This window comes from Narcine bancroftii, chromosome 7 (genome assembly GCF_036971445.1).
Source record: "Narcine bancroftii isolate sNarBan1 chromosome 7, sNarBan1.hap1, whole genome shotgun sequence".
In the NCBI taxonomy this organism is placed as follows: Eukaryota; Metazoa; Chordata; class Chondrichthyes; order Torpediniformes; family Narcinidae; genus Narcine; species Narcine bancroftii.
The window spans coordinates 137,644,108-137,716,196 of record NC_091475.1 but is presented as its reverse complement, the minus strand read 5'-3'; the positions used below and the strand labels follow the sequence as shown (position 1 = coordinate 137,716,196).

The 72,089-nt window shown below is 41.8% G+C and overlaps 2 long non-coding RNA genes across 3 annotated transcripts; one reads left to right on the top strand and one right to left on the bottom strand.

The window, feature by feature from the left end:
• Positions 1-18,922: 18,922 nt before the first annotated feature.
• On the bottom strand, positions 18,923-22,893 carry LOC138739925 (uncharacterized). Its single transcript, XR_011342569.1, has 2 exons — positions 22,804-22,893; positions 18,923-19,082 (listed from the first exon to the last, which is right to left on the bottom strand). It is a non-coding gene; the product is annotated as an uncharacterized lncRNA (long non-coding RNA).
• Positions 22,894-22,895: 2 nt separating this feature from the next.
• Positions 22,896-35,083, top strand: LOC138739924 (uncharacterized). Of its 2 annotated transcripts, XR_011342568.1 has the most exons (4): positions 22,900-22,959; positions 25,471-25,625; positions 30,376-30,532; positions 34,988-35,083. It is a non-coding gene; the product is annotated as an uncharacterized lncRNA (long non-coding RNA). The 2 variants fall into 2 exon arrangements; XR_011342567.1 differs by lacking the exon at positions 25,471-25,625 and having other exon boundaries at positions 22,896-22,959.
• The last annotated feature ends 37,006 nt before the right edge of the window (positions 35,084-72,089 follow it).

Genomic DNA, 72,089 nt, shown 5'->3' with positions numbered 1-72,089 from the left:
AGAGGTGGTCTTCTTCACCTCCACACTTTTTCACCTCAAAAGGCATGTAGAAGTTGATTAGTGTATCTGGGAAGGAGATCGTAGAGTCTTGTGGTTGGTGATACCTTGTATGCCTTTCTACATGCGTCACGATTCCTTGTTGTCCAGAAAGTGACATTAGGCATTTACACCCTTTGCTTTCCTGATAGCGTGAGGCAGTTTGGCTCCTACAATAGCTAGGGCTACCTTGTTGGCCACTCTGAAGGCAGAGCAGCACATGCTGTGTTTCCTGAGCAGCACATGCATCTCCACCGTCACCCATAGCTTCTGATTAGAGTGAGTCATGATGGTGTTGGGCACAGTGATGTCGTCAGCAAGTTTATTGATGTAGTAGCTTGTCACTGATGCCATATACTCCTGCAGACTGGTGCAGTCCCTACCGATTGCTGCTTCCTTGAACATGTGCCAGTCAGTGCACTCAAAACAGTCTCAATGTGCATGAATGGCCCCGGCTGACCAGGTTTTCACCTGTTTCAGAACGGTCTAAGTATCTGAGGTGGGGGGGGGGGAGAACTCCACCTGATAAGTGTCGGAAATGTTTGTGCACACAAGGTCCAACGTTGAGCCCCTGAGCAAAGATAACTGGATGCTTCCTGAATTTAAGGCATTTAAAGTCATAGCATGTCATTTTGGCAGAGACAAAATGCTTAAGTTATCGGAATAGTAATCCAGGGATTTAGACTAACAATCCAGAGACACGAGTTCTAATCCCAATGATGGCAGCTAGAGAATATAAATATAGTTAATGAAAATATTGAATTTTTAAGATACTCCTCACAGTAGAGACAAGGAGCTGCATTAAAACAGCCAGTGGACTCGAGTGTAATGCTGTTCATATCTGACCACATTTATCTTCTATGGTAGTGACTTCAAGCCATTTAGTTGCATCAAAACTGCTGCAGTTAAATAAGAATTCCAAACAGCATTAATCTTGGCATCCATTCAAATGGCAAGGTAACTGTATCTAATAAAAAAAATGTTTTATTGCTGATTTGGAGATTAGTTAGATATGTTTACACTTCCAGAATTATACTACCAATATTGATGGTAATGTTGATAAGTGTCACAACGCACTGCTGAAGAGGCAATGACCTTAATTGTTGTAACAAAGAAACACTCCATTGGATTGTGTAGGATCAACACTGTATTCAATATAATGGAGCAGCAACAGATCTATTCATGATATTCAAAGGGGGCATTCCTTACATCGGGCTCAAAGAATTATTGAAGATCCCTAAATACATCACACTTGATCTTTGAGCTACTATCTTCAGGTAGGAGGGATAGGAGCATCATTTGAACTGCCAGGCTGGAGGGTATGAGATTCGTGAATAACTTCCTGTAAACTTGGGTCTCTTAAAAATGAAATTAATGCATTATTCTAACACACACACACACATACATTATAGATAGAAAGATAGGTAGATATGCATGTGTGAATGTGTAAGTGTATATGTATGTATATGTTTAGTATATATGTATGTATCCATGTGGACATTACCCCTCCATAAATCTTCATCCGCGAAGCCAAGCCAAAGAAGAAAGAAAGAATATGTATGTATGTGTGAATGATTATAATATAATTTGTATGTATCTGTGTGCACCATGGTCTGGAAAAAACACTATTTCATCTGATTGGATATGTCTTCTTTGGCTTGGCTTCGCGGACGAAGATTTATGGAGGGGGTAAAAGTCCACGTCAGCTGCAGGCTCGTTTGTGGCTGACAAGTCCGATGCGGGACAGGCAGACACGGTTGAAGTGGCTGCAGGGGAAAATTGGTTGGTTGGGGTTGGGTGTTGGTTGGGTTTTTCCTCCTTTGCCTTTTGTCAGTGAGGTGGGCTCTGCGGTCTTCTTCAAAGGAGGTTGCTGCCCGCCAAACTGTGAGGCGCCAAGATGCACGGTTTGAGGCGATATCAGCCCACTGGCGGTGGTCAATGTGGCAGGCACCAAGAGATTTCTTTAGGCAGTCCTTGTACCTTTTCTTTGGTGCACCTCTGTCACGGTGGCCAGTGGAGAGCTCGCCATATAACACGATCTTGGGAAGGCGATGGTCCTCCATTCTGGAGACGTGACCCACCCAGCGCAGCTGGATCTTCAGCAGCGTGGACTCGATGCTGTCGACCTCTGCCATCTCGAGTACTTCGACGTTAGGGATGAAAGCGCTTCAATGGATGTTGAGGATGGAGCGGAGACAACGCTGGTGGAAGCGTTCTAGGAGCCGTAGGTGATGCCGGTAGAGGACCCATGATTCGGAGCCGAACAGGAGTGTGGGTATGACAACGGATCTGTATACGCTTATCTTTGTGAGGTTTTTCAGTTGGTTGTTTTTCCAGACTCTTTTGTGTAGTCTTCCAAAGGCGCTATTTGCCTTGGCGAGTCTGTTGTCTATCTCATTGTCGATCCTTGCATCTGATGAAATGGTGCAGCCGAGATAGGTAAACTGGTTGACCGATTTGAGTTTTGTGTGCCCGATGGAGATGTGGGGGGGCTGGTAGTCATGGTGGGGAGCTGGCTGATGGAGGACCTCAGTTTTCTTCAGGCTGACTTCCAGGCCAAACATTTTGGCAGTTTCCGCAAAGCAGGACGTCAAGCGCTGAAGAGCTGGCTCTGAATGAATATGTACAATTAGACAATAAAGCAACTTGAGATGTGTCATTTCAAAACTGATGTTCTTTTAGACCTTGAGGACATCACAAACAGAAATAAATCAAGCCCGCTATAATTTTTTGACTCACAGCCAAGAATACCACTCACTCTCCAATCTGTATAGGTGTAGGGGAATCAGCATTGATTTGATAGAAAGTATAAAAGAGGTGACAGAAGCAGTACCAAGTGTACTGACAAAAGATGTGCCAACCTGGCCAGCTGTAACGTAAATTGAAAAAAGTGGTATTCTGTGGACAGGGATACATAACCTTAAACTAGATCAAAGTTTTCCATCTTACCACAACCCAAGACAAGAAAGAAAGGTCAAGGAAACAGCTAGCAAGAAGTGGAGGAGATGATGGTTCTATGTGCCAAAGACAAAGATGAATTTTTAATTTAAATTTAATTTAGACATAGAGCACAGTAATAGGCCATTTCAGCCTAAATGTCCGTCCTGCATAAATTACACCCAATTAACCTACACCCCAGGCATGTTTTGAACAATGGGAGGAAACCAGAGCCTCTGAGGAAAACACATGCAGATAGGGGGAGAATGAACAAACTCTTTACAGACAGCGTGGGATTCAAACCCAGGACACAATCATGGGCATTGTAACGGCATTGGGCTAACCACTATGCCAACCATGCCGGGGTTTATAACTCTTTTCAACCAAATTATAGGAAGGATATCAATAAGGTAGAGAACATTTACTCAAATATTGCCGAGATTACAGTATCTCGAATACAAAGAAAGATTGAACAGACTGGGTCTTTATTCGTTGGAGCGTAGAAGGTCGAGGGGGGATTTAAAATTATGAGAGAGATAGATAGAGTAGATGTGAATAGGCTCTTCCCCTTGAGGGTTGGGGAGATTGGAATAAGGGGTCATAAGATAAGGGTTAGGGGGCAAACGTTTAGAAGCAACAGGAGAGGGACCATCTTCACTCAGAGAGTGGTGGCTGAGTGGAATGACCTTCCGGAAGAGCCGGTTACAGCAAGGTCAATTTTGTCATTTAAAAGAAGGTTAGATGAGTACATAGATGTGAGGGAGTTAGAGGGTTATGGACAGGGAGCAGGTAGATGGGACTAGAGGAGATCACTTCAATCGGTGCCATTCGTGTTATATGGCGAGCTCTCCACTGGCCACCGTGACAGAGGTGCACCAAAGAAGAGGTACAAGGACTGCCTAAAGAAATCTCTTGGTGCCTGCCACATTGACCACCGCCAGTGGGCTGATATTGCCTCAAACCGTGCATCTTGGCACCTCACAGTTCGGCGGGCAGCAACCTCCTTTGAAGAAGACCGCAGAACCCACTTCACTGACAAAAGTCAAAGGAGGAAAAACCCAACACCCAACCCCAACCAACCAATTTTCCCCTGCAACTGCTGCAACCGTGTCTGCCTGTCCCGCATCGGACTTGTCAGCCACAATCGAGCCTGCAGCTGACGTGGACTTTTACCCCCTCCATGAATCTTCGTCCGCGAAGCCAAGCCAAAGAAAAAAAAATCTTGAACAAAGTGATGGAAAATGTTGCACAGCTAAAGCAAAACATAAGGAGGCACTTAATCAGCAATATTGGGCTAAATAAAGTTCACTTAAAATGTTGCCATGCCCACTAGACCACTTTTTTTTGCATCTCGGTGTTTATGAAGTGGTCCGGCTTGAAATGTCGATTATTCCTTTACTCCATCGATGCTGTTTGGCCCATTGAGTTCCTCCAGCAGATTGTTTTATTTGTTTCAGGCTCCATCAACTGCAGGCACTTGGGTCTCCACTTTATTGTATCCTAATTAAGAAAAAAAGTGACGAATTGAAGAGGCCAAGTGGGTGAGCCTGCCCTAGACATTAAATCAATGTTTGGTCAATTGGATCATCAGGGAGTCTGCCGAAAGTAAAAGTCAATTGGTATCAAGTGGACAATTTGCAAATGACTGGAATCAAATGTCACATGAAGAAAAAGTGGGAGGTTGGAGGAGGTCAGTCTTTTCAGGGAGAGCACATCCCTGTGGGACTGTCTCTGGCTCAACCTTTACCTCCAAATTAAAGAATTTCAAACCAATTATTCTCAACATTCAATAACAATATTACTGCTGAGCATCCTAGGTCAATATCCTAGCAGTTCATTGACCAGAATCTTAACTCGAACAACCACTGTTACAAAGACAAAAAGATTAAGTCAGAGGCTCAGTGTCTGACTCGTGTGCTCACTCCAAAAGTTTTTTTCCATCAGCAGGGTGATGAAATCTCATTGCTTGTCTGCCCGAGTGCAGCTCCGATAATGCTTCAGACATTCATTCAGAGCGAAACATCAATATCACATGCTTCATCTTAAACATCCCACCTCTAGTGCATTGTAGTTGCCATATGAAGCAGGTACAAAATTCAGGCCACTCATGGCCCAGGACAAATCTCAATGGCATCTTCCAAACCTCTACCACCAAAATGGACAAAGGGTGATATATGGGAGCACCACTACGTGCGCAATCCTTCTCATGTATTTGTTGACATGTGTACATTGCATACAATTATTTTTGCACTACTAATAAGTGGTAAGTAATACTGCTTCGCTCACAGGAAAAAGAATCTCAGTGTGGTATGTGATGTCATACATGTACTCTGGCAATAAATCTGAAATGTCATGAATGATTGTGACTTGGAAATATATTGCTGTGTATTCATCATTTGATGGTGAACACTGAAGCTGATTAACTCACTGCTTTGTGGGAATATGTTTGCCAAAAAAATAGAAAATCAACAAAACTTACCATCTTCAGAACAATTGGGGATGAAAAATAAATGCTGCTCTTGGCAGCTACTTAATACAGCCTGCAATGAATAATAAACCACATCACTCAATCTCCCCTCCCTCACAATTCCCTATTTTGCTGACATTGTTCCTATTGAAGAGTCTTTTGAATGAACCTATTATACCAGCCTCAGCCTCCTCCCCCTCCCCTGGTAATGCATTCCAGGTACCCACCTGTGTAAAAAAAAAACTGCCTCTTAAACATTCCTGCAACAACCTGAAACAGATGTTTTCTGGTATTGGCTATTGAAATCCAGGGGGATTATGTGCTGGGCGTTCACTTTATCTGTGTCATTTATAATCTTAAACTCAGCCTACAAAATTACTTTACACTCAGCACCACACCCTTTGCCTCCAATTTCCCCAATCTTTAATAATAGATTGCTCTCTGAAATCCTTCTTCTTTCCATTTACCAGAAAATTATTGAATGCTAAGTTTGCTTAAAGTTCAATGGAAAGTGTAATACTTAAAATTGGTAAAAAAAAAACCTCTTGGTTCTGCAAACAATAGCTTGGGATTGCAAATAAATTAAAATTGAACCAGAAGTCAGATATATGTATTATTTTTCATTGAATACTCTTCTGATCCAATCATATTCAGAGATCCAAACACATCATTTACATCACGAAGAAAGCACATCAGCTCCTGTACATCCTCAGAAGTTTACAGAGGTTTGGTATAACATCAGAAAACCTGGAACATTTTTAAAAGAGGTCTGGTGGAAAATGTGTTGACTGGCTACATCATGGTCAGCACATTTTCCATACACTCAGGTTATATAATCACCAATACCCCTGAGCATAAAGCCCACTCCCCCAAAAAGGTAGTGGACATATCCCAGGACATCACAGGCAAAATCCTCCCCTTTATTGAGTACATCTACAGGGAACACTGCCATTGGAGAGTAGCAGCAATCATCAAAGAGCCTCACCACCTAGCACACGCTCTGTTCTCATTGCTGCCATCATGAAACAGGTATAGATGCCACACAAGACTCACACCACCAGGTTCAGGAACAGCTACTACCCCTCCACCATCAGATTTCTCAACAACAAACTCAATCAGAGAGTCATTTAAGGGCTTTTATTTGTCCACTTTATTGATTTTCTTTTTATTCTCTCTGTATTGCAGTCAGTTTGTTTACATTCACTATTTATTTACAGTTTTTTGTTTATTTACATATTTACAGTGTGTGCAGTTTATTTTTTGTGCTACCAATTAGTGGTAATTCTGCTGCACCCGCAGTAAAAAGGAATTTCAGGGTTGTATGTGATGTCATGTATGTACTTTGACAATAAATCTGAAATCTGAATATAGACCTTTCCAACTAAAACCTGTCTCTACCTGAGGATCATTAGAACAAATTAAGACCTTTCAGCAGCCAGAAAGCAAAGCCAGGCCAATCGAAGTCTTCTTGAAGGATTGAAGAATTTGAATAGCTACTGGAGAGCTTTTCTATAACTAAAGGAAATATATGAGAGCCAGAATATTGAATATTACCTGAATTTATTAGATCTACATTGCTACAGTGGGAGAATCACACCAGATACTAAAGAAGTTGAATCAAGGCAGAATATTAATTTATCCCAGAGAAGATGGGCTGAAGGGCTTGTTTCTAGGCTGCAGCTTTCTGAAGGGAATATATGTTTACTCTAATAACAACCTCAAAAAAAATTAACAATCAAGGATTCATTTTAATTGATGTCCATGGTGCATTCACCAAATCAATTCAACAGCTCAATGGCAAAAAGAAAATGATGCATTAAATTTCCTGCTTAGAAATGTCATGAATTCAGTTGCTTGAGCATGTGTTTGCTGATGACAAACCTCAAGACTGTTAGCGCTACCGAAGAAGATGATACTGAGGAAATGGTTGTGATGTTTTGAATTTCTGGGGTTTTACTATCAATGCATTAGCAGATGGGTGGGAATATACTGAACTGGATCACACTTTCATTGACCTGATTTGCATCTGCATGTGTTGTAAAAACCTGAAGAATCCTATTCTTGATTACTTTCCACTTGTAATATTTATGCAAGTTACAGAGCTCTATAAGATTTATTATGGGTCCTCTTGGCATTTTATCCATTTTCTACTTTATCTGACATCAATTTCTCCGAGCACTCTATTAATTGAAGATAACATGCCTTCTCCTGTAAGCACAGAAGCTTAATAAAAATTGTGAAGTTTGCTGTTTAAGATTAAGAGATGGGGAAGTGCAGAGAGACCTAGGGGTACTTGTACATCAGTCTCTGAAGGCGAGCATGCAGGTACAGCAGGCGTTTAAAAAGGCAAATGGTACGTTGGCCTTCATATCAAAAGGGTTTGAGTATAGGAACAAGGATACCTTACTGCAGCTGTACAGTGCCTTGGTGAGACCACACCTGGAGTATTGTGTGCAGTTTTGGTCACCTTATCTAAGGAAGGATGTTCTTGCAATGGAGGGAGTGCAGAGGTGATTCACCAGGCTGATACCTGGAATGGCAGGAATGACTTATGAGGAAAGATTGCGCAAATTGGGATTGTACTCCCTGGAGTTTAGAAGATTGAGAGGGGATCTCATAGAGACATATAAAATTCTGGCAGGACTGGACAGAATGGATGCAGATGGGATGTTTCCAATGATGGGAAAATCCAGAACCCGGGGCCATGGTTTGAGAATAATAGGCAAACCATTTAGGACCGAGATGAGGAGGAATTTCTTTACCCAGAGGGTGGTGAATCTGTGGAATTTATTGCCACAGAGGGCAGTAGAGGCAGGTTCATTAAATATATTTAAGAGGGAATTAGATCTATTTCTTCAGTATAAGGGTATTAAAGGTTACGGAGAGAAGGCGGGGACGGGGTACTAAACTTTAAGATCACCCATGATCTCGTTGAATGGCGGAGCAGGCTCGAAGGGTTGAATGACCTACTCCTGCTCCTATCTTCTATGTTTCTTTGTTTCTATGTTTGAAATTTAAAGTTGTTTTTGATATTGCTGCAGAAATCATCAATAATAATCTTTGATTAAATTTTATGACTAACAGATCGAGGCATGCAGCCTTGATCAACCAGAGGTTGAACTGGAAAAATGATGTCAGAACTCATGCGATTGATTAATAGACTCTTGATTTCTCTGGTAATTATAATTAACAAATAGAAACTGAAACGGGGTTCAACAAAAACACAAAAATGCTCTGTAAATAATTTTATAAGCTGACTTGCAGCCCAAATCACCAATTGCCCAAACTGTACAACTCACATTCAAAAACTTTTTAACAGCTCCCATTAACTGAGCACTCATCAAGCTACAGTAGTTCCTTGGTTAAAAAAAATCTCTGCAGGACGACCCAAGCACACAATTTTTTTTTGGATTCACTGCAATTCCTCATTTATGTATATTTTCAGCATTTTGTTGAGTCAGTTCGAGGATTCAGAATTGAAGTAAGTTTAATTTTTTTTTAAAGTTCAACTATATGGACTATATATATATATTGAATATATCCATGAAAGACCTCAACAATGAAAACGTTGTTTACATCCAGTACCGCACGGATGGCAGTCTCTTCAATCTGAGGCGCCTGCAAGCTCACACCAAGACACAAGAGAAACTTGTCCGTGAACTACTCTTTGCAGACGATGCCGCTTTAGTTGCCCATTCAGAGCCAGCTCTTCAGCGCTTGACGTCCTGTTTTGCGGAAACTGCCAAAATGTTTGGCCTGGAAGTCAGCCTGAAGAAAACTGAGGTCCTCCATCAGCCAGCTCCCCACCATGACTACCAGCCCCCCTCACATCTCCATCGGGCACACAAAACTCAAAACGGTCAACCAGTTTACCTATCTTGGCTGCACCATTTCATCAGATGCAACGAGATAGACAACAGACTCGCCAAGGCAAAAAGCGCCTTTGGAAGACTACACAAAAGAGTCTGGAAAAACAACCAACTGAAAAACCTCACAAAGATAAGCGTATACAGAGCCGTTGTCATATCCACACTCCTGTTCGGCTCCGAATCATGGGTCCTCTACCGGCATCACCTACGGCTCCTAGAACGCTTCCACCAGCGTTGTCTCCGCTCCATCCTCAACATTCATTGGAGCGCCTTCATCCCTAACGTCGAAGTACTCGAGATGGCAGAGGTCGACAGCATCGAGTCCACGCTGCTGAAGATCCAGCTGCGCTGGGTGGGTCATGTCTCCAGAATGGAGGACCATCGCCTTCCCAAGATCGTGTTATATGGCGAGCTCTCCACTGGCCACCGTGACAGAGGTGCACCAAAGAAAAGGTACAAGGACTGCCTAAAGAAATCTCTTGGTGCCTGCCACATTGACCACCGCCAGTGGGCTGATATCGCCTCAAACCGTGCATCTTGGCGCCTCACAGTTCGGCGGGCAGCAACCTCCTTTGAAGAAGACCGCAGAGCCCACCTCACTGACAAAAGGCAAAGGAGGAAAAACCCAACACCCAACCCCAACCAACCAATTTTCCCCTGCAACCGCTGCAACCGTGTCTGCCTGTCCCGCATCGGACTTGTCAGCCACAAACGAGCCTGCAGCTGACGTGGACATTTACCCCTCCATAAATCTTCGTCTGCGAAGCCAAGCCAAAGATTTGTTGACACTGTAATAGTGGGCTTTGTTATTATTATCATGTATATGTTGATTAAATAAATTATTCAGAATAAAACGATATGAACAGTTAATTTCTGAGAAAAAAATTATGCTGATCTTAAGAAATGTAAATACATTTGCATGGAACATCAGGAATAATGTTATTTCCACAAAATAGAAAAGTTTAGGATTCTAGATGTTCTACTGATGCTCAAAAGTGGATCATCTGTTTACAATTTACTGTGCTTTGTTAGCTTTTTTTATTAAATTACAGAATGGTCTGGGAATATTTAATTAGAAGTCATTTTATTGTAATTTGCTTGTACTAATTGCTACAGATGTTCGTTAATCACCTTTTAATTCATGTTAAAATATGTATTTTTACTTTTAAACTGCCTTTATTAGCAGAGGCTTAGAATATAAAAGCACGAAGGTCATGCAAGAACAATGAATACAAGTTAGGCCATAGCTGATTATCACAGTACAGGAATTATATAACAGCACTAGTTAGGATTGATTGAGATTATTTTCCTTGAAACAGCAGAGGCTGAGGGAAGATTTAACCAAAATTTACAAGAGATTTTGAGATGGTGAACTAGAAGGGCTTATCTTCTTGCAAAGGTTAATAACAAAGGGGGAGGAGGGTTGAGAATTTGTAAATGTAAGGTCATTGTAATCATATTTGAGGCTTATTGAGGAAAACATTTTAATTCAAAGAGTATGGAGTTCAACATATCAAAGCACAGTCAGGACAGTTGCTTGACAGAATGGTGGAGGCAAAAGCACTTATTGTATTTAAAAACTACCTAGATGAAATGGTCCGGTTGCATGAGTTTCTCTCTCTGTCTTTCCAGTCATGATGAAGAACTTCAGCCCAATACAACAACCACTCTTTTTCTCCACTTATGCTGCTAGCTCCAATTGATTGTGTTTATTTTCTGATTATAGCATCTGTGGTCTCTTGTGTGACTTGGATGAATATTTACCTCAAATCAACATGTTTTGTGACTGCTCATGAGAATAAATTTTGATTCTGATTCTGAAAACTTGCAAGAACAAAATCAAGAGCTGAAAGTTCAATGAGCCAAAATAGTTCAGTTTTGATTACTATGGATAGGATTCATTATTGATCACAGTTAATAATAAATGCATTAATGAATTTTGTTACTGATACCATCATGAACTTTGTCTCCAGGAAGTCTTCTCAGCTTCTTGTGTTCTAAAGTATACCATGTGACAATGTTTATAAATGCTACATGAAAAAAAATATAAAAGAGATAGAGACAGGAAAGTTGTTTCCACTGGTAGTGGGTCAAGAACTAAAGGAAGTGGTCACAAGATTTGGGGGAGTAGTGTGATGTAATATTTGTAGATATATTTGGGAGATAAATTGGTAAAATTAGAGTAGATTACATACATACACACATTTTAAAACAGATTTTATTTGAAATACTGATGAATTCATATTCAGTGACTTTACAGAAACTATGGAGAATGGTATGCACATTTCACAAGTAGGTGCTAATTGAAATGATGTCATGAAATGAATGGATTGGAGACAGGTCATCTGTGTTGAACATTTTTACAAGACTTCTGACATTTCTGCAAAGTGCTCACCTAAAACAACAGATGGGAGCAGAAGACTGACTCCTATTGTTTGCTGGAGAAGGAGGGGGTTTTGCAAGTGAGAGTGAGAGAAGGACATGTGGCTGGCAGTTGGAATCTGAAATGGAGAGAGTGAGTCACAGCTGAAACAAGCAAGAGAAGCTGGATGGAATTGAAACAAAGACTCCAGAGTGGCGGATGGCTGGAAGTGCTATCTGTCTGATGTTTCTCTTGGAATTATTGGAACAGAACAGAACTCTGTGGTAGCCTGAAAGAATGAGGTTATCATCTGAAGAACCCTGTTGGGGCAAGTTTCATCAGCAAGTCATTGAGGTGACTAATGGTGGTACCTCAGTTGTGAAAACCCTGGAACAACAAATCTCTCTCTCTGCAAACCCTATGAGAACCTTCCTGAGCAGTAAACATTTGCCTTTCAAGCGCCAAAGCCTGGTGAACTTTATACATGTTAAATTCTGTGCACAGTATAAGAATTGCCTGAAAACAGTGAACTAGGAAGAATGAGAAGTAAGATTGAATTGTGAACTTTTCTTAAATTTACACACACATTACATACATTTAGAAGGGCACTTATATTTAGAAGGGGTTAAGTTGGGTTAGTTAAGTTAATAGAGGTAAGTTAAAGTTTGATTCTGTTTTCATGTTTAAAAATAATTTAAAGCAACTTTTGTTTAAGTAACTACTTGTCTTGGTGAATGTCTATTGCTGCTGGGTTTGGAGGTCCCTTGGGCTCGTAACAGTAGAATTAAGACAGACATGAAAAAGAACCGATTTTCCCAGAGAGAAGTAATTTCATCAAATTCTCTGTACTAGGAAGTATATATTTAAAACAAATATATATATATATATATATATATATATAGAGAGAGAGATTTTTGATGAAGAGGAGAATTAATGATTATGGGGAGAAGGTGTGTAAGTGAAGCTGTGTCGATGGCCAGATTAGCCATGATTTTATTGAATAATGGAGCAGACTCAATGGACCAGATGGCATGTTCCTTCTCCTATTTCTTATAATCTTCTACTAGAATCTGAACAGGACATATCAGAGCAATTTTTGACATTTAATCATGGATGTCAGTGTTACAACTGCACTGAATTGATTCTCTAGTCTCATGTCCTAAACAACATGCATTGTGCTCATCTGCATCTTGATATCAGTTGAAGTGAATGAAATTGTTCCAAAACAGGTTTCCATAATGGGAGATGTTATGGATTTGACTGATTTTTTTTTGATTGGAATGAATTTACTGCTGGAGATTTAACAGATGTAGTAGCGCTAAGCTACCACTAGGAAATCTTCACACCTGGCAAAGCACTGGAACCATGCTCTGGAGGTCCATGGGTTTGCAGGAGAGCAAGCCTGCAGCTGCTAACCTCTCCACCAATGGGGAGAGCTGGAGACAGCGCCTGGGCCATTTAAAAAAACCCCAGTGTGCTAGTTCTGGAGAGGTTTGTTGGTGGATTGTGTGGGACTAACCAAAGCCTCTCCTGTCCATTTTCAAGGTAGAGGACTTATGTCACAGAAGGGTACTACTGAACCCTAAGGAAGGCTTTGGAAGGTCATGAGACCACCCAGGACAAGGTGTTCAAGGAAGAGGACTCACGTGCCAGAAGAGCACTTGTGAACCCTAAAGTAGGCTTCGGATGTGTGAACTTCATAAAGTGACCAGGAGGTCATTGTGGAAATCCCTGGATAAAGGAAGTGAAGGGTGGTGGTAGCCCATTCAAACTCCACGGCAGTCTTGTGTTCCCCTGACTGACTTGACATGACTGACATGGGTTTTTGTTTGGTTTTGTGGTTTATTTTTGTTGATCTTGGGGGAATTTCGGCCTTGACTGTAACGGTCTGGGTTTTCTTTCCCCACATACGCTGTATAATAGTCTGTTGTTGATATAGAGTTGCCATTAAGGCTGGTGTTAAGTTTATTGAATTAATTCTTTTATTGTTAGTTTGGTTAATAAATTTTGTGTTGAACTTAACTCATTCATTTGTGTTCCTCCCAATTGCCGCTTGAGAGTGTAATATAAATTGGGGAATCATCCAGGATTGTTACCAAATTGGGGAGCTTATTTGTGAATGTGCTAGAAAGAGCACAGAATTTGGAACTACATTATGACATTATTGACTACGTTATGTCTGATTAGCTAAATTCCCTCTCTTCTTTCTTTCTTTCTTTGGCTTGGCTTTGCGGACGAAGATTTATGGAGGGGTATGTCCACGTCTGCTGCAGGCTCGTTGGTGACTGACAAGTCCGATGCGGGACAGGCAGGCACGGTTGCAGTGGTTGCAAAGGAAAATTGGTTGGTTGGGGTTGGGTTTTTCCTCCTTTGTCTTTTGTCAGTGAGGTGAGCTCTGCGGTCTTCTTCAAAGGAGGTTGATGCCCGCCGATCTGTGAGGTGCCAAGATGCAGGGTTGGAGGTGAGATCAGCCTGTCAATGTGGCAGGCACCAAGAGATTTCTTTAAGCAGTCCTTGTACCTCTTCATTGGTGCGCCTCTGTCTCGGTGGCCAGTGGAGAGCTCGCCATAGAACACGATCTTGGGAAGGCGATGATCCTCCATCGGAAGAATAAGCAGCAATGGATGTGCAGAAATTTATAGAGTTGCCCATTTGCAAGAGTTGTTGGGGGTGGGGGGGGGGGTGGAATTGCTTCAGTAAATCCATCAATGAAAAAGCTGGAAATTGGGATAAAGATTGACAAGCATTATATAGCACATTTTCCTTTTTAATTTTTTAAAAATTTTATTTAGTATCTTAAGAAAAATTCAAATACATATATATAGAAAAAGCTATAAACTATAAACTACATCCCCTCCCCCCTTACTAACACAACAAAAATCCCCCCAAAAATCATTCCCAACCCCTCCTTCCCCCCAGAGCCTTATAAAAATGTATTGAATATTCCCTGATTGGTGTGCCTACTTTACAAGATTTATTTAATTTCTATAGACATATATTTCAAATATAAGCCCCACATATCAATAAAGAAAGGATAGTCATTCCTTACGTTATATGTTATTTTTTCTAAATATAAACAAGATTGCAATTCATTATGCCATCTACGCAAACTTAATTATACTTCATTCTTCCACATCACAGTTATACACTTTCTCGCTACTGCTAGTCTTAATCTTAAAAAGGTTACAATTTAGGCATTTGTGAATCTACAAATGGAACAATAATATAACCCAACAAACACAACTTAGGATCCATTTGAATATCCATTTTGAACAAATCTCTCAAAAATGTTATAACTTCCTCCCAAAAATACTTGATTTTCTTACACGACCAAATTGAATGTACAAAAGTACCTTTCTGCTCTCTACATCTAAAACATAAATCTGTTAAACTAAATCCATATATTTTCAATTTCTCAGGAATTAAATATAATTGATGTAAAAAAATTATAATTAACCATATTATATCTCACATTAATTAATTTGGAAACACTATCAACACATATTTTTGACCATTCTTCCCATGTCAAGTCAATATTTAAATCATTTTCCCATTTCTCTTTAACTTTATATATATTTACTTTTTCCATTTTCTCCTACAACAACTTACAGCACATTTTCCTGAGAGTCTAACCTCTGAGCAAATACAGTTGGAAATGAAAAGTTTGGATGCGGAAATAGAACTTAAGAAATTAGAAATGGAAGCAAAAGAGAGAGCTCGGCTACAAGAGTTGGAGAAGCTGTGAATGGAGAAGCTGTGAATGGAGAAGGATTACAGAGAAGAACACCACAGATTCCATCTCCAGGTTTTGGTGGAGGGTTTATAGCTAGCCAAGAGATTAGGTTAGTTCCACCATTTGATGAAGCTGGAATAGACAAATATTTCCAATGTTTTGAAAAGCTAGCTATAAATTTGAATGGGCCAAGAAGTCAGTGGTCCCTTATGCTGCAGAGTGTGATTAGGGTAAAGGCTCAACAGATTTACTCTGCCCAGACAATTGCACAAGCTGCAGATTATGATGTGGTAAAAGAGACCATCTTTAAGGCCTATGAATTAGTTCTGGAGGCCGACCAACAAGGGTTTAGGAACATAAGGAACACCCCAACCCAATCATATACTGACTTTGCATATGAGAAGGTTGCATGCTTTGACCAGTGGTGTACTTCTAGAAACATAAATAATTATTATGATCAGTTAAAGGAATTAATAATAATGGAATTAATTAACTGATTTGTCCTCGATGACATCAAAACCTATCTCGATGAAAAAGAGACCACAACTTGGCAGGGTGCTGCTAAGAGAGCAGAAGAATATAACTTAACAGGTTTCGGTGGACATCCAGTAGAAGTTTTCCCAAAAGTCAGAGGGAAAGTCCAAACAAGGCAGCAAGTAAACATGAGAATAATAGTAGACCCAAAGATGAAGGGAAGGTGATCAAAGAGAAGCCTTCGGGTCTTCTCTGTTACTACTGCAAAAAGATTGATCGTGTGATCGCCAGTTGCCCTGTGTTGAAGAGAAAAAAAGGAAAAAGATGTTGCCCCATATGTTTGCATTCAGATTGGAAGGAGATCCAATGATCAGGAAAAATCCAAACTAATCAATGGGGTTAAGGACATTTTTTAACTGTTTGTGACTGAAGGTTCAGTGTCAATCTGAGAAGGGTCAAGGCCAGCGCCTGAGAAGATTTTAAGGGATACAGTGGCAGCTCAGTCACTGGTGCTAGATAGCAACTTAGATTTTGGTAAGGAAACTGACACTGGGGAGATTAACTTAATTCAAGGTATCAGGAGCAATATGGAACCTATTCCTTTACATCGAATAGTGCTAAGATCAGACAGTCAATGGACCAGTTATCATAGGTGTTTGGTCAACCTTACCAGTGGATGGGGTCTCCCTATTACTGGGGAATTACTTGGCAAAGGGATAGGTTGTTCCTGTGGTACATTTGCTAGCTAAGTCAAAAAGTGAGGTGTCCAATAAGGATTCGGATATTTACCCTGTCTGTGCGATAACTAGGGTGATGGCTAAGAAGATAGTGAACCTAGATAAAGCGGTGGAAAAGAATGTGGACCAAAACAAAATTGGTAGTGGTTTAGAACCAGTTCCAAGTAAAATTGACTTATTTCAAACTGAGAAATTGTCATTAGCCAATCCCAATCCTGATAATAGTGTGAAAGGTCTGGAACTGTCATTGTCTAGACAAGAATTCATCATACTATGAAAGGAATTCTATTATACTATTAAAGGAGGATCAGAACCTGCAGAGGTAAGAGAGAAAACCTTCTCCAAGGGAAAACTGAAAAAAGGGCTGGTAGGATACTATATTAAGGATGGCATGTTCATGAGAAAATGGGGGCCACCTTATATTCCTGTCAGCAAAACCTGGGCAGTGTTGCAGCAGGTCGTGGTACCTAGAACTTACAGAAACAAAATCATGACTATAGCTCATAGCACCCTTTTTGGAGGTCACTTTGGGGTAAATAAAACTGTCAATAAAATCACCAAACAATTTGGCCGACTGTAAGGAAAGATGTTGCACATTTTTGTAGGCTTGGTCCCATCTGTCAGATGGTTGGTAAACCTAACCAGGGTCCCCCAGTGGCACCCTTACACCCAATCCCACCTTTTAGTGAACAATTTTCCAAGGTAATTGTAGACTATGTGAGCCCATTACCTAGAACAAAAGCTGGAAATCAATGCTTACTGACAATTATGTGTGCCTCTACAAGATTTCCAGAGGTCATTCCTCTGAGAATATTGAAGCCAACATAGTGGCAAAAGCTTTGTTAAGGTTTTTCCCTCTAGCAGGCCTGCCCAAGGAGATACAATCAGACTAGGGGAGCAATTTAATGTCAGGCTTATTTCAACAAGTAATTTATAAGTTGAGGGCTAAACAGATTGTGTCATCTCCCTACCACCCAGAGAGTCAGGGAGCATTGGAAAGAATCCATTCAACCTTAAAGAATACGATGAGAACTTATTGCTTTGAACTTGATAAAGATTGGGATGAAGGAGTTCACTTACTTTTATTTGCCATAAGAGAATCAGTCCAGGAATCACTTGGTTTTAGTCCATTTGAGCTAGTTTTTGGACATGAGGTGAGAGGTCCTCCAATGTTACTAAAGGAACAATGGACTAATCAGGATATTCAGTTGAACTTATTGGATTATGCCTCTAAATTTAAAGAATTATTACAGAAAGCCTGTGAAATGGCAAAAGAAAATCTGAAAGGCAATCAACAGAGAATGAAAGTCTGGTATGATCGTAAAGCAAGGGTAAGGATTTTCAAGCCTGGTGACAGGGTTTTAGTATTGTTCCCTACCCAATTGTATCCCCTTATGGCTAGGTTTTCTGGACCATATTAGATTCGATCTAAAATTAATGAGGTTACATATGTAATTAAAACAATGAATCGCAGATAGATGAGTCAGGTCTGCAATGTAAATATGATCAAGCCATATTTTGAGCATTTGCCTCCTAATTCAAAAATTTGTTTCCAGATGTACCACGATGAACTTCCATATTGTGTCATGATGTGGACATATGTGATGCTAAGGCTATTAAGCAACATCCTTACCAGATGAATCTGGAGAAGAGTAGGTTAATGAATCATGAACTTGATTATATGCTAAAGAATGAAATCATCCATAAGTCAACTTCAGATTGGAGTTCCACCATACATGTTGGTATCCAAGGCAGATGGCACAGTGAGATTTTGTACTGATTACAGGAAGGTTAATGTGGTGACAAAAATGGATGCCTATCCAATTCCTAGAATCGATGATTTTGTTGACAAAGTTGGAGGAGCTAAATTTATGACTAAGATGGATTTGCTAAAGGTGTGTATCGTTAACAGAAAGAGCCAGAGAAGTTTTGGCATTTGTAACCCCATCTGGGGTATAATGTGATGCCCTTTGGGATGAAAAATGCTCCAGAGACTTTCAAGAGAATGATAAATTCAGTGATTCAGGGATTGAGGCACACAGGTGCTTACCTGGATGATTTGTTTATAGGTATTCAAACCTGGAAGGAGCAGGTGATAGAATTAAAGGAATTATTTACTTGTTTGTCAAAAGCCAATATTACTGTTGATTTGAGCAAGAATGAGTTTGGACATGTGACTGTCATGTACCTAGATTTTATTGTAGGACGTGGACAATTAGTGCCAGTGGAAGCAAAAGTTGTAACCATTTCTAAGTTCCCTGCCCCAATTAATAGGAAAAGCCTATGGAGATTTTCCCTCTCACAAAATTGTTAAAGAAGGGAGAGAAATTTATTTGGTCAGAGGATTGCCAAGAGGCATTCATAAAATTAAAAGCCATTTTATGCCACCAACCCATATTCAAGTCCCCGGACTTCGGGAAACCTTTTTTTTCTCTAGCTGTGGACACCAGTGACGAAGCTGTGGGTGCTGCAGAAAAAGGAAGGTAACAAAGTTTATCATCCTGTGGCATACTTTTTGAAGAAATTCACTGAACACCAGAAGAACAATTCAACAATTGAAAAAGATCTGTTGGCTTTACAACGTTTTGATATCTACATTTATACAGCACAATTTTCTATGTTGAATGAAGAATTAGAATAGATGGTTATTGAATTTGAGTTTGATTTTACAGGAATATGATCTAATGATAACCCATATTAAGGGGAGATATAAGTTTTGATTGTCTCTCTGTGTTAAAACTTGTAAATGCAGAAATGCTTGTATTTGTTTATAATGGAAAATGATACTTTCCGTGTACTTTAGCTTTGCATTTTTGCTAACTGTTAAAATGTTACTGCAGACAAAAAAATTATTTATTGATGGGAGGTGTAATGGACCTTGACTATTATGTTTTTTGACTGGAATGAATTTACTGCTGGAGATTTAACAGATGTAGTAGCACTAAGCTACCACTAGGAAATTTTCACAGCTATCAAAGCATGGGAACCATGCTCTAGAAGTCCATCGGCTGGCAGGAGAGCAAGCAAGCAGTTCTTAACCTCTCTCCACCAATGGGGAGATCTGGAGTCAGTGCTGGGCAGTTTAAAAACCCCAGCGGCTAGTTCTGAAAAGGTTTATTGGTGGAGTGTGAGGGATTAACCAGTGACCAGGAGGTTATTGAACTTCACTCATTTGTTTGTGTTCCTCCCAATTGCTGCTGGGGAGTGTAACAGGGGGGGTCTCAGGAGGATGCCACTTTGGATCACTTTTCACCAAACAAGATTGCAGAGATTCAGCCTGGCTTTTAAAGCAATACTAATATCTGGGTCACAGCATTATTGAAGATGGAGACTTGCTTGGAGCCTCTTGCAGCTGTTGGCTGTGAAATTGTTCAATAGCATCCATGATTGGAGGTGGCAGGACTGTAGTGTATTTTTTCAAAAGCATAATTTACACACTTATCCTCCAGAACTATTTCATTCAGATAATTCCACCCAGTGATAGCTTTGAAGTAATTCATTTTGTAATAGAACTTAAAATCATTTGAATTTTAAAAAGGTGTGACAGTATTTTCAATTAAGATATGTTGATGATAAATATTTTGTTTTGTAGATGACCCTCAAGAAAATATAAAAGAATTGATCTGATAATGAGATTGCTTAGTTATACTTATTTGCAATGCAATAGAACCTGATTCCAGCCATTGATAACCATGCTGCACAATCACACCTACACCGTACAGTTTTGAAATGTGAGAGGAAACCAGTCTCAGGGAGAACATACAAACCAATTATTGAAGGATTGTGAGATAATCTCAGTATACTTCCCCAAATTCATTCAGAAGACATCATCACCCTAGTCCCAGCTGAATCAAACCAAGTAGAGGTGCATATTGGCTGCAAAAGCACAAAGTGCAGGAAGAGAGTTAAGCCGCTTTCATGTGCTCAGATGCAGCTGGGGGAGTGCAGCTGGAATGTTCAGGTGGCTACGGAGAAGATGGTTTTCTGTCACCTGAATGTGCCGGCTGAAGGAGAGCCGGTTTCAAGTGAACACCGACCGGCTCCTATGGACTGTGGCCATAGTCCCACTGCCACTTTCAGGTGCAACGGGGGATTCTCCAAGCCAGACAATATACCTGCAGGAGGAGGGTTAGGTAAGTGTTCCTCCTAGCCAGGTTCTCCACTTTCAGGTGGCCACCTGACAGCCACATTGGAGTAGAATAGACGCTTTTACAGTCAGGTATTCTGGCCACCTGAAAGCAGCTTTAGTCATTACTAGTGCAGCAGCACTGATTCTACAGCCACTAGCAGCCTTGAATGATGGGCAGAAATGTTTTTTTTTAATTGCCGTCAAACTGTGAGTCAACTGGTATCAAATAAATATTTATGAGTACTAATGTCTGAGTGCACCCACTCTACATATTTGTATGAGAGATATGTATATATTACATCAATTACTGGACATCTGCTCAAACTGAAAACATGATTTATGCAATAAATTGGAAGCAAATTGACAGCCATTGCCATAGGCTTAATTTTCGTTCCTTTATTGTAAATAGGGTCTTCGTGGCAACAGGAAAAGACCCATCCAAAAAGTGCATGGTTCACCTTTGATATGCAGATCAGATTTCAATGGCACACACTAGGATAGATCTGGGTTTAATGTAAAGGTTAATCTAGAGAGCAGTGATAGTTTCCCACCAAGTTATCTGCCAGTGTATCTGATGTTGACTGCGATAAAGGGTTTTGAAATATTAGTTATGGACATACGCATATCTAGGGTATAGCATGTGGGGCACAGAACCTGGGTGCCACTTGCACCACTGTCCTTACCTTACTTGTCCAATATCTGAGTCCCTAGCCCAATAATGAATATCCATCCCAGGGGTGCAGTGCTGCACTGCTGGGGCTCGCTTGAGCACCCTGGAGTGCAGCACTGGGCTGGCATCTCACTGAGCCACTTTGGGGCCATTCCAGCACCTCGCTCAATCTGGGATGAATGGTCAAAATTGACATCTTTGTCTTCCTTACCCATAATCCCCCATTCAGCTGAAACCACTCTAGTTCATTTTGCTCATTCATCCTGCATTGACCAGAGCTGTGGAGAGTGGTAGTGATGCTGGCACACTGTCAAGCTTATGGAAAAAGCACATTTTGAAGATGGGTTGTGAGTTCTTATACAAGAGGAAATGGTTGGCTGTATAATGTTTCACCTGAAATAAGGAAAACAAAAAGGAACTCTGTGGTGACCTGAAAGAAAGAGGTTATCATCTGGAAAACCCTGATGGGGCAAGACACTGAAGTGGCTGATCGGAAGGAATCAGATGGTGTCCAATGAACAACAAATCTCTCTCTGAAAACCAACAAGAACCTTCCTGAGCAGTAACCATTTATCTTTCAAGTACCAAAGCCTGTTGAAATTCATATAAGTTAAATTCTGTGCACAGAATAAGAATTGGCTAATAGCAGTGAACTTGGAGGAGTGAGAAGTGAGATTGGACTGTGAATCAAAGAACTTTACTGAACTTCTATACACATTACATACATGTGCACTTAGAATTAGAAGGGGGTTACATTAGATTAAGTTAATAGCAATAAGTTAAAGTTTGATCCTGTTTTCATGTTTAAAGATAATTAAAAGCAACTTTTGATTAAGCAACCATTTGTCTTGGTGAATTTCTATTGCTGATGGGTTTTGGGGTCCTCTGGGCCCATAACAATTCTGACATTTTTTGCTTGCAGCAGCTATACAGGTACATAAAACACACAAACAAACAATAAATATAAATTAAATGATCATACTGTGCTACCAATCAACCACAATCAGACAGAGAATTGTGATTAATAAGCTCTAATCAACACAAAGTGTTGGCACAGCTGACATGTTGCTGGCCCGTTCCAAGGCAGGTACTGAGGGAGGGGTTTGAGCATAACAGCCTTTATGGGGATATCTAGCAAGGAGGAGTCACAGGTTTAGTGGGCGGGCCAGCCCATACAGTACATTCATACATAGTGTAGCACCACAATCCAATAGAGAAAATAAACTAATAAATGTGAAAGTATAGATAAATGTTAACAGTTGTTATACTGCAAAAAAATGTATATTTCATTAGTGGTCCCAGAGTAATTCATGATTACACTAATACAGGGAAGTTCAAAACTGTTCTGAAAGCTAGCGGAATATGATGTTAGGCTTCTATAGCTTCTACCTTAAAGTAGTGGTGAGGAGAAACCATGACCATGGTGATAGGGGTCCTTTATGATGTTAGCCACACTCTTGATGACATCAGTGTCTGTGATGACTTGGCCATTTCGTCACTTAGTGAAGCCTTTAGCATTCCTGGACACTTGCATTTCCAAACCAGGTAGTGACAAAACCAGTTAATATACTTTCTGAAAAACACCTGTGGGAAGTTTGATAATTTGATGACATGCTGAATCTCCATAGAATTCTTAGAAAGTAGTGAGGAAGATTTTTTATTGTTTTGTTGGGCTTTCTTGACTCTCAGACTTCTTGTTCACTCAAGTTCCTATTCTTCCTGCCAACAGAGATCTTTAATTTATTTAGTGCATACAGTGGTCCCTCCACATCCATGGTTGTGATTTCCATGAAGTCAGTTCCCTATTGTCAACCATGGCCCAAAAGTATTAAATGTTAAACCCTAACCCAACTGTCATGGAATCACAGTGCTTGTGTTCAAGTAAACCTTACATATTTATGGAATGTAATACATTCAGTAATTGTTAGTTATTGTTAATTTCTTATTGTGCCTAATATGTAAATTAAACTTTATCAGAGGTAAGTATATATAGGAAAAAAAACATAGTATATATAAGGTTCGGTACTATTGTGGTTTCAGGCATCCGCTGTGGGTATTGGAACATATCTCCTGTGGATGAGGGGGACTACAGTATAATTTTGTAATGTTACAATTTCATCATAATTTTAACAGATTACATTTCATATCAAGCTGCATAAAACCAACTAATATGACCAGAGGGATAGATTTAAGAAACATTCAGGAGAAGGAGAGAAATTTAGGTAGGAAACTTCATAGTTTTGGACCAAGTCTGTCAAAGTTCAGACAGTGAAAATCAAGGGTTTACAATAAGCAGAAGAGGGATTTGAAGGGACCCAGACATGCACAATATTACAAAGAGAGAGAGAGAGAGAGGAAAAAGGCTCTGCCACTCAACATGCCCCATCTCGAAGAATAATAAAACTTTTAGATGCTTTTTTTTTCAACTTCAGCGGTTGCTGTTTAATGAGGCTCAAAATAAAATAAGAGAAATATGATAAGAATTTTATTGCTGAATAAAATGAATGTGATGATGTGTAAGTCAATCATTTTAAACAGTTTTACTAAAAATTACAAGAATTTCTATTCATGGTACTTTTACTCAAAGGAAAGAATACAAAAAATAATCAGTAAATTGTGTTAATGTGATCTGTAAATGTGTATCATAATTTATTGCAAAGGTAGAATATCTGATGGAGGACCTCAGTTTTCTTCAGGCTGACTTCCAGGCCAAACATTTTGGCAGTTTCCGCAAAGCAGGACGTCAAGCGCTGAAGAGCTGGCTCTGAATGGGCAACTAAAGCGGCATCATCTGCAAAGAGTAGTTCACGGACAAGTTTCTCTTGTGTCTTTTTTGCTTGCAGCTTTGCAGCTCCCCACCATGACTACCAGCCCCCCCACATCTCCATCGGGCACACAAAACTCAAAACGGTCAACCAGTTTACCTATCTCGGCTGCACCATTTCATCAGATGCAAGGATCGACAATGAGATAGACAACAGACTCGCCAAGGCAAATAGCGCCTTTGGAAGACTACACAAAAGAGTCTGGAAAAACAACCAACTGAAAAACCTCACAAAGATAAGCGTATACAGAGCCGTTGTCATACCCACACTCCTGTTCGGCTCCGAATCATGGGTCCTCTACCGGCACCACCTACGGCTCCTAGAACGCTTCCACCAGCGTTGTCTCCGCTCCATCCTCAACATCCATTGGAGCGCTCACACCCCTAACGTCGAGGTACTCGAGATGGCAGAGGTCGACAGCATCGAGTCCACGCTGCTGAAGATCCAGCTGCGCTGGATGGGTCACGTCTCCAGAATGGAGGACCATCGCCTTCCCAAGATCGTATTATATGGCGAGCTCTCCACTGGCCACCGTGACAGAGGTGCACCAAAGAAAAGGTACAAGGACTGCCTAAAGAAATCTCTTGGTGCCTGCCACATTGACCACCGCCAGTGGGCTGATAACGCCTCAAACCGTGCATCTTGGCGCCTCACAGTTTGGCGGGCAGCAGCCTCCTTTGAAGAAGACCGCAGAGCCCACCTCACTGACAAAAGGCAAAGGAGGAAAAACCCAACACCCAACCCCAACCAACCAATTTTCCCTTGCAACCGCTGCAATCGTGTCTGCCTGTCCCGCATCGGACTGGTCAGCCACAAACGAGCCTGCAGCTGACGTGGACTTTTTACCCCCTCCATAAATCTTCGTCCGCGAAGCCAAGCCAAAGAAAAGAATATCTGAACAAAGTTTGTTAATTTTTATTTGGCAAAATCATTTCCCTGCCTCATTAAACAGGGGACTGATCCTAAAGTTACCCTCCTCTCAAAACTTCTCCAATCCCAGCCCCCCCAAAAACTATTACAATAAGTAAATTCAGAGGAAGAACCATTATTAAGTAATGACTGATTCTGTTTGAGTTGGTGAGAAATAAATGGATTTACTGATGGGAGTCTGACAATATTATTACACTTTGCCACGTTAGATAAGCAAGTCACAGGATGAATGTTTGGAATGAAGCATTGAGAGAATAGTCGATTGATGCTATTTTCATTGAACCTGAACAACTATTTGCAGATGACAACACCAAGAAATAGCCACTAAGTGGAGAATGGGAACAGAACAGAACCTTGGAGGAGTCCAGGGGTTGTACTCGATAGAAGGAAAATAACATTGGCTTGTTTATGTTTGAAGAGCAAGATTGGACACTATTGAGGGAGACCAACAAAGCTGTAAGAAAAAGAAAAACGTTGAGGGAAGATGAAATTCATTTTTGCTTTATTTGGGCTATTTTGAATCTGCGGGAATTGTTTATTTTACTTTTGTATTTTTTTTCTCTTAATACCAGTCATATATAACATCTGGCAAGGGGTTTGAGTTTTTCGCCTCTACTATTTTCTTCTTTCCTACTTTTTTGTATTATTAGGTTTTTTTTTCTAAAAAAAAAGGTATATACTATTTAGAGTATGAATTATGGATATGATTTACAATTTATGTATGTTAGAATATCTTATTTAGTTTATGTAACTGTCCATGCTATTTTATTGAACTCTACCCTTTTTGTTTGTATATGTTTTTATTAAAATTAATAAAAATATTTTAAAAAGCAAAAGAAAGAATCAATGGGGGAAGGATAATTTTTTCGTTTGAGCTTATTTCAGCAGCAAGTTCAGGGATGATGAGCATGGACCTAAAAGACACAAGGAACAAAAAAAAACCTATAGAGGAAAAGGGCTGGTAAGGTAATTGACAGGTGGTGCGAGTAGATGGTGAGGTCTTGAGGACGATATCTATTTCATGATGTATTCTTGAAAGAGAAAACACAAAGATTCTGGAGAAATTCAGCAGGTCTGCAGTGTCCGTCATAAACACAAGCTAAACAGAGACAATAATATTAGGTTAATTTCAAGATGGATCTTTGTCTGGATACTTAATATTCCTGGAGTGGATTTTGGTCCTTGGTGGCCACATCTTGATTTGTAATATGTTGTCCACTGTATATTGTTTTCCTTTACTAAAATTTAGATTTATTGATGTGTCAGTTCCATTAAAAAAGTAGCCTATTATTCAGAGTTACAGCTGCATTGATTTCTCAGTACTTGCAACAATGAATGAAATATTTCCTCTGATAAGCATGTTTCCTTGACCTCATCTGTAATTTTAGTGACAGTCAGGAAAAAAAATAGTCTGGATGAGAAAACAGAGTTACAATCTTTTTGAATGTATTTGTCTTAGTCAAATGTGTTGATAAACAACTAGGATTTTTGCGTCACCCTATTACACAGAATCAACTGCATGGAAGATGGAACTATTTGCATAAGTGACAATGAAGAGGGAGGATGGATAAAATCTGCACCTGCAGCCCAATCAACCTATGCCCTTGTCAATGTTCCACAGGAGCATTCTCCCACTATGATTCCTCCTACCCACCTGCCTACTGTGTCAACCCTTGCCTTTCTGCTCCATTTTTGAATCAATCTGTTCCACAAACAGTGTCATCTGTTTCAGTTGATCTGTTTGGTAGCAAGTTTCACCATCTCATTACTTTCTGTGTTGATAAGTTCACCCTAAATAATTTATTGGATCATTTATTTGCTACCTTATATTCCTCTAGCATCTTACTTTCAGGTTTTTGCTCTTGTCCAAATAAAATTGCTCTGACATCATCCACCCTTTGTATAAGTTGTCTCTGCTCAATTCAGGCAAATTTCCTGTAAAAGTTATTCTCACTCTCAGATTCTTATTGTCACATGGAGAGTGAAAATGAATATAAAAGTTCATCTGTCTGCTAAATAAAGCAAACTTTTATGTGGCACGTAACACGTAATTTTTTTTATAATTCCAGAAGACAAGTACTTTTCAATCAGTATGATGTCATCAGGTTATGCTGATTCCAAGTTTAGTTTCCCCTCTTAAATTTCTACTTGACCATGAACATGTGGTCTCCTTAAGTCTCCTATTAAAGTGAACTACCTCATATTTCACTGTATTGGGGCAGACCATGCTTCATCTGCTCCATCATCTATGTTTACAACCTATACTATTTTCCCTTGCTGTTTCAGCTTCTCCCCCTACGCCAGGAATGATCTTGGGGATAAGAAGGTGAATGACTGAGGAGAGTTGGATAGCTTTGGACTTGTACCTGCTGGAGTTTAGCAGGATGAGAGGGGATTTTGCTAAGAATGACTGAATATTGAAAGGCCTGAATAGAGTGGAGGTGGAGAAGTGTTTTTTTTCCAGTGGAGGGAGAGACTAGGATCAGGGGGCACAGCTCAGAATAAAAGAATGTCCCTTTCAATCAGAGATGAGGAGAAATTTATTCAGCCATTGGGTTGTGAATCTGTGAAACACATTGCCTAAGGTGACAGTGGAGGCCAAGTCATTGGATGTATTTAAAGAAGAGATTGAGAAGTTCTAGATTAGCAAGGATGTTAAAGGTCACAGCAAGATGGCAGGATAAATCAGGAGACAGAAAAAAATACATCAGCGATGATTCAAATGGCTGAGCGGAATTGATAGGTTAAATGGCCTAATTCTGCTCCTATTTTATGGTCATGGCATTGTTTGTGGGAATGTGGGCAAGGAGTGCAGGTGGAAGGTTTCGTAATGGCCCAGGTGTTGGCTTGATCAGTTGAATGGGGCTGTGTGCCTGGTGTGGCCAGAAGGAGAAGATGGGTGAAGTGCCAGTTGATGAAATAGACAAAGGCGATGTGGTCAAACAATAATCAAGGCTTTTATTTGCAGAAACTAACAGTACAATAATGAAAGACAATGGGTACATACACAGTTATACCCAAGGGGAGTGTCCTTAATAGAAGAGATAATGCACAGCCAATGTTAGTACAGCAAGGCTCGCCGAAGGGAAGACAGGTAGCTGAGCATAGATTCAACACAATGGGAGTATTGGGTGGTGTACAACGAAGGTTGGGGATGTGGGGAAAGAGCGTTAACAGGCATCAGGATTATCAGTGAGATTCCAAGCAATGTTATTCAGCTCTGATGATTCATATTTAATATGAAATCTGATTTGTCTGTACTGGTGAATATAATTCTTACACAGCCATGTTACTTTATCATGATGGTGTCTCCTAAATCTACAGAATTTTCAGTTTATAACATTAGAACTTGACAGTAATGGTAGGATTCTAACTTATGCATTAGAAAATCTATACAAGCTAGAAAGACCTTTCAGAGTAGCACAGGACTCAGTTTTCAAACCTGCTGTAGTCGTTTAGGTAGGAGTGAAAACTTTTGCAGAATTTCCTCCAGTGTCCACCAACTATAGTCCATCATCAGTCGAAACAGAACATTCCTTGCTCTGCTGTTTGTGGTTTCTCGCCTTCCAGAAAATGGTTTCTGCACTTACCTTACACTTTTGCACAATTATCCACCAATTTCAGAATCAGAATCAAAGTTTATTGTCATGAACACATAACACAAAATTCATTGATTTGTGCCAGCATTACACGTGCAAAAATTTCTATTACATCTAAAAATTAAATAAATTAGTGCAAAGGAAGAGAAAAAAGTGAGGCAGTAGCTGTGGTTCATTGTCCATTCATAAATCTGGTGGCAGAGGGGAAGAAGTTGTCTCTATATCATTGGATGATCATCTTCAGGCTCCTGTACCTCCTTTCTTTTTTTAAATATTTTATTTAAAATTTTCCATCCATGCAATTATTATTGTTCAATTTAAAAATTGCAGTGATTAACCCCACCCCTTGCAAGCCCTCCCCTCCCTCTTTACCCCCCCCCACTATAAAAGTTATTGTAATAACAATAGATACAACATACAGTTATATAAAATAATTAAAGAAAATATTAATCTGGATTGCACAACGGTTGGATCATCAACATTGCATATGCAGGCTCCAAATTTGTACAATAGTTAAATATTTATTTCTCAAATTATATGTAATTTTCTCCAAAGGTATACAATTTTGAATTTCTGAATGCCATATTTCCATACCCAAATGTTCATCTGATTTCCAAGTGATTGCCATATACTTCCTTGCCACTGCCAAAGCCATTTTGATAAATTTGACTTGATAAAATTATAGTTTTAATTCATCTTGTTCCTTCTATATTCCCCTAGTAAAATGAATCTAGATTTTGTGGAATAACAATGTGTTCTAAAAAAAATGTTCTAAATCCATCCAAGAAGTTCTAACTTTAGAGCATGACCAGGTAGAATGAAAAAAAATGTTTCCTATTTCTTCATCACATCTAAAATATTTATCTGATAAGTCCAATTTCATTTTGTGCAATTTTTGTGGTATTAAATTATTATATTGAACTAAACTGTATTATAATATTTCTAATATTTGTCATACTGTCTCGAGCAGTGTTTGCCCATATTTTCTCATCAATTGTAATATTTAAATCAACCTCTCATTTCTGTCTAGATTTATGAACACACTGTTTAATAGTGCCTGCTTGTAATAACATGTACATTGCAGAAATAAATTTTATTTTTGACCAAGGACAGGACTGAACCTACTGCGGGGGATTTGACAGCTGCTAGGGGCTTTAGTAGTGCTGCGCTATTAGTAGGGGACTTTGACAGCTCTCACAACTCAGGAACCACACGCTGGAAATCTGTGGACTCGCAGGAAAGCGAGCCTGCCACTGTTAACCTCTCCACCAATGGGGAGAGCTGGAGGCAGTTTATAAACACCAGTGTGCTAGTTTGAAGAGGTTGGACAGTGGATTGGACTGCAGGCAATCAGACAGTCAGTCTAATGGTGAGTGCTCACCCAGCAGCTTCAGCAAGCAACAAGCTGAGTTGCTTAGTTTACAGGTGTTAGCACTGCTGTCTGGAGCTGTATGTCAGTGTGTTCACCCAGTAGTTTCAGTGGGAAAAGGAAGACTGAGCTACTTTGCCCACAGGTGTTAGCACTGTTATTCTGACACCAGTTTGGGAAACTCTGATATGCAGACTGTGTGTGGGACTGACCAGTGCCTCTCCTGTCCCCTTTCTAGAGGAGGACTTCATATGACAGGAGTCAAAGGACCACTCACGCCAAGATGTCCAAAGAAGAGTACATATGTTTCAGAAGGTCAACTTATTAACCGTAAAGAGGGCTTTGGAGGCATGAACCACATGTGGTGACCAGGAGGTCACTGTGAAAACTCTCGGGTAAAGGAAGTAAAGGGTGGTTGCTGCCACATTCGAACCTCAAGCCAGTCTTGTGTTCCTCTGACGGGGTTGGAAGTCTATAGGGACCACGATCATCTGGATACACCTCAATCTAAAAGACCAATGGGCAAGGAAACAAATAATCCTAAGATAAGAGAGCAGATCTGTGAGCTGTTCCTTCTTGACTCGCAGATGACGTGACTGATGTGGGGGTTTTGTTTGGGGAATTTTGGTGATTTTTTGGGGGACATTTCAGAATGGTCTGGATTTTTTTTTCCACATAGACTGTATAATAATCTGTGGTTTATATACAGTAGCCATTGAGGCTGATGTCCGGGTGTTAAGTTTAGTGGATTAATTCTATTATTGTTAGTTTGTTAATAAATTTTGTGTTAAACTTAATTCATTTGTTTGTGTGCCTCAGTTGGCACTGGGGAATGTAACACTTAGTATAATCTCTCCTGATAAGAACCTCCAACTCACTACAAGCCAGAAAATACATGGTTGGACTTCATTTTTTTCCGCAATAATCGCTCAATTGAAAATAGCAAAAAAAGTGCATTTCAATAATTTCCTATATTTTTCTTAACAGTTGAAAAGATATCAATTGACCTTGTTCATAACAATATTCTACATTTTTAATACCATTGCAAAACCAGATATTTAAAAATTGGTTATCTTTAGTAAAAGGTATAAGATTGTTTTGATTCAAGGATGTTTTAGGTGATATACTTCCTTTTGTTCCTATTACATTATTTATCTTGTTCCAAATGATAATCAAGTGTTTCACACCAGTTATTAACTTAGAATCCCATATATAAATAAATTCCTCTGTTGATTTCCATCTATATTTTGACTCATGCTACTTTTCCTGATCTCTCAAATAAAGAAGTAAGAAACCTCAAATGAACTACTTGATAATACTTCTTCCATCCAGATGCTAACAGTGAGAAGGGGAAACAGCATGGATCGTGAAGGTCCTTGATGATATAGGCTGCTTTTTTGAACACATTGGAATATTCCTGAAGAGATTTTGATAAAATATCATCACTTGAGTCCTCCTAAAACTAACAAGTTTATTGAAAAAGAATCTTAGGACACAAACTACAAATCTGAAGAAATAATGCAACACTTCCTTTTCCATAAATTAAAGAAATGCACAAGTAACACAAACATTATTAATGTTATAAGTCCTAAAATATAATTAATTATGTATCAAATCGAATTTGTACAAATTGCCTTAGCAGTTTCTAGGAAATATAGAACAATATCTTGGAAGTCTGATACAGATTTAGATATGGAAAGATGACATGCAGAATTTCATAGCTTATACCACTTGAGAAGATTAATTACAGTTTATAAAATAAATGTCATTTATTTTGGAAAATATGGCACCCATATTTATAAAATGTGGGGGTGTATGTTTAATAGACTCCCTGAAGACCTCATTTCTTGGTAAGCTCCAATATTAGACTGTATGATATAAATGCTCTATTCCTTGGCAGTCTCTGGTCCTTTTTTTTCTTTCTTTTCTCCTTCTAGGTGTTTGGGGGAAGAGAGGGGGTGGGTTATATACGATGTAGAACTTTTTGAAATAATTTTTGAATCAAATGTAGTGTAATTCTTATTGCGGCTTAAAATTGGTAAATGAAGTATTTTTTTAAATAGTAACACGAACATAAAAATAATAATGCATCAGTAATGAAGTAAAATAATGAGGGGTGCTAATCTCCTTTACATTGTTCCAATAGGTGCTGTTAATCGTTACAACTACAACATTTGAAAAGAACCCTTTCTAATTAGATGTCTTTCTTTCCTACTGCTAAAAAAGCATTGAGGAGCCAGGATAACATCTTACTGTTAATTATGATCATGAAAAAAGCGGCAGTTTCTTTTTCAAAGCTGTTTGAAGATCCACCAGTGCATGAGTTCTGCACCTGTCTCCTTCACCTAGTGTTCTTTGATAGCAATTTGAAGCAGCAGAGAATAATTACACTTTATTATTACAAATGCACTAATCATTACAAATGCACAATGACAATCATTTCCACTGCAATTTTACTTCATCAGAGTTAATCATTCCATCTTTTTGGATGATTGGCATTATATGAAAATCACAGAGAGAAAGATGAAGATAAATTATTCTTTGCAATTAAATTTAGCATCAGAATATAGAACAGGAGGTATGGCCTACTTTAGGAAATGATGTCAAGGCCAAATAGAGACAACAGAAATCTCACTAAAATTCTACCCTTGTTGGTAGGCTTATTATCAAGAAAGATAACAGGAACACTGGTTATTCTCACAGAGAATTTAAAGACAGAAAAGGGATTAAACAGTGTCCATCAGGTCATTAAGTTAGCAGCTAAAATAATTTACAAGAATATTGTCAAAAGAATGAAAAAAAAATGAAATGTTATTGAGATATGGAGGATCATTTACCAGGATATGCCAAATATTATAAGGAGGGGCTTGATAGACTAGGAGTTTAACTTATTTTATTTAATTTTAAATGTAGACATAGAGTATGATAATAGACTCTTTTGGCCAATGAGGCTGTGCCACCCATTTACACCCAATTGACCTACAACCCCTGGTACATTTTGAACAGCAGGAGGAAACTGGAGCACCTTGGGAAAACCCACACAGACATGGGCGGAATGTACAAACTCCTCTCAGACAGCATGGGACTCAAACCCTAGTCCCTATAACAGCATTCCATAAATGCTACTCCAACTGTACCATTCCTCCTGGAGTGTAGGAGACTAAGGGTGGATCTCATAGAGATACATTAAAATCCCTGCTTTCAAACATTCAAGCAACTGACAGCATCTGCAAACAGTAAAAAAATTGAGGAAAATAAATTTTAAAAATTAAAATAAATAAAATAATAGGTTAACAACAACATAAGTTTAAAATTGTAAAAGTAAATGTTCTCTGAATTAATACATAAACATTGTGTGAATATGGGAGCAAATATTCAGCCAGTGGTATGCCTTGGTTATGCTTTGTTTGTCGCAGCTGTTTGAATAAAATTTGCAAAAATTGTGATTGAATAAAATGGCATCGCCTAGGGTGAAGAATTGGTTGATGCCACTCGCTGTTTGGTAATTCTTTAATTTATTTTTAAATTTAGACAAACAGCACAGTAACAGGCCTTTTTCATCCCATGAGCCTCTGCTACCCAATGACATCCAATTGACTTACAACCCCCTGGTATATTTTGTAGTGTGGGAGGTAGCCGGAGCCCCCGAATGAAACCCACGTCATTGTCATGTCTATCCCTTGAGGTTGAGGATGATAAACTTTGTTCTGTTGATCTATTTATACATTGGCTTTGAAAGTTTCTGTTCCTTCTCGGATGATGTTTGACAGAGTTTCCTGTTCTTGGCATTGGTTTCCTAATTGCTGTCATTGATGTTACATTTCTTCATGATGAGTCTTTAGATGTCTTTAAAACTCTTCTGTTGTCCACCTCTTTTATGTTTGCCTTTTTTTAAGGTGGGAATAGAAGATTTGTTTTGTCAGACACTTGTCTTCCATCCAAACAAAGTGTCCGCTCCATCTTAGTTGGTTCTTAATAACGTAGGCTTCAATGCTTGTTGTTTTTGCATTATTTAGCACACTGACCTTAGTTTTTCTGTCTTACCAGCTGATATTTAAGATGTTTCAAAGACAGCTTTGATAGAACTTTTCAAATGCCTTCAGATGTCGTTGGTATGTTGTCCAGGTTTCTGAAGCATGCTGAAGTGTTAGGATCATCACTGCTTTGAACACTAATGTTTTGATGTCCATTCGAACATCACGATCATAAAAAACTCTTATCTGGAGATGTCCAAAAGCTGTTCCAGTGCATTTAAGATAATGTTGGATCTTGTCATTAAGGGCCCACAATGAAAAGATGCCTGTGCATGTACTTGTTTAACGTGTACTTGATGTTGCACTCCAAGAAGCACATGACAATAAATAAATCAACCAATTAATTCCAATGGCATGAAAAACTACGATGATTAGGGCTGATGGGATTGTTTCAGCCTTTGTCCACCTTCGCAGCCATTAATTTTGAAGTAGCTTTGTCTGTCTATTCCACCATTGAAGTCTTGGTTGGATTGTTCTTTGTCAGGCATCTCACCTTCGACCTTACGGCCATGAGTTTCCCTACCAGGAACATAGCTCCAGACAACATCACTTGCAGGATCTCAGGACCACACAAGATTCTCCACCACAATAAGGTGAAATGGTAGACAAGGGGAGAATGTACAATTTCCTTACAGACAGTGCAGGATTCAAACCCCGGTCCCAATCACTGCCACTGTTGTGCTAACGGCTATTCCAACTGTGTCGCCCTAAAGTGTTTCATCCCTGATTAGTAAGAATTGCCTCAGTCAGAGGCTTTATCTGTAAACTTGGAGGGGGGGAGGTTAATTATCTAAAAAGGTATTGTTTATTTTTCAGGCAGTTCTGTGGAGGGGAAAGAAACAGCAGATGCAGCAACGGTTAAATGTTCTCAAAGAATTTGACTGAAAATAAAGTAAAATGCTTTCATGTTTATATATTCATGCAAGTGGAGTTTGTTCAGGTTAATTACAGTAGAGTATTTTTGTTTTTTCTTTTGAACTGTTAATTCTTAACACAGATATATTAGTTAGGCACGGTAAGAGTAAGTCTCAGGCTACCAGAAAATACATTTATCTGGAATCTACCCATCACTGGTATTGGATATCAGGGGATTTACAATATATAAAATTCTGAGAGCCACAGATAAGGTCAATGGTCAGTTTTTCTCCAAGTATATTTGAGTCTAAAATGAGAGGCCATGGTAGACCAACAACAAACTTGCACTCAATGTCACCAAAACCAAGAAGCTCGTTGTTGACTTCAGGAAGGGAAAACCAGAGGTGTATGATCCAATAATCATTGGGAGATCAGAGGTAGAGAGGGAGAGCAAATTGAAGTTCTTGGGAGTCACCATCTCGGAGGAACTTTCCTGGACCCAATACACTAATGGCATCATGAAAAAAGCACATCAGTGCCTCAACTTCCTCAGGTGTTTGCAGAGGTTTCAAATGATACCAAAAACCTGGCAACTTTCTACAGATGAGTGGTGGAAAGTGTGCTGACCTGCTGCATCACAGTCTGTATGGGAACACCAATCTTTCTTTCTTTCTTTGGCTTGGCTTTGCGGACGAAGATTTATGGAGGGGGTAAAAGTCCACGTCAGCTGCAGGCTCGTTTGTGGCTGACAAGTCCGATGCGGGACAGGCAGACACGGTTGCAGCGGCTGCAGGGGAAAATTGGTTGGTTGGGGTTGGGTGTTGGGTTTTTCCTCCTTTGCCTTTTGTCAGTGAGGTGGGCTCTGCGGTCTTCTTCAAAGGAGGTTGCTGCCCGCCAAACTGTGAGGCGCCAAGATGCACGGTTTGAGGCGACATCAGCCCACTGGCGGTGGTCAATGTGGCAGGCACCAAGAGATTTCTTTAGGCAGTCCTTGTACCTTTTCTTTGGTGCACCTCTGTCACGGTGGCCAGTGGAGAGCTCGCCATATAACACGATCTTGGGAAGGCAACGGTCCTCCATTCTGGAGACGTGACCCATCCAGCGCAGCTGGATCTTCAGCAGTGTGGACTCGATGCTGTCGACCTCTGCCATCTCGAGTACTTCGACGTTAGGGATGAAAGCGCTCCAATGGATGTTGAGGATGGAGCGGAGACAACGCTGGTGGAAGCGTTCTAGGAGCCGTAGGTGATGCCGGTAGAGGACCCATGATTCGGAGCCGAACAGGAGTGTGGGTATGACAACGGCTCTGTTTACGCTTATCTTTGTGAGGTTTTTCAGTTGGTTGTTTTTCCAGACTCCTGAACATAAAGCCCTCCAAAAGGTGGTGGACACAGCCCAGGTCATCATAAGCAAAACCTTTCCCATCAGAGGATAGCAACAATTAATAAGAATTCACACCACCCTGAACCTGCTCTGAACTTGCTGCTGCCATCAGGAAAGAGGTATAGTTGCCACAAGACTTGCACCACTAGGTTCATGAACAATTGCTACCCCCTCCACCGTCAGACTCCTCAATGACAAACTCAAGCATTGACTCATTTAAGGACTCTTATTTGTGCACTTTATTGATTTTTTTAAATTCTGTCTATATTGCAGTCAGTTTGCATTTGTTGCCTGTTTACAGTTGTTTTTAATTTTTTTACATGTATACACTGTGTACAGTTTTATTGTGGTCTACCAATAAGTGATAATTCTGCCTGCAAAAAAAAAAAGAAATGCAGGGTTGCACGTGATGTACTCTGAAAATAAATCTGAAATCTGAAATCTGAATTGAGGGGACTTGAGAGGCAACAATTCAGAAAGAGGTTGGTGTGTATGTGGAACAATCTGCCATATGAAGCTGTGGTGATGAGTATAAGCAATTACATGGATCAGGATGGTTAGAGGGATATGGGGACCATGCAAGCAATTGGGATGAGTTCACAGAGGCAACACAACCAGTATGGAAGGGTTTGACTCTATAATTCTATTACTATCTCAGAAGTAACAATAGAAGAAAGACATTTCAGAACTGATATCATGAATTAACTGGATTAACGTTGGAATAGTATTGTCCAATTCTTGGACAATAATTTGGAATTGAGTAGAAATCCCAGAAATATCAAGTCAGATGATCTTATTTAGTATTATAATTGTGATTTCATAATTAAGTGATTCAAAATTATAAAATCTTCAGACTCTAAACAACCTCATGATGGAGTAATGGATTTGTGAGGAGGAATGAAGAGGAGGAAGAAAAAAATATATTTCATTGAGATGAAGTGTAATTGAATTAAAGTTCTCCATTAATCCTCAAGATAAAAGATTCCTTTATTGTGAAGCAAGATGTACAAAAAATTTGTAAACATTTACCTGCTATACCTTTACTTGAAGAGGCACCACTTGCCTATCCTGGCACATCCAGCAACAAGAGATAAGAAAGGGAGGGAAAAAAGAGTCCATACAGAGATACCAAGTGTGTCTAGATTTGTCTGCTGTGCATTTTCATCTCTCCCCTACCTTCCTCTCCCCTGCCCCCCCCCCCATCCCATACAATCCAGACCCCAACTATGATGTTATTGTTCTGCAAAGGCCAGAGCCAGTAGGAAACCATTCAACCAAACAATAAAAGTGGGAGTAAAAAAGGGGCAAGAGTATATATTGTATGGGCCAAATAAAAAATTAACCTGGAGAAATTTTAATGGGAGACAAGGTGATGGCAGAGGGACTGAATGAGTATTTTGCAACAATTTTCTTTGTGGAAGATATTAACAGTATCCCTGACTTTCAAAGCTGCCAGGGAAGAAAGTTGAGTGCAGTCACAATCACCAGAAAGAAGGTGCTTGGGAAGCTGAAAGATCTAAGGGTAGATAAATCTTTCAGATCAGATGGATCAGGTTCTGAAAGAAATTCATATAGAGATTATGGAGACATTGGTAATTATCTTCCAAGAATCAATGGTTACTTCACTGTATAAAAAAGGAGAGGGAAGCAGCAGAAAGGAAATTCGAAACCTATTAGCCTAACATTGGTGGTTGGGAGTCAGTGGTCAGAGATGAGGTTATGGAGGTGCATGACAAAGATAGGGCAAAGTCAGCATACTTAAGAAAAAGTTTTGCCTGATCATCTATTAACATTTTTTGAGGAAACCACAAGCAGGCCAGTCAAAGGAGATGCAGAATATGTTGTATATTTGGACTTTCAAAAGGCCATTCCAAACATACCGAAGGTGTAAGTTAATGGGGTGTAAATTGGGTGGCATGGACTCAAGGGCTGAACTGACCTGTTACCATGTTGTATGTTTAATTTTTAAAAATATTTAAAAAATTAATTATAATGTAAAATTCAACAAGGTGCTGCACATGAAGCTGCTGAACAAGATGAGAGCCCATGGAAATTTAGGTAATATACTCAGAAGCAAAATTTATTGTCACAATCAAGTCATGAAATTCAGTGTTTTGTAGCAGCTTCACAGGGCAAACATTCATATTATCAACCATCTTATAAAAATATATTTAAAAAAGATAGTAGTGCACTAAAAGTAAGGCAGTGGCTTTAGTTCATTGATTATTCAGGTAGCTGATGGCAGTGGGGAAGAAGCTAACCTTGTGCCACTGAGTGCTCATCTTTAGGCTCCTGTGCCTCCTTCCTGATGGTAGCAGAGTGACGAGAGCATGGCCTTGGTGATGGGGGCCTTTGAGGATAGACTCCGCTTTATTAAGACACTGCCTCTGTAGATGTTCTCAATGGAGTGAATTCTGGACCCCGTGGAGTTGCAGGTCAAGTTAATGACCCTCTGGAGATTTTTTTTTTCCTGAGATTTGGTGCCTCCATACCAAACAGAGATGCAACCAGCCAGAATGCTCTCTACACTACACCTGTAAAACTTTTCAGAAGTCTTCCGTAACATACCGAATCTCCTCAGACACTTCACAAAGTATAGCTGTTCAAGGTATAGTGTCTGAAAGACATTCAGCAAAGTCTTTAAACAATCTTTATTCCCTCTTCACAAAATAGAGAAGAATGAACCATGAGTTATGAATAAAGTACAATTGATGGAACAATGAGTATTGTAAAATTCATGGCCAAGATAGTAGGATAAGAAGACATGAAATGGCAGGTGATCCATCTCTTCTTGAGTGAAAGTTTCTCAGGGATTGAAGAGGGGGGTGAGATTGCTGAGGAAATGAACGTGAGCTTTGTGGAGGGAACAGCCATTTGGAATTCTGATTGGGGAAGTGGAAATTGTTTGGAAGTGCCAACTCATTGGAGGTGTCAATTGATCGATGAGGTTGGGGAGAAAGGAGAACAGGGTGAGTAAATTAGAATTTAGAGTAACATGAGAAGTGTGGAGAATGGAGGATTTGTGGCTGAGGTAGTTTGAGAAAACATTGGAAATGCAGGATTAGTTGGCATCATTAAAATAGATGGAGACTTTATTATTGTAAAAAGTGAAAATATGTCCTTAAAGGTCATAGGCTGGCCAAAAGAATGGTAAAGGTATCTATGGACATAAATGGTCTCATGGTGGACATTGTTCACTTGCTCATCCTCAGAAATAGTAAAAAAGCCTCTCAAGAAGAATAAACAATAGATATGGGTCCTGTGGCGAAATTGATGAAATTTCCAGCTCTGAATAAAAATGGGAAGCAACACCAAAATAATAGAATAATTAGAGAAAGAGGGAATCCCACTTTAAAAAGACACAAACTCTTGTTTTGAAGAAAATAAATTGTCATCATAAAGTTATTCCACGTAATTTTAAATTTAGCATCATAGCAGCATGGAAGTAGGTTCTTTGGCCAAACTTGTCCATACTGACAAGCTAGACCTGTATTCAGTCCCTATGCCTCAAAATGATTCCTTTCCATCAACCTGTCTAAATGTTTTTTGAATGTTATAATTGACCCCAATTCTACCAGTTCCTCCGGCAGCTCGTTCCAATCATCCATTATTCTTTGTTTGAAAAAAGTTCCCCTCAGGTGTCTTTTAAATCATGACTGTCTCATCTTAAATCTATGCCCTTATTATTTATTTATTGTACTTGCACTTATTTACCTCAATATTATCTCCTGAACTAATGGGATTAATCTTCTTTCTTTCTGTGCAGTCTACCATCTCACCCTTTTCAGGTGCAGCAGTTATTTCTGTAAACTTTTAAGTTAATATTCATGTTTTGTGCTCGTGGTCGCATCTGCAATGGAGAGAAATGCAATTGGATAAGACTTTGTTGTGTTTTCTTTAATTCATACAAATATGACCCTTTAATTCCAACCACATAACACTGTTCAACTTCCACTCTGTCCTCTCCACAATCCTGTGCTCTTCCAATAAAACTATCTGTAAGCTCAAGGAGCTAGATATGTTACAAGGTTCTCTCCAATCAGTTGTGTTCAACAATTTCAAATGATGTGTTGACTATTCCCATTCATCCAAGTGTAAATCAATTTTTGTTTCATTACATCCATCCTATGACTGTCCATTTTATCTTTGCATGTTTATCACTTTTATTCTTTGACTTCTCTTGCTTCAAAGAACTTCCATTTGTTCTTCCTTTCCTTTCTCTGCACTTGATAGCTTTTTTTGACAGTGCTCTTTTCCAGTCAAAATGAAACATTATCCGTCTTAAGCATTATTTCTATTTCCCACTTTAACATACCATTTGACCTTGAGTATTTCCAAAATTTTCTTTTGTTGAAACTTGTTCTAATTTGAAAGGCAAATATAATGTCACAGACAAAGTCAACCACTCTCAGACTTACAATGAATATTTTTTCAATCTTTAGGTTAACTTGCTCTAAATGTCACTAAATACCATGAGAGGGTAAAAGGATTGCAACCCTGGGAAGTATCCAGTTAACTGCATATAGACAAGTAAATAACAGCAAGTGAAATTTCCTAGAGCATCTTGTGACATTTTTTTTTGGTTTACTGTTAACATAGAACATAGAACAATGTTTGGCCTGGAAGTCAGCCTGAAGAAAACTGAGGTCCTCCATTAGCCAGCTCCCCACCATGACTACCAGCCCCCCCCACATCTCCATCGGGCACACAAAACTCAAAACGGTCAACCAGTTTACCTATCTCGCTGCACCATTTCATTGGATGCAAGGATCGACAACGAGATAGACAACAGACTCGCCAAGGCAAATAGTGCCTTTGGAAGACTACATAAAAGAGTCTGGAAAAACAACCAACTGAAAAACCTCACAAAGATTAGCGTAAACAGAGCTGTTGTCATACCCACACTCCTGTTCGGCTCCGAATCATGGGTCCTCTACCAGCATCACCTACGGCTCCTAGAACCCTTCCACCAGCGTTGTCTCCACTCCATCCTCAACATTCATTGGAGCGACTTCATCCCTAACATCGAAGTACTCGAGATGGCAGAGGCCGACAGCATCGAATCCACGCTGCTGAAGATCAAACTGCGCTGGGTAGGCCACGTCTCCAGAATGGAGGACCATCGCCTTCCCAAGATCGTGTTATTTGGCGAGCTCTCCACTGGCAACCGTGACAGAGGTGCACCAAAGAAGAGGTACAAGGACTGCCTAAAGAAATCTCTTGGTGCCTGCCAAATTGACCACTGCCAGTGGGCTGATATCGCCTCGAACCGTGCATCTTGGCGCCTCACAGTTCGGCGGGCAGCAACCTCCTTTGAAGAAGACCGCAGAGCCCACCTCACTGACAAAAGACAAAGGAGGAAAAACCCAACACCCAACCCCAACCAACCAATTTTCCCCTGCAACTGCTGCAACCGTGTCTGCCTGTCCCGCATCGGACTTGTCAGCCACAAACGAGCCTGCAGCTGACGTGTTCACTACCCCTCCTTAAATCTTTGTCCGCGAAGCCAAGCCAAAGAAAGAAAAGAATAATACAGCACAGTACAGGCCCTTCGACCCTCAATATTTTGATGACCCATATATTCCTTCTTATAAAAAAGGTACTAAAACCTCACTACCCTCTATTTTTCTTCCATCCATGTGTCTGTCTGAGATTCTCTTAAATGCCCCCAATGTGTTGTCCTCCACCACCATCCCTGGCAAGACATTCCAGGAACCATCAACTCTCTGTGTAAAAAAACTTACCTCTGATGTCTCCCCTAAACTTCTCTCCCTTAACTTTGTACATGCATCCTCTGGTGCTTGCTCATTCTGCCCTGGCTGCCTATAATGGAGGATTAAAACCATGTACCCAGATGCTTTTTGCTTATGTGGAACTGACGACACTGGGTCCACACGCAGGTCACCTTACTTTCAGAACTAGCAGATGTAATTAAACTCAGCCATGGGGACTTATCTGAAGATACACTTTGAAATGGAATTCCACTGTGAGGCCCAGGGAAAGCAGTTGTCAAATGCAACACTCTGAAATTGACGAATTGGTCACAACCTGTCTTGCTTGAGAAGTTTTAATAAGTCTTTGTATCTACGAGATAAACCAGGAAATCATAACATCCTGGTTCCATAATAATTAATCTTCTAAATTGTAGAATGTAATGTTCAGTTTTGATTTTGACTGACAAATATTAGAAGGAGTAGGCGCATGATTAATTGTTTTTGGGGTATATAAGCCTGTGGTCCTGCTGCTGAAGTTTAGACTCTCCGAGGGGTGGGAACACCCCTTGTCAAGAAGGAAGAACAGCCAGAGTCTGAGCAACGTCCCGGTCGGGGGAGGTGGAGAAGCTGCTACCGGTGCCCTGACAACCTACTACAAGTGTGCAGTCGTTGCCTCGCTTTGGCAGTTGGGACCAGTCCAAGCGTTGATAAGTATAGTTGGAAAGGGCTTGCATATTGTAGTGTGAAATCAGCTTTTAAATTAGTAATAAACTTTTGTATAAACTGAACTGCTCTCGGTGTGTGTGTCTATTTTCTTTCGGTAGCTCAAACACTGTGACCAATCTAAAATGAACAAAATGAGAGGTATAAGTTTACCCAAGACACTGCCCACCCTATCTATGCTTCTCATAATATTGTAGACCTCTATCAAGTATCCTCTCATCCTTCTATGCTGCAAAGAGAAAAGTCCCATCTCTGCTAACCTTGCCTCATAGACTTGTTTCCCAATCCAGGTTGCATCCTGGTAAATCTCCTCCGCACCCTCTCAATAGCTTTCACATCCTTCCTATAATGAGGTGACCGGAACTGAACACAATACTCTAAGTGTGGTCTAACCAGAGAATTGTAGAGTTACAAATCTACTCCTGTATTCAATCCCTCTATTAATGAATCCCAGCATCCCATAGGCCTTCTTAACTATCCTATTAACCTTTATGGCAACTTTGACGGATGTTGGATTTGAACTCCAATGTCCTTCTAATCATCCACACTCTTAAATAACCAACCATTAACCCTGAACTCAGCCTTCTGGTGTGTCCTTCCAAAATGCCACTTTTCTCCATAACTCTGCAGCCTGACAATATCCTCCTGACCCTTTGTCAACCTTCACCTGCAAACTTACTGATCCTTCTGCCTCTTCATCCAGGTCATTTATAAAAATCACAAAGAGCAGTGGTCGCAGAACTGATCATTACGGTATTCCGCTTGTCACCAACTTCCAGGTAGAACATTTTCATTCCACTACTACTCTCTGCTTTTTTCCTCCAAGCCAATTTTTTATCCACCCAGCCAAGGTTCCACTGATCCCAAGCCTCATGATTTTCAGGACGAGTCTCTTCTGGGGGACTTTGTCAAATGCCTTGCTAAAACCAATGTAGACTACATTTACCACCCTACCCTCATCAATTTATTTTGTTACCTTCTCAAAAAACTCAGTTAGACTTGTGAGTCACAACCTTCCTTACATTTATTATAAATATCCATCAGAAATTTTAGTACTATTCCTGTTTATGGGTAAGACATTGTAATTAAAATTAGCAGTTAAATTTGTGATATTAAATGGCATTTTAAAATTCAATACAAATCTGATTAATTTCTTACTTTAAGCTTTGACTCAAATAAGAAATGAAAAACAAATTTGCGCTGAAGATCTTAATCTGTCTCAAAATAAATTAAAGGAAACTTTTCAATTTAGGAAAAAATGGCAAGGAATTTCCTTAAAGTGGCATTTATACCAGAGCTCAAGAGGAGGAATTAAAAAGTCATAACCTACCTTAATGGCAATCAACCAGTAGCACTTTAATAAACCGTGATGAAATGTTTTGAAAGGCTGGTGATGAAACATATCAGCTCCTGTCTAAGAGGGGACATGGATGTGTTATGTGTTCCAGTTTGCCTAATGTAACCACATGTCTACAGCAGATGCCATCTCACTGGCTCTACACAAAGCCATGAAACATTATACAGTAAAAATGCATTAATTAGGACTACAGTTTGACATTTAACACCATCATCACCTCAGACCTGATCAGCAAACTCCGAGACCTGGGACTCAACACCCTTTTGTCTAATTGGATCATGAATTTCCTCACCTCCAGACTACAATCAGTGAGGATTGGTATGAACATCTCTGCCACAAACTTCATGAGTACTGGAGCACCACATGCTTAGCCCCCTGCTCTACTCACTTTACACAATCAACTGTGTAGCTTGGTACAACAGTACCATAATCTACAAATTTGCTGATGACACCATGATAGTGAGTTGTATAAAGAGAGATGATGAGTCAGCATACCAGAGTGAGATTGAAAACTTGGCTTAATGGTGCTTCAACAACAACCTTGCACTCAATGTCACCAAGACCAAGGAGCTGGTTGTTGACTTCAGGAAGGGAAATGCAGAGGTATACAATCCAGGGATCATTGTGGAATCAGAGGCGGAAAGGGTAAGCAAATTGAAGTTCTTGTGAGTCACAAGTTCTTGTGAGGACCTTTCCTGGACCCAGCATGCCAATAGCATTGTAACGAAACCACGTCAGTGCCTTTACTTTGTGGTGGTTTGGTATGACATCAGAAAATCTGGCAGATTTCTACAGAGGTGTGGTGGAATATGTACTGATTATCTGCATCAAGATCTGGTATGGGGGCATAAAGGTCTCTAAAAGGTAAAGGACATATCTCAGGACATCACAGGCAAAATCCTTCCGACTTTCGAGAACATGTACAGGGAACGCTGATGTTGGAGAGCAGCAGCAATCATCCTACACCATCAGACTCCTCAACAACAAACTCATTCAGAGACTCATTTAAAGACTCTTATTTGTGCACTTTATTGATTTTTGTTTTGTATTCTCTGTATTACACTGTCAGTTATGTTTGTTATCTGTTTATAGTTCTTTATTTATTTACATGTATATGCTGTGTACAGTTTCTTTTTTGCACTACCAATAAGTAGTAATTCTGCCTCACCTACAGTAAAAGAATCTCAGCGTTATATGTAATGTCATGTATGTGCTATGATGGTAAATCAAAGTGTGAATCTGAAATCCCTGTAATTCCACTTTCCCTGCTGTTGCATCATCACTTTGTGTGGATTTTTTGTTACAGTTTATCCATAAAGCAATAACCTATCTGGTCAGAAAGACTGTGGTATGGATGAGGCATTGCAAGTCAAGTCAATTTAATTCATGTTTATTGTCATTCTATTGTACAAATGGATGAAACAACACCCTCTGGCACTCAATGCAAAGCATGCCGGACATAACACAAATACAGACAAACAATGCATATGCAGGTCATTATATATATATTAAAAGTAAATATTGTTTTGTAAAAATGAGAGTTTTGGATGATTTGTGTAGGCAGTTCCTTTAGTCATACATTTTCTGCCATGATTGACCTCATTAGTCAAAGGCCTGAACAAAGCTCACTCAGGAAGGTAAGTTAAATCATGATACAACATCTGTCAAAGTTAACTATTCAAAACAACGAAGGCTATTAAACAGTCATACCTTTAAAAAATAACCCTAATACTCTTAAACCAATGCAGCAATTTAAAATATGTTTTAATATAATTGACTGGAAACCTGGTTTGTTTTAGTTTTAAAGATCTAATAAGAATCTGATCTGAAGAAGTAACCGTTCCTTATTCAACACAAATAAATTTGCAAGGAAGATTCCACACTTTTTAGATACAAGGCAGATGATTAAAATTTTATCTAAAATCTTGGCCAGTGGATTGGAAAACATTTTTATTAGCAGTGTACTTTTTCTTTATAGTGCCATGCAACTTTGGAATGGTTTAGGGCTTGGATTATATAATCATATTTTTAACTTCTCTTTTTTCATTTTTTTCTTCTTTTTTCAATATATTCTTCAATCAATAATGTATAAGGTAAAAACAATCTATTAATGAGTTCCTTACTGTGTTATGCATCAATATTTTTTCAGTATGTATGTATTATTTAAAAACAATAAAATTTAGTAAAAGGTGGAAAAAAGAGCTAATAAGAGTCTGGATCTGAAGGAGTAACAGCCCCTCATTCAACACAAGTAAATATGCAAGAAAGATCTCCCTTAGTCATAGCAAACTCAATATACAATGAGATTCCACACATTTTTAGATACAAAGATAATAGCAGTTGATTAATTAGAAATTCAATGGTTACAATGCATAATTTCTTTCAATATTATGGGTGTGAAATGGTTCCATAGAAGGCTACATTTATAATGGGAGCACATCATAAGTGACAAAACCTGACATCTCTATTGGAACAAAACAGTTCACATCAATATTTTTGAGCATTTAAGAAAATGCAGGCATTCAAAGTATTCTTCTTTCCCCACATTATTGTGTCTGGTATCTTTTTGTATATTCAAGTACCCCACATATTGATTAACAGAACACATATATGACCATGTTCTAGGTACTAAATGACAAAATATTAAATATGGAATTTTGCATGATCTTATTCCAAAATTGGTATTACTTGGCTCTTATCTATTGAATCACCTTTTTGTGTTGCAATTGTAAAAAAAATGGGTGCAAACGTTAATCTCACGTTATAAGAAAATATAGGTCTCATTTAAACTTTCAAAACTTCATTTGCTGCTTCTCAGTATCAATAGATTTTACAAATTCCTCTGCATTATTACAACTAGGGTTTTGATGTGATTTAATTCACCTAATTTTAATGTCTCTACTCTTGGCTGATGAATACATGAATATCTCATTCGTTAAAGAGTGATCTTGAGCAGCTGTGGGTTTCAGCTTATCACACCCCAGCCTGACCTTCAGTAGCCTTGTAGCTAAGAGCAAAGTGTCGCTCACAGCTGCTCAGAGTAGGGAGCTGGGAAGGTTGGCCAAGCCGAACTTCGATGAGTGGAAATCCAAATCTACAAAACTAGCTGGGCTGGACATTTAGTGATTCCCTGGCACTGACTCTATGCAAGTCCTTTGATTAATGATTGAATATTTAAGGTAAATATTTGACTATGGAAGACACTATCTACACCCAAACCAAGACAGTGGAAGTTGTCCAAACCCTTGAAGTGGCAGCCCTGCACATCAAAGCCTTCGATTCCAGGTTCCCCAGGCTCCCTCATGGCTCTCTCACACTGCAGCTGCAGCCCCAGCCCGAGCTGGGGAAGAAACCGCCGCTGCGGCAGGCGCCCGGCACCCCTGTAAGTACTATGGGTCCTGGTGTGGGTCAGACTGACAATCGCACCAAAACTGCCCTGCTAGGAATCAGTACTGTTCCCGATGTGGCAAGAAAGGCCACTTCGCTAAAGTGTGCCTCTCAAAACCAGCTGGCAGCTCAGTGGCCCTCTATGACCTCCCCACCTCCCCCGCGGACCCCTCCACATGCGCGTGCCAGGCGGCGCCATTGTCCCCGCTACAACTTCCGCCTTCTCCAACTTTGATGGTGCAGCATCTGGCCCCACCAGCAATGGTCGCAGCATGTGCCCCAAGCACCTGAACCAGCCCCCGCCCTCGCCAGCACCACTCACCAAGAACTACAGCGACGTCAATTCCGGCTCATGGTGTGACGTCACTTCCGGCTGACGTAACGATGTCACTGACGCCAGCCGTGACGTCATCACTCCCCCCGGTGCAATGAACACGGCAGGGGAAGGAGGCCAGCCACGCAGCGGACCACCTAGTGCCACCGCCATCTTGGGCCAAGCAGTGGCCGACAAGGAGGGCCCCCGACAATGATGAAAACGACGTGGTCAACATGGGTGCTGACCAGGCTGCCCTACCAAAGCTCCCCACGCCTCCGGATGCCATAAATCGCTGCACACAACTGGAGACCGATGACTCCGAATCCGAGACCATCCTAGTTGCCACCACGCTGACCAGGGATATTACTCACAACCTTGGGAGCTCTATGATGGACATGCAAGTCAATGGGCAGGTAACAAAGTGCCTGTTTGACAGTGGCAGCACCAAGATCTTCATTCACCTGAGTGTGGCCCACTCCATGAGATTAAAAGTCCACCCCACCACCTGGTCAATCGTCCTCGCCACCTAGGATAAGACTGCTGGTACCCTCGGGTGCTGCTCGGCCGATGTAACTGTGGTAGGGGAGACTTACACAGGGTTCAGGCTCCTGCACCCCAGTCCTCCTGGGCCTAGATTTCCAGTCCCACCTGCTGAGTGTCACCTTTGCCTTCGGGGCACCCCAACCTCCACTCACGTTACTCAGCACGCCGACCTACCAGCCTCAGCCAACCTGCGGCCTCTCCACACTATGCATCACCCCACCTGCGCTCTTCCCACATCTTGTGCTAGGCTGCAAGCCAATCACCACCAGAAGTAGGCGCTATTGCGTCACAGACAGAGACTTCATCAGGGAGATGTGTGGCGACTCTGGCGGAAGGTGTCATATAGCCCAGTAACAGACCTTGGAGAGCCCAAGTTCTGGTGGTCAAAGGGGGAAGTAAGCCGAGGATGGTTGTGGATTACAGCCAGTCCATTAACCGGTATATCCAGCTGGATGTCTAGCCCCTGCCAAGGATCGCCGACATGGTCAATGAAATAGCCCACTACCGGGTTTTCTCCGCAATTGACCTGAAGTTGGCGTATCACCAAATCCCCATCCACCCGAAAGACAAGCCCTACGCCACCTTTGAGGTGGACGGGCGCCTGTACCAGCTCCGCTGAGTTCCCTTTGGGGTCACAAAGAGGTTCTCCGTCTTCCAGTGGGAGATGGATCACATGGTAGACTGACACAAGCTGAAGGCGATGTTCCTGTATCTGGATAACCTCACTATCTGTGGCCGTGACCAGCAGGACCATGATGCCAACCTGGAGAAATTCCTCCAGACGGCCGGGATGCGGAACCTCACTTACAACAAGGAAAAGTGTGTGTTTAGCACCACCCTGAAGTGCCAGTTAATGAATTAGACAAAGACGATATGGTCAAACAATAATCATGGCTTTTATTAGCAGAAACTCATGGTACAATAATGAAAGACAATTGATGCATGTACAGTTATATCCAGTTATATCTTAACAGTAGAGATAATGCACAGCCAATGTTAGTACAGCAAGGCTCGCCAGAGGGGAGACAGGCAGCTTGGCAGACATTCACCACAATCTCCCCCTGGCAGAGGAAGGGTTAAAATCAAAAGGACAGCTGCTAGGAAAGACTGAAGCAAGTGATACATGGATACCAAGTTTGGCCTTGAGATACTCAACAGCCAAAATACGCCAGTATCGAGCAAGCAATCGAAATATTATGAGATGTTTTATGTATATGTCGGCCGATCAGCTTGTTTATGAATTTTGGATGATTTATGAATATGTCAGCCTATCAGGTGGTTTACGAATTCTGGTGCTTCATATCAAAACTGGCTCCTTTGCAACCTTGGGAACTGGTACAGGTCCTGGGTCTGTAGTGTGGGAAGGACTGGCTTCTGGACCTGCTCCAGAATTGCCAGCTTGAGGCAGTGGAGCCTCAGCATGGCCATCTGAAAGCTTACTACAGGTCACAGGCTGGGTGGGGGGGGTTGTGAGTCCAACCTCTCAGGCTCACTCTGAGTAGGGGTGCGAGGAAAGGGCGAACCAGGCAAGGCCAGATCTCTTAGGGGTACAGTGTCAGTACTCCCGTCTGGGATTTTAACATGAGTATAGTTGAACTACTCTTTGCAGATGATGCCGCTTTAGTTGCCCATTCAGAGCCAGCTCTTCAGCGCTTGACGTCCTGCTTTGCGGAAACTGCCAAAATGTTTGGCCTGGAAGTCAGCCTGAAGAAAACTGAGGTCCTCCATCAGCCAGCTCCCCACCATGACTACCAGCCCCCCCACATCTCCATCGGGCACACAAAACTCAAAACGGTCAACCAGTTTACCTATCTCGGCTGCACCATTTCATCAGATGCAAGGATCGACAATGAGATAGACAACAGACTCGCCAAGGCAAATAGCGCCTTTGGAAGACTACACAAAAGAGTCTGGAAAAACAACCAACTGAAAAACCTCACAAAGATAAGCGTATACAGAGCCGTTGTCATACCCACACTCCTGTTCGGCTCCGAATCATGGGTCCTCTACCGGCACCACCTACGGCTCCTAGAACGCTTCCACCAGCGTTGTCTCCGCTCCATCCTCAACATCCATTGGAGCGCTCACACCCCTAACGTCGAGGTACTCGAGATGGCAGAGGTCGACAGCATCGAGTCCACGCTGCTGAAGATCCAGCTGCGCTGGATGGGTCACGTCTCCAGAATGGAGGACCATCGCCTTCCCAAGATCGTATTATATGGCGAGCTCTCCACTGGCCACCGTGACAGAGGTGCACCAAAGAAAAGGTACAAGGACTGCCTAAAGAAATCTCTTGGTGCCTGCCACATTGACCACCGCCAGTGGGCTGATAACGCCTCAAACCGTGCATCTTGGCGCCTCACAGTTTGGCGGGCAGCAGCCTCCTTTGAAGAAGACCGCAGAGCCCACCTCACTGACAAAAGGCAAAGGAGGAAAAACCCAACACCCAACCCCAACCAACCAATTTTCCCTTGCAACCGCTGCAATCGTGTCTGCCTGTCCCGCATCGGACTGGTCAGCCACAAACGAGCCTGCAGCTGACGTGGACTTTTTACCCCCTCCATAAATCTTCGTCCGCGAAGCCAAGCCAAAGAAAGAAAGAAGATAGTTGGGGTTAGTATGCAGTAGCTGAAGTCGTTGAACTAGGGGGTCTATTTTACGTGCCCGAGCGTAGCTCTTCAGCAGCACTTTCCAGGCTCAGATAAACAGGCTGGCCAGTCAATCACAGTTCCTGATTTCCTAGGGAAGGCAAACATACATTCATGAGGTGTTTGATTTATTGCAGTACACAATAAAGACCGAATAGAATGTAATGCCTCAGGCAGCACTTCCTGCCACCGGGTAACAGGGTAACCATGTATTTCTAAAGCAACATTAACAGTCTTCAAGACTGTAGCATTAGCCCTTTCAACCTGCCCATTGCTCTGCGGGTTGTAGCTCATGGTACGGCTGGTGGAAATCCCCTTTCATAGCAGGGCTCACCGCAGTTCAGCACTCATGAATGCTGAGCCTCTATCGGTATGAATGTAACTGGGAAAACGAAAAATGCAGAAAATCCTATCAAGTGACTTAATGACTGATGCTGACAAGACGTCAGGGCATGGAATCGCAAAGGGAAACCTGGAATATTCGTCAATTACAGTAAGGAAATATACATTTTTGTTTTTAGAAGGTAACGGCCCTTTAAAATCTAAGCTAATCCTCTCATAAGGTTGGATTGCCTTGATGCGTGTGGCCTCTGGAGCTTTGAAGTATTGCAGCTTGCGTTCTGCGCAAACAAGACAGCTTTTAGTCAGTTTCCTGACTTCTTCCAGAGAGTAAGGAAGGTTGTTAGCCCTTATGTAGTGAAAGAATCTCGTGACTCCTGAGTGGCACAGTCTGCTATGGATCTCTTTTTGCCGCTCCAGCTGAGCACCAGCAGCAGACTGTGACAATGCGTCAGAGGGATCATTTAACCTGCCCGGTTTGTACTGGATCTCATAATTATAAGTTGAGAGTTCTATTTGCCAGCGTGCCATCTTATCATTCTTGATTTTACTTTTGTGTTTAGTACTGAACATGTAGGCAACAAATATCTGAGCAGTGACAGGAGTAAATTTTCTGCTGGCAAGAAAGTGTCTCCAGTAGCGAACAGCTTTAATAATAGCCTGGGCTTCTTTTTCAATGGCAGGATGTTTAAGTTCAGGTCCGCGTAGCTTGTGGGAGAAGAATGCCATAGGTTTGCCCTTTTGATTAAGGCTTCCTGCCAAGGCACAATCTGAGGCATAATTTTCCACTTGGAATGGGACATCCTAGTCAATGGACAAGAGTGCAGCTTTGGCAATATCAGCTTTAATTCTCTCAAGCCTTCAAGGCCATTGGAGAGGGAGGAAAAGATTTAGTGTCAAACAGAAGGCGTGCCTTCGTGGCGTAGTCCCAAACCCCATTTGCAGTAGTAGGAAAAGAATCCCATACACCTTTTAAGGGCTTTTGTTGAGTGTGGGGGTGGTAACTTCTTAAGGGGGGCCATTCTTTCCGGGTCGGGGCGGATTTTGCCTTTGCGGACAATGTAGCCCAGAATGGGTAGCTCTGTCACGTTGAATACACATTTGCCCTCGTTAAATGTAAGGTTGAGTTCTTTAGCTGTTGCTAAAAATTTCTTTAAGTTGTTGTCGTGCTCAGCGTGTGTTTTCCAACAGATAGTGACATCATCCAGATAGGGAAACGTACCCTGTAACTCATAAGTTCTAACAATTTTATCCACTTCCCTCTGAAACACTGACATACCGTTAGTGACTCCAAAAGGTACCCTTTTAAACTGGTATAACACCCCCCCATCAACCTCAAAGGCTGTATAGGGTTGTTCCTTTTTTTTAATGGGGATTTGGTGGTAAGCTGGTTTGAGGTCGATAGTAGAGTACACTTTGTATTGCGCTATCTGATTAATCATTTCATTGATGCGTGGCAGGGGATAGGCATCCAGCTTAGTGTAATGGTTGATTGTCTGGCTGTAGTCAATAGCCAATCGTTTCTTACTGTGATTTTTCATAACTACTACCTGGGCTCACCACAGACTCTTACTGGGTTCAATTACTCCCTCTTTAAGCAATCTCTGGGTCTCAGCTTTGATAAACTCACGATCCTCTTTGCTGTAAGAATGGCTCTTAGTGGCAATCGGCTGATGCTCAGAGGATAAATCACTGAAAAGGGAGGGAGCTTTGATCTTTATGTGGACAGACCGCAGTAACTAGTGCAGGGGATGGTAAGTGTGGGTAGTGGCCACCCAAAATTTAACACTAACTGTTCACCTGAGATTGAATATCTAACCCCAGTACCACAGGGGCGCTAAGCTCCAGCATAATAAAGAGCCACACATCAGCTAGGCAATGTCCTTGCAAATTTAAAGTAACTTTACGCTTGTCCTGTACAGTTTTTGTAAATTTACTACAAGCCATCGATATCTTTCGATTTGCTGGATATCTCCGCATATTTAAGGTTCTGGCAACTCTCTCGTGGATGTAGCTGTCAGCACTCATCAAGTCTATTAGACAATCAAGAGTCTCACCATTCACCTCCCGCTTCATAGTTGACCGTTCCAGTCTGTAACATCCCCCAAGCTTTGGAGTCAATTGAGCTATCACAGGGGATCTCACCTCGCCGTCACTTGAAGTCGATTCAGCCTGCTCATCTGAAGATTCCCCCTTTTCACAGATGTCTTCCATTCCTGCAGCTCCAGGATGCATTTTCTTGGTGCTTCTCTTCTTCTTCTTATCAGTGGGTGTACTTTTGACCTTACACGCTTTAGCGAAGTGGCTGAGTTCCCCACAATTGCTGTAGGTAGCAAATTGAGCCGGGCACTTCTGTCTGGGGTGTCAGCTCTTATCACAGAAGTAGCATTTTTTAGGAGTTCGCCTTTTTCTTTTCTTTGGGGTTCCAGCACTCCTGGATGTTTCCTTTTCGGTTTCCAGCATTTCACTGGCCCGCATGGCACTTCTCAGTGTTTTGGCGAGAGTGACTGCCCGGTCATATGTTAAGGCTATGTCTCCAGCAGCCTCTGTTGGATGTAACTGAAGTCAATCCCATTGACTAAAGCATCCAGCTTCAAGGCATTGTGGTGTTGTTACACATTGACTGCCCTGACATCACATTCATTTGCCAGTGAGTCGAGAGCCAGTGCATAGGCAGCATCACTTTCCCTGGGTTTCTGGCATTTAGTCAGCAACTGGTGTCGAGCAAACACCACATTCCGTGGCGCTGCCACCCAGGGGTCACGCTTAGTAAGCAGTCAGACATTTACGGGCTATAGCCAGAGTGGTAGCTCCTTACGTTATGGCAAAATGGACCTCAGGTGGGCCCATGGTATTGCTTCATCGACCACGTTGTTTCGAGCCATGTAGTAATTGAAACAAGCAATCTCGTGGTTGAAAATTTCTCTGGCCCTCGGGGCAGACTGATCGATTATCAGCCACTCTGGCATGAGTGCTACATCCATTTCTTCTAATAATATTGAAATGCCAGTTGATGAAGTAGTCAAAGACGATGTGGTCAAACAATAATCATGGCTTTTATTAGCAGAAACTCATGGTATAATAATGAAAGACAAAAGGTGCATATACGGTTATATCCAAGGGGAGTGTCCTTAACAGTAGAGATAATGCAAAGCCAATGTTAGTACAGCAAGGCTCGCCAGAGGGGAGACAGGCAGCTTGGCAGACATTCATCACACATCCGCCTCGCCATCCTGGGTTACATCATGGGCCATGGGGTTGTCAGCACAGATCCAGAAAGGATGCATACATTAATGGAGTTACCTCTACCCCCACGCTAAAGGCCCTCTGCAGGTGCCATGGCCCATTCTCATATTATTCGCAGTGGGTTCCTCGCTTTTCAGACAAGGTCCGCCTACTGGCCCAAGCTACAACTTTTCCCCTCCCACCCAAGGCGCAGGCAGCCTTCATCTGCATCTGGCAAGACATTGAGAACGCCACGATGCAGGCTGTGGATGAGGACTCCCCCTTCCAGGTGGAGAGCGATGCCTCCGAGGTACCCCTCGGCGCTATCCTCAACCAAGAAGGGCGCCCTGTCGCTTTCTTCCCTAGGACCCTCCACAGCTCTGAGCTAGGGCATTCTGCCATTGAAAAGGAGGCCCAGGCAATTGTGGAAGCGGTCCGCCACTGGTGCCACTACCTGGCAGGCAGGAGATTCACGCTGCTCACAGACCGTGGTGTTCATGTTTAATACTACTCACAAGAGCAAGGTCAAGAACGACAAGATTCTGCACTGGAGAGTCGAGCTGGCAACCTACAGCTACGACATCCAGTACCACCCCGGGAAGTTTAACTACTTCCCCGATGCCCTCTGTTGCACCTGTGCGTCTATGCACGATAACAGGCTGCAGGCATTGCATGAGTCCCTCTGCCATCCAGGTGTCACCAGGTTGTACCACTTCATTAAGTCCCAGAACCTGCCATATACCATCAGGAACAACAGGGACATGACTGAGGCCTGCCGGGTCAGTGCAGAGTGAAAACCCCATTTCTTCTCCCCGCCCCAGGTCCATGTTGTAAAGGTTACTCAGCCCATTGAGCATCTCGGCATGGATTTCAAAGGCCCCCTGCCTTCCATGAACCGAAATGTCTACTTCCTCACAGTAATGGACAATTACTCATGCTTCCCTTTCGCTATCCCTTGCCCAGACACCTCCACGCCCACTGTCATCAGGGCCCTGGGGCAGATCTTCACCATGTTTGGCTACCCTGCTTTCATCCTCAGTGACCAGGGGTCTAGTTTCATGAGAGAAAAGTTGCGCCAGTACCTGACGGTGAGGAGCATTGCGACCAGTCGCACGACGAGCTATAACCCGAGAGGCAATGGCCAAGCGGAACGCAGTCCTCATGGCTCTCAAGTTGAAAGGGTGAGCTGTTGAGTATTGGCAGAATGTCCTGCCTGAGGTGCTCCATGCCATTCGGTCACTGCTGTGCACGGCTACCAACGATAACCCTCATGAACGTCTGTTCTCATTCCCCAGGAAGTCAGCAACTGGAATGTCCCTCCCAGCATGGCTCACATCCCGGGACTGATGCTCCTGCGTAAGCACATACGGACATACAAGGCCGAAGCCCTGGTCGAGCAGGTCTTCCTCCTACATGCGAACAACAACTACGCCTATGTTAGGTTCGGCAGTGGCAGGGAGGACACCATCTCAACCAGGGACCTGGCACCAGCAAGAGCACCCACCACACCAGGCCATCCTTCAGCCCAGGATGACGCTGACCGAGAATACATCCACATCCCCAGGCAGCAAAGGGGCATGCAGGACCTCCTTGACCACCAGGGGCCTGCTTCAGCCCTGGGAGACGAACCTGTTCCCCCCCGCCCATCCAATACAACCCTCATACGTGAACTCTGCCCCCCCCCCTGGCCACCCCTCCGCACACACCACAGCAGTCACTCAGACCCCTGCCGCCAGCCCCCCCACTTCCCATCCAACTAGTGACTAGGAGCCAGTCCTACGACGGTCACAGAGACTCTGGAGGCTGCCGGATCGTCTCAACCTGTTAATATTGTATGTTGTATAGTGGGTATGATTCCTTGTTACTGCCACCCCCGGGACAATTTTAAAGAAGGGGGTGAATGTGGTGTGGTACACGACTGGCCTACTGCAGGGGGCAACCTCTGTACCTGCAGGAGTGTAAGGAGACAGGACAACACCTGGCCAGCTGTCAATCAGTCGGCCTGAAGGGATCAAGCCCGGGCCCCGCCCGGGCCCCGCCCGGGCCCCGCCCGGGCCCCACCCGGGCCCCACCCGGGCGGGTGTCAATCACCTTCTGGGATATAAGCCTGCACCGGCCTCCCGAAGCTCTGTGTGTGTGTGTGTGTGTGTGTGTGTGTGTGTGTGTGTGTGTGTAAAACATATTTAAAGGGGTTTTGGTCAAATTGCTCAGAAAATAGAGGAGCAACAAAACAAACTAGCAGAATGTTGAGGATGAGAGAGAAAATACTACTATGTATATGGGGACAACCGATTATACTCCATGGCACTCTATGACCTCCCACAGCATCATGTAAAAATTGAGCTTACATATTATTCAAAGGTTACAGAATAGACCAATTTATTGGTTCATAATGAATAACAGTGGTCACAATTAATTCCCATCACATAAACAGACAATTAAGCCATAAGAGATGAGACAATTCCCTTACAATGGATAATCTGTCCATCACAAAACTGTGAGATGCCATAGTGTTAATAATGGTCTACATTTTCTTTATCCGGAACCGTTGGGGGACAGTGTGTTCTGAATTTTGGATTTTTCCGGATTTCGGAAAGCCCACCCGAATTGTACTGCCTATCCACCCCCACCCCCTTCCAGTCGCTCGGCTGTCTCCCCCAACGGATGTCTCCCCCGACCGCCGGTCCCTCGGCCGCCTCCTTCAACCGCCAGTCCCCACTTGCCAGATTTTGGAGCTTTCTGGATTTTAGGTGTCAGGATAAAGGATCGTGTACCTGTATTCCCTCTTTACTCTGTTTGAATTGCCACCGATTATGAATCCAATCACAACTATACAGGTTCATACCACTTAGATTTTGTACTTTGGTCATGACTATTTCTCCTCTCTGGCCTCACTCAAGTGGTCTTGTTATATCTTGTTTACATAATTATTTCAGGTTAACCACTCTGCTGATCTCAATTTAATTGATTGACTGTCACATCTTACTAAAAATATTGATACCATGATTTCCCTTTCCCTTAACTTGATTCCAGAAAGGTTGCTGCATTTTTATTATTTTTCTTTCAGAGTCATTTCTATTATTTATACAGAAGAATTATGATCTGGGCTTGATGAAAAACCAAAACTATTAATTTGACAGCTCTACTGAAATATCTTCTCTTCTAATATCTCCATATGACTCAATTAGGAAAATGAGTATAATTGAAGAGGACTCTTCAAGGTGTGGGTAACACCTTACATCATTATATTGCCACTTATAAGTATGGAGCTTGACCAGCCCACTGGTTGTTCTATTTTCCATTAAGAGACACTTCCCTACTTCTCTTTTTACATCTTATGCCTAAAATCCCTCCTTTCGTTATTTTAATGAACTGGTGATTTACAAGATCTTTCTGTAATCTCGGGGTTTATATGACAAGATTACCACTCTTTGATCTATTTCAAAATTCAGATTTTTTGTTAGAGTACATATATGACAACAAATACAACCCTGATACTCTTTTTCCTGCTGGGAGGCAGAATTCCTATTTATTGGCAGTGCAAAAGAAAACTGCACTCAAGAAAAGATAAGGATTCGGAACAGAGAAATGTAAACAAAAAGGAAGTGCAACTAAGCTGTGCAACACAGAAAATGAATAATCAATAACGTGCAAAGTCTTTAAATGAGCCTGATGTTTAGGAGTCTGAAGGTGGTGGGGTAGCAACTGTTTATGAACCTGGTGGTGTGAGTTCTGATGGTGAGAAAAGAGCAAGTCTGGCTGGTATGGATCCTTGCTGATTGCTGCAACTCTCTGACAGCAGCGTTCCATGAAGATTTCTTTGATAGTTGGGAGTTTTGTCTGTGATGTCTTAGGCTGTGTCCACTGCCTTTCACAAGGCTTTACTCTCAGAGATATTGGTGCCCCCCATTCCCAGTGCCTCCCACCACCCCCCCCTCCAACCCACCAGGACGTGATGCAACTATCAGCACACTTTCCACCTCACCTCTAAAAATTTGCCAGGGTTTCTGGTGTCATACCAAAATGCCACAACCTGCTGAGATAGTAGAGGTGCTGACATGCTTTCTTCATGATAACTGAAGCATAGATAAAAGCTCACACGCGACTGGAGGGTGAACTAACACTTTTATTAGCTTACAACACAGGTAGGGTTCATGAACAGGGTTCAGGATTTAGACGGGAAACCAGTATTATAAACGGACACCCAGGGGAGGGGCTGGGAGGCGGAACCAGTTGTCAGTACAGCACACTTCTTGTGAATCCCAGTCCACTACATTCACCCTTTCCTTCAGAATTAAGGGTCTGTGGATGAAGAGAACAAGGATCAGAAATAGACACAAAAGAGAAATATTTACAATACTATTTACAGATTCAGGTGGTCCGGGGGTCTGGCTATCCTGGTGGAGCGCTTTAGCACCAGGGGGCCTTGGGCTCATTAAGTCTCCTGGTCCATCTGTGATGGAAGGGTAGTGGGCTGGGGCCCCTGCTCGATGATAGAGGGGGGTTCACTCTCCTCCTGAACTGGGTCCCCTGAGACCCTGAATGGGGGTGGGGAGAAAAAGCTTGGTAGCTCGTGGGGCACCTGAGGCAACGGATCCTCTGTTCCAGTGGGTGCCAGGTCCCTGATGGAGACGGTATTCTCCCTGCCATCCGTGCACTCCACCAAGGCTTACGTGAGATTGGCATGGAGCGGTTTCACCTTTTCCACCAGGGGGTTGGTCTTGCATCTCCTCATGTGCTTCTTGAATAGAACCGGAATAGGATTAGTGAGCCAGACTGGGAGTGCAGTCCCTGTTGATGACCTTCTGTCAATTGTAAACATGAGCTCATGAGGAGTAGCATTGGTCACAGTGCAGAGTAGTGACTGAATTGATTGGAGTGTGATGGGGAGGACATCCTGCCAGTGTGAGTCTGGAAGTCCTTTTTGTTTCAAGGCAAGTTTGGCAGCCTTCCAGATTGTGGTGTTCTCGTTTTCAACCTGCCTGTTCCCCTTGGGGTTGTAACTGATAGTCCTGCTGGAAGCGATGCCCCTCACCAGCAGGTACTGACATAACTCATCACTCATGAAGGCTGAGCCCCGGTTGCGATGAATATAGCTGGGATACCCAAACAGGGTTAAAATAGAGTCTAGGGCCTACATAACGGATGAGGCGGACATGTCTGGGCACGAGATGGCAAACGGGAAGTGGGAGTACTCGTCAATGACCGAGAGAAAGTAGATTTTCCCGTTTGTGAAGGGGAGAGGTCCCTTAAAATCAATGCTGAGCTGTTCGAAGGGCCTGGATGATTGAATCAGATGCATTTTTGTGAAGAGAGAAAGGTATAGCTTGCACTCAGTGCAGACCTGGCATGACCTGGTCATTTCCCTGATGTCTTCTATTGAGTAGAACAAATAGTGGGACTTGACAAAATGAGCTATGCGGGTGACCCTGTATTGTCCGCAGTTGACTGGTGTGTGCGGAGGCACAGTATCCCCTGGACAAGGCATTTGGAGGTCCTTTAAGGGCCACTGGCTGGTAGGCGACATCAAAACTGTAGGTGGAGTGTTCGAACCCCCACCTAACAATTTTGTCATTCTTGATTTTTCCCCTCTTGGTGTTGCTGAACATGAATATGACAGAGTGCTGGTCTGTGAAGAGCATAAATCTCCAGTGCCTTACGGCTTCTACAATGGCCTGAGCATCCTTTTCCACAGATGGGTTCCAGAGCTCATGGCCTTGAAGTGTCCATGAGAAAAAAGCAACTTTAAAGGTAATTCAAGGCTGTCTGGGCTTTGGCCAAAAGGGGGAAAGTGGTGGCCTTTAAGAGGGAACGAACATTGTTGGCATATTGAGGGACCCATTTTACGTAAAATGAGAAAAACCCCATGCATCTCCTCAAAGCTTTTGTGGTTCTGGGGAGGGGAAGCTCCTATCAGGGGGTGCATCCTATCAGGATCGGGGCCAATTATGCCATTCTCCACCACATAGCCAAGGATAGCCAGTCATGTAGTCCTGAATACACACTTGTCAGAATTGTAGATGAGATTCGTGGCTTTCGCCACATGGAGAAAATTCTGGAGATTGGCATCATGGTTTTCCATGGTGTGGCCACAGATGGTGACATTGTCGAAGTAGGGGAAAGTAGCCTTCAACACGTACTCGTCCACCATCCTGTTCATCTGCTGCTGGAAAGTAGACACCCCATTGGAATACCGAAAGGGACCCTCTGGAACTTATAGAGTCAACCGTTAGCCTCAAATGCTGTGTACAGGCGGTCCTCAGAATGGATTTGCAGCTGGTGATAGGCAACTTTCAGGCAGACCCGATACTGCGCGATATTATTCACCATGTCCGAACTGCGAGGGAGGGATTATGCATCCAGGAGTGTGTATCTGTTAATTGTTTGGCTATAGTCAATCACTAACCTGAATTTGTTTTCCCCTTTTATTACCACTACTTGCGCTCTCCATGGGCTGGTGCTGCGTTTGATGATCCCCACCTCCCGCAGGTCTCCATCTTTATAAACTCCCTGTCTGCCACGCTGTACCTCGTGCTCTTGGTGGTGATGGGCTTACAGTTGGCAGGTTTGGGAACAGGGGCGGAAGGGGGTTCGATGTTCGGTGTGGAGACACTGTAAGTGGGTTCTTGTTTTGAGGGACCTCCATTCTGAATAATTACCGGGGGAAGGGGACCAGAAAACTCCAAGGTCATGCTTTTAAGGTGACACAGGAAGTTCAGATCCAACACAATTTATCTAAAATGTACATACGAAATTTACAACCCCTCCCCTTCAAATGATAGATGAACTATACAATATTTCTGTACACATGCCTAATGGGACTGGGATGCTAGGAAGATTTGGTAATTAGAGGGGGACCTTTTTAAGTTGTATTTTTGCACAGTCCGTGATTCTATGAAACTTTCCTTGGAGCCTGTATCAATCAGGCACTTGGTCGAATGTCCATTTATCTTCACCTTCACTATCGAGTTGCTGAGTTGGTGCAGTCTACTCTGGTCGAGAACCAGCGATGCCAGATTGCCAGAGATGCCGTGATCTTCCCTCAAGTGGCCCCCTCCATCCTGAGTCAACCTGCGTAGGTAAGATGGTGCAGACCTCGTTGCGTGGTAAGATGGTGCAGACCTCGTTGCGTGGTAAGATGGTGCAGACCTCGTTGCGTGGTAAGATGGTGCAGACCTCGTTGCGTGGTAAGATGGTGGAGACCTCGTTGCGTGGTAAGATGGTGCAGACCTCGTTGCATGGTAAGATGGTGCAGACCTCATTGTGTGGTAAGATGGCCGCCCTCCTTCCTCCTCTGATGATAATGGTGCTGAATTCAAATTCAGGCTGCTACAAAATGGCTGCCGAGCCTTTTCGCACAATTTCCTTCGGTGGCAGGTCATGCAGCAGGCGATCTTGGGTGAGTCCAGTGCAGACGACTTGGGGCTGGAATCAGATCCAGGAGCGGTACAGGCCATGGACTTCCCCAGAGCTCCCTTCGCGCAGCAGACACTTGCCCAATGTCCCCTCTTCCCACAGCTGGAGAATGCTGAATTTTTGGCTGGGCAGCAGGCACAGGAGTCCTGTCCCTTGCCGCAGAAAACGCACCCCTGAGCTCGGGAAATGGAAACTGTTAGAGCAGGGGCCACTGTAGCAGGAGCAGCTGGTCCTTGGAGGTGGTCACCCGAGAGTGCGAGCTCGCTGGCCTCCAGGTCATTGTTCTTGAGACTGGCCTGTTCCAGTGATTTGGCCAGCTTAACATGGCTAGCGATGTCCTTTCTTCCCGACTTGAGCAGTCGCTGCCTCACCTACCTCGAGTGGACCCTACTGACTAGGGTGTCCCAAATCTGTTCATCGTCCAAAGCAACCTCATACCTGCACTTCTTAGCCAGTGTCTGCAATCGTCTCTCCTGGCCGTTGGTGGCGTAGGGAAAGCCAGTGCCTTGCTAGAACTTGTTCAGGACCTTCATGTAGCAGGCCTTCAGTACCTTGATGGCTGCCTTGTACATCGGACAGTCTTGGATGACTGCGCACCCCTTTGTCCCTACTCTTGAGATGAGCGCCGACTTCCAGGGTTCATCTGTGTGGAAGACGTCCCTGGTCGCATTCAGGTAGACCTGGAAGCAATCTAGCCAATATGCGAACCCTTCAGCCGCGTCAGGGGACTGGGGGTCTATTAACTGCATACTGGGCTTGAGCAATGCTTCCATCCTTGTTTGTAAGGTAATAAAATTGTAGCCTTGATTAAAGCTCACACTCGACTGGAGGGAGAACTAACGCTTTTATGAGCTTACAACACAGGTAGGGTTCATGAACAGGCTTCAGAGGGGTTCTAGGTTTAGCCCCCGGGAAGAGTGACAAGAAGGCGGCACCAGTCGTCAGTTCAGCACACTTCATCCCAGTTCACTATAATAACATTCATGTGTTAGTCCCAGGAGAGGTCCTCTGAAATACTGACTACCAAGAATTTAAACTTGTCCTCTGCAATGAAAACTGGATCGTACACCTCTGGTTTCCACTTCTTAAAGTCCACAATCAGCTTCTTGGTTTTGTTGACATTGAGTCAGAGTTTTTTGTTAATATTAAATTCAGCCGATCTCCCTCCTACATGCTGATTCATTTCCACATTTTATATAATACACCACTATGGTGTCATCAGCAAATTTATATATAGTGTTATTGTCATATGAAGCCACATGGTCATAGGTTTAAAGTGAGTTGAGCAGGGAGCTATGAATGCAGTCCTGTGGCACTCTGGAACTGATAGAGATTGTGGAAGAGATGTTCTTAACAATCTTCGCTGATTGTGGTCTGAGATGAGGAAATCCAGAATCCAGTGGGGAATTGAGGCCCAGGTTTTGGGGTTTCCTGATCAGTTTAGAGGGGTGCAGAAATGTGGTCAATAAAGAGCATCCTGATGTATGTGTCCTTGCTGCCAAGGTGTAGAGCCATTGAGATGGCATCTATCATATAGTGGTTGCTGCATTAGTAAATTTGGAATGGATCAATGTCGCCGCTCAAACAGGAGCTGATATGCTTCAGCATCTTTCTCTTAAAATATTTCATCACTATGAATCTGTGTGCTACTGGTTGGTTATCATTTACCACACACTTCTTGGGCACTGATATGATTGAGACTTGTTTTATATAGCCTGATGGACTGAGATGTTCAAGATATCTCTGAATACGTTGGCAAATTGATTGGCACAGGATTTCAATATTCGGCCCAGTTCTCTGTCTGGACCAGAGGCTTTCCTGGCATTCATTTTCCTGTAGGCCACCTACAAACCATCCTCAGATACTGACAGTATAGGATCATCAGTGGATATGCAGGTACACAGTGACCTCCATGTTCTGGTGGTCAAATCAGGCTAAGATGGCATTGGGTTCATCTGGGAGTGAAACTTTGATGTCTATGGCATGATCTGTCAAATGACCTCCTGTCCATGGTAAAGGATGCACTATCTGCAATTATGCAAACTACTTATTCCAATCTGATTCATGGATCTCCCCATTTGCCTTGATATAGTTTGTTTTAGGAAAATGTTAAACAGCCCTTCACATATTAAATCTAAGATGCATAAATGGAAAGTCTCAAGTTCAAATGATATCAGCAGGGTCTTTTTTTTATTTTCAATAATTCACATTTTAATACATTTTTGTGGTTGCTAAACAGTTTTAAAAATGGTAATCATTGTAAATCTGTTTAAAAGCTCGGGGACAATTTTATCACAGCAGAGAAACATTCATTCTTTTTCAATCTTTTCATTAACATTCATAATATATACGGCATAAAGAGAATAGAAATAACACCATTAAAATGGTCTAAGTCTACATAGTACAAGTATCATCTATAAATTCCAGAGTGAAAATGTGACATGTTAGAATTAATTCTCCTAACAAAGAAAAGAGATTAAAAAAAATATTTATATATTATATATTAAGAAACAACTAATCTACTAAAAAAAATGAAACAATTAAAAACACAACTGAGCAGCCTATCCCGAAGATCTATCAAATAGTTTAAAATGTAACTCCGCCGCACACTTCTTTCTCTTTGGCTTGGCTTCGCGGATGAAGATTTATGGAGGGGTAAAGTCCACGTCAGCTGCAGGCTCGTTTGTGGCTGACAAGTCTGATGCGGGACAGGCAAACACAGTTGCAGCGGTTGCGAGGGAAAATTGGTTGGTTGGGGTTGGGTGTTGGGTTTTTCCTCCTTTGTCTTTTGACAGTGAGGTGGGCTCTGCGGTCTTCTTCAAAGGAGGTTGCTGCCCGCCGAACTGTGAGGCACCAAGATGCACGGTTTGTGGCGAGATCAGCCCACTGGCGGTGGTCAATGTGGCAGGCACCAAGAGCTTTCTTTAGACAGTCCTTGTACCTCTTCTTTGGTGCACCTCTGTCTCAGTGGACAGTGGAGAGCACGCCATATAACACGATCTTGGGAAGGCGATGGTCCTCCATTCTGGAGACGTGACCTACCCAGCGAAGTTTGATTTTCAGCAGCGTGGATTCGATGCTGTCGGCCTCTGCCATCTCGAGTACTTCGATGTTGGAGATGAAGTCGCTCCAATGAATGTTGAGGATGGAGTGAAGACAACGCTGGTGGAAGCGTTCTAGGAGCCGTAGGTGAGGCCGGTAAAGGACCCATGATTCGGAGCCGAACAGGAGTGTGGGTATGACAACGGCTCTGTATACGCTAATCTTTGTGAGGTTTTTCAGTTGGCTGTTTTTCCAGACTCTTTTGTGTAGTCTTCCAAAGGTGCTATTTGCCTTGGCGAGTCTGTTGTCTATCTTGTTGTCGATCCTTGCATCCAATGAAATGATGCAGCCGAGATAGGTAAACTGGTTGACCGTTTTGAGTTTTGTGTGCCCGATTGAGATATGGGGTAGTCATGGTGGGGAGCTGGCTGATGGAGGACCTCAGTTTTCTTCAGGCTGACTTCCAGGCCAAATATTTTGCCAGTGTCGCACACCTACAGATAACAAAAACAGCAAGAATTATATTATGTCTGGAATGGAAGAGCTAATTCCTAGAATAACATCAGTTATATCCGATGGAAGTAATCAATAAATTGCTTCCATGTTTCTTCAAATTTAGTAGTTGTATCTAAAGTAGGACTTCTGATTTTTCTGGATTTTAGAAAGACATTCCATTTAAGTAAAATGGCTCTTCTAGCTAATAATGTAGAAAAAACTCTAACTCGATATGCAGAAGTAGGTAAACAGCCTACATCTGCAATTCCAAAAAGAGCAGTTAAGGAGTTAGGTTAGAAATGAATAGCCACTATTATTGATAGTGCTTTAAAAAATATATCTCCAATTTTTTTCTAACACAAAACACATGAGTCAATGAAGCCACATCAGTATGGTATCTATCATAAGTAGAGCTTGTATTAGGAAAGATGTGAGCTAGTTTATCTTTGGACATTTAAGCTCTATGATCTATTGTAAATTGTATTAAAGAATGACATGCACAAAGTGAAGAAGTATTAACTAGTCTAGTAATTCTTCTCCATGTTTCAGGAGTTAATGTTAGTTAAAGTTCCGATTCCCTTGTTTATCGAATTTTATCCTTATGGAATGATCTCAAATTTCATATGAGTATAAATAGTACCAATTAAACGCTTCTTAAAAGGGGTTGAACCAAAACAAAGTGTCAATTAAATATGATTATTGTAATGTTAGATAATTATACATTACCATATTCAGGAAATTTCTAATCTGTAGATATCTAAAAAATTGTGTGTATGGTAAATTATATTTGATTGAAAGTACTTCAAAAGACATCAAACCACCATCAGTGAAAAAATTTACAAAAGAGATAATTCCATTAATCTTCCAAATAAGGAATGTTCGTCAAGAGTAAATGGTATAAAAAATAATTAGCCAAGGCAAAATTTTGCATTCATTCTTTTTAACATCAGTAGCCTTGTTAAGTTTTTGGTTCTTGAACCAAAAATATACCAGATCAACATAATCACAGCAAATTAAATGGCAAAATAAACAATTGACCAGTTTCCATGGTAGAATAGGGTGTCAATATTTCTTGGTGGAATAGAGTGTCAGTGTCTCTCAGTAAAATAGAATGACAATGTTTCTCATTAGAATGGAGTGACATTGTCTCAGTACAAGAGAGTGACAGTTTGTCTTGGTGAAATGGAGTGACAGTGTCTCTTCAATAGGATGGAGTGAAAATGTCTCAATAAAATAGAATGACAATAAGTCTTGGTAGAATTGAATGAAAATGTCACTTGGAGAATGGAGTGAAAATGTCATGGTAGAATAGAGTGACTGTCTTTATTGTGAAATGCAGAATGTCTTATTTGAATGGAGTGGCATTGTCATTTGGTAGAAGGCAGTGATAATGTCTCAGTAGAATTGAGTGACAATGTCCCCTGTTAGAGTGGACTAAGTTACTTACACAATGGAGTGACAATTTCTCATTAGAATTAGGAACAGTGTAGCTTGGTAGAATGGATTGACAATATTTTAGTGGATTGGAGTTTCAGTGTCTCAGTCAAATGGAGTGACAGGGTGTCATGCTGGAAAGAACTGCCAGTATCTTTCGGTAGACTGTGTGGTGATATGTAATTACACCACTAGGTCACCAAGGGTCATCCCAGTGACCTTGCATATAAAGCAGTCCAGAGCTACAGTCGAGCCTTCCAGGTTTGTCTTGCAGAGAAACAAGACCTCTTAGTGTACATATTAGTTTATTAAAGCTGTCTTATACTCGCACTGCTGTTGTGGTTATTGTCAGTACATACTGGAGTGATAATGTTTTGGTAGAATGGAGTGACTATAGCCCCTTTCACACTTGCATCTAGTAAATCAGCCATTCAATGTCCCGGGATAGGAATGGGGGCTTTGGCCTTTCACACTAGACCACTCATAACCGGGACACTGAAGGTTTATCCCCAGTGTTTGGTCTGTTCTGCCTTTAATAGGAAGTGCCTGCAATGCAACTGACCATTTCACACTTGCCTGATCTCAACGTCACCATCTGCAGGTGCTGGGGATTGTACTAGAGGTTGAGGCTGGCAATTCCTGGCATGAGTTGATGTCATCTGATGCCGGCATTGAGCAGATTTTGCTCTCACACTTGCCAATTTAAAGGCCGATTTGTGTTCGATTCCTGGGATCACTGGCAAGTGTGAAAGGGACTTATGTTTCTCAGTAAAATGGAGTGACGGTGTCTCTTAGTCAAATGGAGTGACAACCTCTTGATAGAATGAAGTGACCGTATCTCAGTTGAGTGTGTTTTGGTAGAATGGACTGGTGTGTGTCTCGGTAGAAGGGAGTAAGAGTGCTTCTTGGTAGAATAGAGAGACACTGTCACTTGAGATCAAGGTCAAACTCACCTGATCAATCTCTATCTTTTTATGATCTCTCTGTCTCTATCTCAGGAGATAAGGTTTCTACCGATGTATTTTATAAACCCACCAATTCCCACAACTTCCTTGACTACACTTCCTCACACCCTGTCCCCTGCAAGGATTCTATCCTCTTCTCAAAAATTCTCCAACAATGCTATATCTGTTCCCAAGATGAGGTCTTCTAGTTCAGATCATCTGATGTGTTTGCCTTCTTCCACAAATGTGGCTTCCCCTCCATCAGCATCAACTCAGCCCTAACCCTCATCTCCTCCATTTCCCACTCATCTGCCTTTGTTCCCTCTGCACCCAGACATAACAAACACAGGATTCCCCCTTGTCCTTAGCTACTACCCCACCAGCTCTGCATCCAACACATTATCTCTAGAATTTCTTGCACTCACTACCAGACATGTCTTCCCCTCCCTGTCTTCCATAGTGACAGCTCCCTCCATGACTCCATTGTGCACTCATCCCTCCCTACAAATCAACAACAGCTCCAGCTCCTTCCTCTGTGGCCACAAGAGGTGCCATGCAGACCCCTACCTCCTCTCTAACCACAGTCTGGTGCCCCAGACAGGCCTTTCAAGTGAAGCAACACTTCAGTTGTGTATCTGCATGATTGATTTACTGCATCCAGTATTCCCTTTGTGGCCTTCTCTACATTGAAGAGATTGGGCACACACTGGAAAATTGCTTTGCTGAGTACATTCACTCTGTCTGTACCAGTGGCAAGGACCTCCCAGTGGCCAATGTTATGAGCCCAGAGGGCCCATAAATCCTGCAGCAGTAGATATTCACCAAGACATAACAGAATCAAACTTTAACTTATCTATTATTAACTTAATTTAACCTAACTTAACCCCCTTCTAATTCTAAATGCACCTGTATGTAATATGTATGTAAGTTTAGAAAAGTTCTTTGGTTCACAGTCCAATCTGACTTTTCATTCCTCCAAGTTCACTGGTTGCAGGCAATTTTTATACTGTGAACAGAATTTAACATATATAAAGTTCACCAGGCCTTGGTGCTCGAAAGGTAAATTGTTACCACTCAAGAAGGTTCTTGTCAATTTTCAGAGACAGATTTGTTATTCCAGGACATCTACAACTGATGCACTTCTTGCTGACAAAACTTGCCCTTCAGGATTCTCTTTCTTTCAAGTCATCACAGAGTTCCTTTTTGTTTCCCTTATTCAAAATAAAACATTAGACAACCAGTCCTCTCCTCTTGACTAGGCCATCTTCCACACTGGGGTTTCTTGCCAGTTTTTCCTGTTTCAGTTCCAGCTGCTTTTGCTGGCCGAAACACAGTCAGAGGGATCTCTGCTCTCTCTCTCTCTCTCTTACACACACACACACACACACACACACACACAGACACACACACACACACACAAACTCACACACACACACACACACACACACACACACACACACACACACACACACACACACACACACACACACACACACACTCACTCCAAGACTGAGAGAAAGCCCGTTTGACTCTGCTTGAAAAACCACATGACCCTCTTACAACAGCAAAACTCTCCTGCAGCCATCATTCTCTTTCATCTGTTGCCTTCGGAAAACAACAATCAATTAGTGAAGTCTCTTGAGCACTCTTCAGAATGCTTGAAAAAAGGTGTGAGAAGCCACTATGTTTTGCATAGCTCCAGTATTTCAAATAAGATCAGTTTTAAAGAGTTTGCATGTGACCTAGTCTAACAAACATTTCCCAATTTATCTGCCAAAAACATTTCTATATATTCTGTCGCACCAACCATTTCAGTTCTGCATCCCACTCTCATATTCACATGTCTGTTCATAGCTTCATGTACTATCCCACCAAGACCACCCATAAATTGAAGAAACAACATTCTAATTTTCTGTCTGGGCACTCTCTAGCTAGAAGGCATTAACATCAACTTCTCCGGTTTCTGCTAACCTGCTCTCCTTTCCACCCCCCCTTCCCTTCTCCCTGTCTTCTTTCCTTCAGCTCTACACCCCTTTCCCTTTCTATTCACCTAGCTATCCCTCCTCCTTTTGCTTGCTGCTGTGCCCTCCCTCCCTTCTCTATCGATTGCCTCCTCTCTTTGCAACTATGTTCCTCCCCCTATGCCTCCCCCCCTTATCTTTTTATTCAGACACCTGCCAACATTCTTCCATACCTTGATGAAAGGCTCAAGCCCAAAACATCGGTTATTAATTTTTATCTTTGCTATATAAAGGACACTGTTTGCCTTGCTGAGTTTCTCCAGCATTATGTTTTTACTTCAACCACAGTATCTGCAGACTTCCATGTTTTAATATCTTGGAGAGACAATGTTTGGTAGAATGGAGTGTCAATTTCTCTTGGTAGATTGGAGCCAAGTTGTCACATTATTTTTTTAAATTATTTAGAGCATTGTAGAAATCAATTCTAGCCATTTAAACCTGTGCTACCCAATTTCATCCAAATTAATCTATAACTCCATTTGTTTTGAAAGGTGAGAGGATACCTAGGCACCTGGGGAAAATCCACTCAGACATGGGTAAAACATACAATCTCCTTATAGACTATGCAGGATATGCACCCAGGTAATTGCTGCTGTAATGTGTTATTGTGTCTCGGTAGATTGGAAGGAGGGTGTCTCCAGGTAGAATGGATGACATTGTCTCTCGCTTGGTGAAAGGTCACTGTCTCACAGTAGAATGAATTCACATTGTCTCAGTTGATTGGAGTTGCAGTGTCTTGGTAGAGGAGAGACAGCATCTCTTGGCAGAATAAATTGCCAGTGTCTCTCAGTAGACTGGAGTAATAATCTTTTGGTAGAATGGAGTGACGATGTATCTTGGTAAAATGGGGTGACAGTATCGCAATAGAATGGTGTGGTATTGTATTTTGGTAGAATGGAATGGAAGTGTTTCAGGACAATGGAGTAAAAGTGTCTCTTGGTAGAATGGACTGACAGTGACTTATTAGAATGAAGCAACCATGTATCTTGGTAAAATGGAGTTAAAGTGTGTCTTAGAAAAATGGAGAGGCAATTTCTCGAATAGAATGGATTAACAATTTTTCTTGGAAGATTAGACTGACAGTGCCACTTAAAGAAAGGAGTGACATTGTCTCAATAAAATCAAGTCCCAGTGTCTTAGTAGAATGGAATGATGATGTCTCTGGATAGATTGGAGTGTCAGTGTGTTTATCGGCTGTGTGGACTGATAGTTTCACTTACAGAATGGAAGAACAGGGTCTCATTATAATCAAGCAAAATGACTTGATAGAATGGATTGACAAAGTCTCAGTTAATCAATGGAGTGACAGTGTCTCTTGGTGGAATGGATTGCCAGTGCCTCTCGGTAGACTGGAGTGATAATCGTTTGGTAGAATGGAGTCTCCTGGTCAAATAGAGTGACAGTGTCGCCTGGTCAAATAGAGTGAGAGTATCTCAGTAGAATGGAGTGGTTGTGTACTTTGGTGAAATGAATTGGCAGTATTTCTTTAAAAAGGTGTAAAATTGTCTTGATAGAATGGACTGACTGCATCCCTTGGTAGAATGGAGGGAAAGGGTCTCGGTAAAATTTAGTGGCGATGTCACTCAGTAGAATAGAGTGACAGTGTCTCACCAGAATGAACTGACAGGGTCACTTGTAGAGTGGAGTGACAGAATACCTTGGTAGAATGGATTGACAATATCTCAGTGGATTGGATTTACAGTGTCTCGGTAGATTGGAATGATAATGTCTCTTGGTGGAATGAATTGGAAGTGTATCTCGGTAGAGTGGAGTGATAAAGTTTTGGTAGAGTGAAGTGATAATGTTTTGGTAGAATGGAATGTCAGTCTCTCAGTAGAATGGAGTGACAATTTTTCTTGGTAAAGTGGACTAACAGTCACTTGTAGAATGGAGTGGCATTGCCTCCCTATTAAATGGAGTGATTGTGTCTCTTGGTAGAATGGAGTGATGGCATCTTTCGATAAAATAAAGTGACTGTGCCTCTTTTTAAAATGGAGTGACAGTATCTTAGTAGAATGGAACAAATGTATATTTTAATTGAATGAACTGGCAGTGTTTTGGTAGAACAAAGTAAGA